The sequence below is a fragment of the Lytechinus pictus genome, chromosome 15 (assembly GCF_037042905.1).
Source record: "Lytechinus pictus isolate F3 Inbred chromosome 15, Lp3.0, whole genome shotgun sequence".
Classification (NCBI taxonomy): domain Eukaryota; kingdom Metazoa; phylum Echinodermata; class Echinoidea; order Temnopleuroida; family Toxopneustidae; genus Lytechinus; species Lytechinus pictus.
Genome location: NC_087259.1, coordinates 25,505,215 through 25,565,000, shown reverse-complemented (window position 1 = coordinate 25,565,000; position 59,786 = coordinate 25,505,215). Strand labels below are relative to the sequence as shown.

At 35.1% G+C, this 59,786-nt stretch overlaps 1 protein-coding gene across 1 annotated transcript; it reads left to right on the top strand.

Moving 5' to 3' along the window:
* Positions 1 to 19,785: 19,785 nt before the first annotated feature.
* LOC129277983 (breast cancer anti-estrogen resistance protein 3 homolog) lies at positions 19,786 to 47,170 on the top strand. Its single transcript, XM_064110527.1, has 8 exons — positions 19,786 to 20,143; positions 23,040 to 23,163; positions 24,797 to 24,902; positions 30,799 to 30,826; positions 32,255 to 33,976; positions 37,845 to 37,945; positions 40,768 to 40,936; positions 42,259 to 47,170. The coding sequence occupies exons 5-8, from the start codon at positions 32,282 to 32,284 to the stop codon at positions 42,802 to 42,804; spliced, it is 2,511 nt and encodes an 836-aa protein (XP_063966597.1). The 5' UTR covers positions 19,786 to 20,143; positions 23,040 to 23,163; positions 24,797 to 24,902; positions 30,799 to 30,826; positions 32,255 to 32,281; the 3' UTR covers positions 42,805 to 47,170.
* Positions 47,171 to 59,786: the final 12,616 nt, after the last annotated feature.

Genomic DNA, 59,786 nt, shown 5'->3' with positions numbered 1-59,786 from the left:
GCTTTGCCTCGTTAAACTGGTTTTAGCGTAAGTGAGGACACAACCGTTCTTCGGGAAGCGATCTTCGCACATTTTGAGCGCGCTACTCCACACGACGGGTGTAGAATGCCTATGCTGCGGTTTCGAATTTCGCGCGAAACGTGTCTCCCCACTGAGAGCTTTTCCATAGCAACGAGCGCTTTACGTGAAGTGATTTTGAAAACCACTTTCGTGTGATCAAGTGGGAACGCTAGCAAAGCGATCTTCCAAAGTGGTTTCCTGAATCGGTTTCCAGTAAACTAGTTTTAGAAAGCGTAATGAGAACGGCCTCATGATGCCTATCCTTTATCTGCTTGTGATCCACTTCTCTACCAAGTTCAGTATCCAAGAACACATGAAATATGATCTCCCTGGCATCAAATATTAAAGAGAGGGATTTGAGGATGAGTCATCCTGGTCAGGTTTCCACCATCATTTTTAATCCTGCATTGTCATCTTAATTAAAGAGCAAAATACACGATTGGAATACTCGTCATTTTATTAGCAGTCAAATTACCCAAATTTGCACCGTTGTTGCGCCAGCCGCATCATTACACAAACTAAAAAAGGGATAAACAACACATGTGGTGACTCACGGATAGGCAAAGAACAAGATGATGAAAAGTGATGATTTCAAAATGATGTGAAAATAAAAATCTGTTTGCTTGAGTGCCGAAGTGTAATGCCCTTTGCAACATCACACACAAGGAGATATTTTAGTAAGAATATATTAGATTTAAAGCTCATAAAAAGCAATCATGAATTCATATGCCAAAGCATCAGTCACTACTGAATTAATTCAATTTCACCCTTGTTGCTAGTCTATAATTGTATACTCTGGTGAGGGGGAGGGGTGATTTCATTCTACATGGACGTGATTTAGTGATGGAAAATATAATTAAAGCACAACAGTTATAAAGAAGCGGTATCAATGACTCACAGGACAGCACATTTACACTTCTTCTTTCACCCTTTTCAAATGCAGTCCATGATCTTCCTAGTCGTCCCTGTTAAGATTTTGACCTGAATTAGAAGCGCTAATCGTGGTAGCCCTAAGGGTACCGTGCACCATCACCAGTCTTTTCGTGCCAAATTGGCCATGCTTTCCAGCTTTGTCTGTTATGAGATACGTTCACACAACATATTTTAAAAATAATCTCAGACTATTTTTTAATTTATGAATGCAGTTTAGTTCCTTATTTTGAGCCGCATCCAATCCTGAGTATTTGAGGGTTAATGAAAGGGGTATACTGTAAGTTAATAAATGCAAATCTTGGTAATAACTTGATGCTATACATACATGTAGGTAGTTAGCACTGAACTTTGGGTTTTGATATGAAATAATAAATTATATTTTTCTAATTTTCATAAATCAACTGATAACTACAAGTAGTACAGTATCCTCACATGAAATTACTGTGCCAGTCTAACGCTCTTCACAAATAATCCCATTGGAATGAAGAAATATCCTATCAATTACTTATCTCCACTTGTATTACATGTACAGTTGAGGCCAGAAGTTTACATACACCCAGGAAATTAAAAAAAAGTTGACACTTGCCAAACATCATAAAATGTGCTGTATCTTATAAAATATTTGTGCTATCATGATAAATTTGATATCAAACAAATTAGTATGTCATGCCCCTTCATCACATAGCTTTTGTCATCAGGAGCTGAAAAATATTTAGGTGTCATTTTCCCCCAAAAAATCTTCATATTTTAGACAAATTAAAATAAAAACTTGACAAAAACATTTCATATTTGTGCTAGTTACTTCTCAACACAAACATTTCAGATTACACTTTTCGCTCAGTGGTGACATATCATGATAGAAAAAGTAATATAAATCATAGATTTGACATTTATATATTTTTATGAAACAATGTTTGAAAATATAATAACAAACAAAACAATATACATTTGGCACGAATATTACTTTTTTTCTTCAAAAATATTCCACCTGAAATTTACTTTAATCCCAGCGGTATCCCAATTGTGTGAACGAGGTTCCTATGCTCATTTATTTGACACCAAATTCGGCATGGTAGTATTGATATTTCTGAGGATAGAGTAAATTATACAATGTTTGGCAAACAAACAAATTTCACTGAATTCCATGGGTGTATGTACAGTATACTTTTGGCCTCAACTTTATATGGATCACTCATTATGGATCATGTTAACCTTTAGACTCTTTGTAAATGTTATCTTTGTGAATCATCATATCAAACATGAATCTTGTATGAACATAGCTACTGTTTTCTGCCCTATTCTCAGATCAGGTTGAGGTGTGTTTACGTATATTGCCCCAAGCTGTTCCATGTAGCTATCAAGTATTCTGCTCTCATTCACCATGGAATACAAACTACCTCGTATTTCAATCTGTGCTCCGACTGCAGTACATGAATAAGCTTTTGAAATGAGCAATTAGGGAAAGGGAGATGATCTTTTTCAATCTCTGCACTTTGCAGATTGGATTTAAAATTGCTGAAAAATATTTTGTCACATCTTTAACTGAAAACTGTTTTTTCTTTAGACATACAGTAATTTCAGTAGTGCTGAATGCATCGTGAAAATAAAAAGAGTGATGGGGGTGCAATAGAATGTAGATATTTTTCTTCATTTTTCTGAGGTTGAATTGTATGAAACCATGAACCTACTTGATGAAACTATCCCTGTTTATACGTCATAAGTACCCAGTTCAGGAATAGTGTATCTTTAAATTATAAGAGCACAACTTCAGTTATGGGTTCATTGCAATTCATCAAGGAAAGTATGCCAAGTTATTCATTGAAAGCCAGAAGGGCAATAAGAGCATTCCTTAAATGAAAGAGTTATAAAGAGAGCTTATATTAAACCAAATTTATAACCCTCATTGACTGATAAACCATTTCTATTTCAATCTCAGCATCTCAAGTACGGGTATGTTTCCACAGCCTGGAATATTCCATAAAAGCACTGTATAACAGATCTATATGTTTATTTTGGTAGTATAGGTCAGGACTAGCTCTATTTTCATAATTATAACACAGACTGTTACAGTTTGACCCTTATGTTTCTGAATTTGAATAATTATGACTAATTATCTTCATGGTCATGATCATGTTAACTTTTTAATATCACAATTGTTTCTCCATACTCCAGGGTTTTCTACTCAAACTGATGCACTGTTCTTAGACTAGTCGATAACTTGCATGTTTTGTAACAACAAAAATAATGATTTTTTTTTTAGTTGTTGACTTTTTGTTTCTAAGTCAACCACAATTAGTAAATTGAGCCTTTTAAGGTGACACATGCCAAGTAGGCCTATACATAATCTATTAAAGTACAGTGCCCTGTTCTGTACAAACTCACAATTATAGTTAATTGTGATTGCATCAGTTACCATGGTAACTGGGCTCAGAAACCAATCAAGATCAAGGTTACCATGGTAATGCCATAAGTGCAAAATTACTTCAATATTCTTCAAGGGTAAATAAAGTTACCCTGACGAAAGTTGGTTTTTAATAAAAGCAGAAAAATTACAGAAAATAATGGTATTGTGTTTGATGAAAATCCATCAAAGAATGAAAGAGTTATGAAACATTGAAATATTGAATTTGTGAGTAGCCTTATATTTCCCATATTTCAGAAAAATAAAATCACATATTTTTAATACTTAATCATAATAATGACTGAAAATATTTTATTAAATTAGAAACAGGTATGGTATGATGTGTTTGATGATGTACATGTATATGCACAGCTAAAATCACTTTCATTTTCAAGGAAAATGAAATTTCATTGCATTTATATCAAGTGACACATGGGAGCACTATTGATTTGTGTGAAACCTTCACCAATATGTTGTTTTTCCTGCTGTTATTAAAACAAACTTTACATCAGAGTAAACTTCCCTTTAATGAGGACGCGCAGAGCTTCATGAAGAGGCTTGGTCAGTGGGAACAGGCCCTATATACTCATCGTGTAGTGATGAATGATCCAGGCCAGACATTTAGATGAGGATGTTTTCTTTCCTAATTAAACTATCATAAATCATGAGTCAGGCATCTAGACATGTTGCTAATCAGCTCCCAATTGGAATGGATAATTTGATGTTTATCATTGCCATGAAAAATGCCATCTTCAGAAACAGATTTTAATTTTAAAGCCACACCTTTGTGTATGTGTACATGTATTGTAGCCTAGCATATATCTATGTCCATACTCCCATCCTCTTTATGTTGTTCAATCTGTATTTGCACATTCAGTTCTAATAATGATTCAAGATTCAAAATATTTATTGTCTGTAAAAAAAAATATTCTTGTTCTCACACTGACCAAAATGCTTTTTAGTACCCTGTGATTGGGGTAGATCAGGGTATATGAAATCAGAGAATACCAGATATTCTCAATTTGGTCTGAAAACAGGGTCCCTCAGATCAGAAACTGAAACCTGTGAACTTTTCACCTGACAATACCCTCAATAGTAACACATCAGACAATGCCTGGTCTAGGAAAGACCCGCATTGCATGGTAAGTTTGAAAAAAAAAATGTGACAATAGGAGCCCATTGGTGAGAAAACAGCTAAACTAAATAGTCTTGAATAGGTCGGGAATGGATCCCTTTTATTTATTGCTGTATCAATGCATCTCTAGTAATTCTATGATTAAAATAAACTTGAATAGACTTTATTGATTGAATTACTTGTGCTGATTTTGATGGGAATTCTCCCAGAACCTGGGAATCAAAGGTATTATTGTACATGTATTGTAGCTACAAATTAATAAAGATATTTCAATATTGTACTTTTTACTCAGAAAGATGTTTAAAGAAATGCTGATTTTTTTTTTTTTTTAGACTTGGTACTGAAATAGTTGAAAATATGGTTAGGAGTGTATTATAATAGTTTGCACTAGTTTTGTATAGATCTTGTAATCTGTGAGTGTGAACTTTATAGGGGAAAATGAAGATTCTCTGTATGTTCCCGTTTGTCCAGTGAACTCCTCATTTAAATTGTGATGATGTCTCACAATGAGTCCATCAAAGTGAGCCAAATTAGCCGATCAGGCTCCTAAAAATCAGCTTCAGGACCTTCATATAGATGGAAGGCAATGAAGAATATACTGGCGCCATTTGTTCCTTGCAGACAGAGATGAAGTTGAAGGGCTTTGGGTCGGTTGTTTTCCCCTTTTGTGAATGACTATGCTGCAGTGTAGGAAGTGATTAGTCCAGATTGGGGAATCAAAATATCCGGTATTAGGGTTGAGCTTGGGTCAGGAGTGCGGTTGTTGGTATCTGGATGGATGAGATAAATAGTTGTGATAAAAAAAATGTGATATATGTCTTCATGGTCATATCTTTGTTTTCAACTGAAAAGAATGAAATAAATTACACCGTTTCTTTTATTCCTTGAATGCTTTGCAGCTCAGCTAATAAGAGCTGGGGTAATAATATACCAATACCAAGTAGGCCTACATGTATTAAGCACAGTAGAGTATTTTGCATATAGTTACTGCACTATAAAATGGACCATTATTATCATTGTTATATAAAAAAATCATTCTTTTTCAGTGGAAGAATGTTAAGCCCCCATCACACTTCTTCCGAATCAAGCAGAATTGGCCGGAATGAAAGGACTATTGTTCGACCACCAGTTGGTCATTTAAATCTACTTCGAACACCGTTCTAAAATACCCCTCAAATGTTTTGAACATGACCAAAACCTTCGGGACGGCCAAAAGAATTGACAAAAATGTTTCGACTGCACTCAGAATGCAGTCAGAATATTTAGAATGCGCCTAGAATGTCCAAGAATGTAGCACGAATTATCAATCTGACTACATTGCGGTTCATTTTGACTAGTGTATGATGATTCACCTGGTCAATTTACTGAATTTCAACTCCAGTTTGGTGGATTCATAAGTTCCTCCCAAAAATTTCCAGATTTTTTGAATATTTTTTCCGTTCCAGCTTCTGCTTGATTCCGGCTGATTCCGAATAAGTGTGATGGGGGCTTTAATATTTATAAAGTTATTGTTTTTTGTATTGTTTCAGGGAGTCCAACAAGGATGGCGTTTCATCTTGAAATAGATGTATGGCTTCAGACACTAGAGCTAGAGGAATACACTCCTCTCTTTCAGTCATACAACAATGTCAAGGTAAGATATAAAACTTTCTCCTAAATCTCATTTCTTTAAAACCTCTTTTGTACTCAGAAGATGAATCGGGAGGACTGGTTGAATGGAGTCATGGGCAAGCAGAAAACTTTGAATCTGTAGGTGTTGTATTTGGTTGCCTTGTGGCTTTTGTGTGAAGGAGAAATAATGAAAATGTCAGCCTTCTCAAATTTCAGTAGATTGAATTGATTAGTGAAGACAGCATCAGTGAGGGGTATTGTATTTTCAGAATCTTGACAACCAACAATACACTCGCCCCACATTAAACATTTATTTGGACAAACATCGGAGCAATGAGATATTCTGTTTGCACTGTACTTTATGTTATACCGAGGTTTTTACCTGACTGCTAAGAAAGCATGAATGCCTGTGAGCAAGCAACCAGAGGACCGACGGCTTAAGGTCCTCTCCGAGGGACCTGGTAATGAGGATAAATGCCTTACCAAAGGGCACTAGTGCACCACGTGGGAATCGAACCCGGGTCACCGGAAAGCCCCGCTCTACCGACTGAGCTATGTCTGTAGAACATGTATGCCTCTGTATGACATGGAAGAATACAATATTTTATTTGTGAAGTTCAGCTTCCCCCCAGGAAGTTTGTGCACTGTACAATTTAAATGTGACAGGTGTACTAACCCAAAATCATTTATAATGAAGAGAAAATGCCATCGAGTTGCTGAGAAAATATTTATTCAATCAAATATACAAATATTTATGTAACTTCTGAAGAGTGAATTGATATTAGAGATTCATGGTACACCTTGTTCTCTTAGTTTTGAAAAGGATCGCCCAAACTAAAGTTTTTGACAAGTTTGTCCTGGCATTCTTCTACTGAAGAATAAATATCAATAAGATCATAAAACTCTAATTATTGTGTTTTACTTATCGGTACACTATATCTTGTCATATTGTAATTAGTTTTAGTGATTGGTTTTACAATATATGTATTATAATTGTTTTTATCATGGAATTAATAAAACACTTAATTATATAAAAAAATAAACTCTTAACTAGATAGAGAAGTATATGACAATGTAATACATGTAGGTTGATTTTTGTCTTTGGAGACACCCACTTTTTATCAAAGGCTGTTGATATGTCATTTAATCACTTCTTCTCTTGATACTCGATCAGTTTTGCTTGCATGATGCTTGGCTTTATCAATAATTCATTGTCAATGTTGGAAACAACCACATTATGTTGTTACCTCAATCCAGGGTGGATAGGGGTTGAACATGGAAATGTCATGGAGTACCTTGCATACCAAAGACATGATGTAATTGTCTTGGAATGATCAGGGTGTCCAGCGCAGAAGGGTGCAACTGTAAGTCATTGATTTACGAATGCCTTTTTGACTCTCATTGTATCATTTGCAACTTTGCATCTTCCTTTATACTATAAAAATAGAGAGTATAGGATTGCCAAATTTATAGATTCAATACTTGCAAATACCCATCTCTTAAAACTAGTAATTATTGTGGTAATGGATAATAGAAATACAAGTCTTAAAAAAAACCCTGATAAATGCATTGGGAAGGGGGCATTGGTTGCTCCTTCAGACTTTATTTGAGGTCTTATTGGTTTCTTGTTTGTACTGTTTGTGGCCAGGGTCTACATTCTTGTGGCTGTGTTGTGGTCAATGATATACAGGCTTGTATATCATGTATATGGAGCATTGAGAAAGTGAAATGAACATATTTTTCTCATAAATATCAGTATTTTGACAATTACTGAAAGATATGATTGATAGGAACAAAAATGAAACACATTTAGTATTAAAGATGAATGTTGATGTCAAATCTGGTAATGGAATAAAATAGTGGAAGAAACTCAGAATGATTGAGAAATGTTTTTTTTTTAAAGTGCAGTTAGTTTCTAAGATTTGTGAATCATCTGTATTCAAGAGGGCAAAATAGAAAAAAATATATAAAATTCAACAAATAATGCTATATACACCCTGAATGTACACATAACAAATGGTCAAGGATATCCCTGACTGCCTTCAATTTTACCAGGCACTAACAATTCCCCCGCCTCAATTTATCAAAACTTGTTTCTTTCATGAGAATAATGGACCAATATGATTTCATACCCAAGGATATCTGTCAATTGATAACATTATACTTCTCTTGGTGACGATTGGTCGTTACCCAATTACCTTGTCAATTATGAGCTAAGTAGCTCTGGCTTGTTGAAGTGTCTGTCTCGTAATCTAATGATGAAAAGATTGACCTGCAATGACCTCTCACATGATCTGAGAGGAATTACAAGTACTTATGATGTACAGGAATCTTAATTGATGTTACGCTACAGGATGTGACAGGTAGCAATCCAGCAAAGATATCTCCACTGGAACAAAATGAAATTGTCACTTGGCTGAATGAAGGACTTTCAGATTTATGTGTACTAATTCCTATTCATGTTGGTCTGTCAGAAGGACGTTAGGATTTGATTATTTGTGACCAATTTGGTCAAGAAAATGTCACCTGTGTTTAGTATTCACAATATAGCATTGGTAGTTAGTACAAGTAGTTATTTGAATGCCAACTGGCAACTGATAACATCCAAAATCCAATTTTTTCCAAAGCTTATCAATTTCAACAAAAAAGTGTTAATTCAGTCATATCCTAGTTATTTGTCACAATATTTTTCATCCAGACTGTAAAAGTAAGTGGTCTAATTTTTGTTCCTGACCATCTTTTGAAAAACACACAAAATCAACCTCATTTTAAAGATGTTAAGGTGAAAAATAAACCATTGCAATGAGTATGAATTTTAATAACTTTTAAGGTAGAGCTTGTACATGTAATTGAACAATTAGCGCTCAATAAATTGCATCTTGAATTTGAAATATAGATGTTAATTTTTTTATAAGGTCCTTGACATTTAAACCTCCATATGATTGTTCATGTCTCACTGCAATCAAAGAAGGAAATATAGAGATTATTTAAGTGCGTGAATGAATTCCAATATTTGGGAATTGTTTACATGATATGAATGGAGTAATGATCATGCCTCTTCTTGAGCATAGACGATTCCATAATTGAACAACAGATCAGCCATTCTTTAATTCCTAAATTCAATCATGCAATAGCTGAAAGTCAAGATTCTGAAAACCAGGATGATAATGATTGTAACAGCTTTGCAGTCCCCTCTGTGGTCCCATCCCATATTTGTCACGTCGGTGGACCCTGTTGGGAAATCATCTCCAAATTAGGTAGCCCTCCCTTGCATGCTGGCTGACTGAACATTTTTCCTTTCTCTGCTTTCAAATGGTTCAGGCCATAAACTCAGCGCTGTTTTTATCACGAATTGCGGGACTGTTTACTCAGGAACATACTGCATGCGTGTGTGTACTGTGAATGCAGTACAGAAATGCACTCTTTAACTCCCTGGTTCAACATTCATGAAAACATTTTTAGTCAAGATTATTGCAGGCTCAGTTTATGAAGTAGGCCCACATCTACATGTACTGTATGTGTATATCAGAATGTACCCCAGGGAATTTGTGTCATTTTCATTCTTTTTACATTGCTACATTATAAGTAAATACAAAGACTGAAGGGAAATGTGTAATTTCAATTTTCCAAATATGAAGAAAAACATGAATCAGGATTTGGGTTCATCACATGACTTAGATTTCTATGTGAATTCCACAAAATTTAAACAGTTTGGGTATTATACATTTTTTATTCTGTGAGCCCCAGAATTCTAGGATACCAACATTTACCATTCTATGCACACAGTGGCGCACAGATGGGGTGGGGCTTGAGGGGACCCCCCCCCAAAAAAAATATTCACGACCAAGAAAAAGAAAAGTAAAGAGAGAAGGATGAAATATGATATTTTTTCTGAATATTATGTCAAAATCTATCAAAATATTGGATTTTTGTAATGAAAATGTCAAAATTTTTGCTCACTTGCAACTTTTCATAAATGTTGCCCAATATGCCATATTTGACTGGCCCCCTCATAAATTCTTGGCTCATTATGCCGCTGTATGCACATGCTCTAACTCCAACTAGTAACCTTATACAATGTAACGTTTCCAAAAATAAATCTTACGTGTATTGTCACATGCAACATCATTTTAGTCTTTTACAAATAAAGCTGTTTCTTCTCCACGTTTTGGTTGGTTATCTTTCATAGTTTCATGCTCCCTAGCGCTACACTTCTTGGAAAAATAATTGCTTCAGCATACATTTGCTTTGTTGGCATAAAGTTCAATGCCATTCAAACTACATGTAATTTTGTTATTGACATTCAGGCCTTTATTATTTGCTCAATACATGAAGGTGTGTTTGAATACCAAATGAAACTAATTATGAGGAAGTTATTTTGTATGTAGGATAATGAAATTTTAAAGATAATATGTTTGTATTCCATGGTTGACTACTAAGGGATATTTAGACTGTTAGAATGATATACTCTACTTTCATAATTAATGAAATATTTGGGTTTCATTTGGCATAAAATTCTACAGTATTGCTGTGAAATTATCAAATTCTTTGTAATTTTTGAAAATTATTAGATTTACTTCGACTATTTTCACAGACATTTTTTTGTATTCAAAAAGAGAATTTTATGTTGTATTCTCCTTTACTTGATTTTTTTTCCTTTTCTTTAATCTTGAATTCTATTTCTTACATAATTGTATGAAAATCTATATGGATAACTGGCATGCATGTGCATAACATCCTAAACTCTTATAATTTTTTAACCAAACTATATAAAGTTGGTTCAAATGGCTCTCAACTGTTCGTGGAAAAAAATTGCATGCAAAGTGAATTGGGATTTTTTTACCAACAGTCGGTCCGTCCATATTTTAACTAACTGCTGGATTGCTTATAAATCTTAGAGTGTACAGTACTATCAGACCTTTCTTTTTAAAGCTTTTTCATATCTGCTTGCATGATATTTGCGCTATTATCGATGAAAGAGACAAAAGAAAATGACAAAAGGAGAGCATTCAACCTCTTTCAAGTTTGCAATGAAGTGTGACCCTCTTCAGTGACGTAGGATCCTCAACTTCAAAGACAATCCTATTAGCCTACATTCCATCAGGGACAACTGGTTATAAAGGAAAGGTGATGAAGTCATTACAAAAGTAAATACTTCTGGCCATGACTTCTGTTCTATTGAACAGGAAGGTGGTTTATGGCAAACAATCTGAACTATGAAGCAAGTATGATATCAAGGAAGTATATCACACATGAGGTGGGATAAACAATTGAGGGAACAAAAGAAATATGCTATAGAGTTTGAAAATACAAATAATCATCTAGAGAGTTTGTTCATTTTGAGATTTGAGTTACATTACAGATCAAGATAAGCGGAAAAATTAGAGAAAAATATTGGTAAATGTTTGATGAAAATCCATCAAAGAATAGAGGAGTTATATATATTTTGTAAAAGTTTTTAATTGATGATATTGTATTGTAGGGGGGGGGGCAAAGTCGGCCCATGCCCCCCCCCCCCTTTGAGAGGCACAATTAAGATTTTTAATGTAAAAATATCGTTAAAATAGAAGTGTGCCCCCCCCCCCCTTTGAAAGTGAAGGCCTTTTTTTTTTTGCTTGTCAAACTTTTTTGTGGACAAAATGTCTTTGATTTTTGGTTAAAAACCATTTTCTTTTATTTTTTTTGCTTGTCGAAATTTTCCTCTGGAAAATCCCCCCCCCCCTTTTGGAAAATGCTTGATCCGCCCCTGAGAATAGGGTATGAAAAATGTGTATGAAAAATGTGTATGATGATGATACATCCCCCACACAAATTAAATTTCTGCCATTTTTTAAAGAACTTATATCACATATATGTAGTGTTGTGGAGCGTTGTGGCCCAGTGGATAGTCTCCGGAATTTGAAACAGAGGGTCGTGGGTTCAAATCCCAGCCATTGCGTAGTTTCCTTCAGCAAGAAATTTATCCACGTTGTGCTGCACTCAACCCAGGTGAGGTGAATGCATACCTGGCAGGAATTATTCCTCGAAATGCCGAGCGCTGGAAAGGCGGCTTGAGCTACAGCCGGGGTAATAATATCCAAGTCCTTTGTTTGGAAGCGCATAGAGACGTTATTCATAATGTGTTATGTGCTATACAAGAACTGACTATTATTATTATATATAATATACAGAGGAGCTGCTAATGTGTGGCATCACAAAACCAGTTTTTTTTTTTGTAAGCCTGTTATTATTTGACGTAGTTTCATCAAACCTTAACCAATATTTTTTTTTCTGCTTTTCATTAAAACCAACATATTGTTAGAGTGAATCCCCCTTTAAGGAACCTTCTTGCTGAGGAGACAACATTCCTGTCTGTATCAACAATATCAATTACAATCCAAGATGAAAATACTGTTTTGGGCTCCTCAGAATCCATTAAAAAAACCTCCCTGAGGAGACCAATGAAGCTGGATCTATTTTCTTAACAGATAGTCTTGTGGTTCATACTTTAGTTGAGCGCTTAGAGACATTTTTAGTAGACTGTATTATTGTATAAAGCGCTGTTTAAAAGCATATTATTGGTATTATTATAAGTAGTACTTAGTATCATATATTAAAGTGAAAGGCCAGAGCCTGATTATCAATCTGTCAGTCTATGGTAGGGTTGTGATCAAGTCACCACCAGTGACTCGGGCAGTATTCCACGACCTGTTCCCAGTGACACTTGTGACTCGACTCGACTTGAACCCTGAAATTACTCATCTCGACCCCAAATTTAGTGTCTCGTTACAATCCTGGACTATGGCCCTCCATTAATCCTGGGCATGTCGCGGTCAAGTGGTTCTGACTCTCGCCTTTCAAACAGGGGGTCGTTGGTTCGAATCCTAGCCATGGTGTGTTTTCCTTCAGCAAGAAATTTATCCACACTGTGCTGCACTCAACCCAGGTGAGGTAAATGGGTACCGGCAGGAAATAATTCCTCAAAAAGCTGTTTGCACCTGAAGCGGAAGCCTAGCTTAGCCAGGTAATAATAATAGCAGGGCTTGCTGGGAGAACAGTTTTCGGAACTGAAGTGGCTACCCTGGGTTAATATACCGTTATTATTATTTTTATTATTTTTACCTATATTTGGCAGTGTTTGATTAAAATGTTTCTTGTACCCTAGAAAAAGGATTTTAACAATGTTTTGTCATACCAGAGTTGCGCTGAACCATTTTTTTGTAGATCACAAATAAAAATATCTCTCACACCATGACTATAAAATCATTGATTAATGTTGACAACTACTGATATATGTATACTGTTTCAAAATGTCAATATTTCAACATGGAAATAACTGCTTAGGTTTCAAATTTTGAAATTGAATCTGGGGAGCATTTTATGAAAGGACATTTCAGATGTTTTATCCGACAGTTGCTATGGTAATGGTGCCTCCCAGCCAATCATAATCGAGGAAAGTTGTCAGACCTGTCAACTTGTCGGACAAAAATGTTGATGAAACACTCCCTTGGACATCAAAGCAATACCAAGATCACCATGTCTGAACTTACAGACTAGTAACCTATTTGGAATGTATCATAAAAATAATTAGCGAAGGGATGGTTATTATCCCGTTATTATCCCTTATCCCGTATGAATACCAGATTTCCCAAATCCTTGGTATGGCTAGTTGCTTCTGTGCTGCTAGGCTCTTATGAATTTTAAATCAAATATCCATAATAATCCTTCATGAGATGAAAGCAATGAATAATGAACATACTAATGGTATATGCAGTTTATCTATCCATATGACCTCCTTCATGTCTGGTCTTGGCTTTCAGCTTATGATTGATAATGGAAAAAAATTACAAGGGGGGGGGGGCTGGGTGGCATCACCATTAAAAGCTCAAAAGAGCCCTGGAAAATCTCTATGGTGTGGAGTGTTGTGGCCCAGTGGATTAGTCTTCTGACTTGAATCAGAGGGTCATGGGTTCGAATCCCAGCCATGGCGTAATTTCCTTCAGCAAGAAATTTATCCGCATTGTGCTGCACTCAACCCAGGTGAGGTGAATGGGTACCCGGCAGGAAAACTTCCTTGAATGCACTGAGCGCTGAAAGGCAGCTTGAGCTAAAGCTGGGATAATAATGAACAATGCACCTCGGAATAGATTATTCTAGATAGATGGCGCTCTATAAATGCCTATTCTCATTCACCATAATGTTAACCATCATCCAATGGAGCAGATTTAGGCAGCAGGTTGTGAAAAGGACCCCATGAAAACAAAAAAATATATATTTTTGCCTGATTGATGATAAATAATCAAATAATACTCCGATATTATATACAACAAAGTTCCACAAACTATAATTAAGTCTCTTGCCAGTGAAATAAAGATAGAAGGAAATACAAAATAATATCATTCTGCTTCATGTTCATTTACCTTTGCGCTACAGAATCAAGTTGAGGTTTGATTTTGAGGTTTGTTTATGGATTACCAGATTTGTTTGTTGAAATTCACCATTGTTGTAATGATAATATAGCTGGGTTTCTCACAATATACACACTGGGATCTACATCTTTTTTTATTGTGGTAATTTGACAGTCAGCTGATCAATATTCGCCCACATAGCTTGCATTTCATAATATTTCTTTTGACTGCTTGTTATGCTTGACTGAGAGTACTGTGAAGGTATTTACAATGGAGCTGGCATGGTCTACTTAAAGCCCACATCACACTTATTCGGAATCAGCAGGAAGCAAGCAGAAGTTGGACGAAAAAAATATTTAAAAAATCTATGAATTTTTGGGAGGAACTTATGAATTCACCAAACTGGAGTTGAAATTCAGTAAATTGACCAGGTGAATCATCATACACTAGTCAAAATGAACTGCAATGGAGTCAGATTGATAATTCGTGCTACATTCTTGGACATTCTAGGCGCATTCTAAATATTCTGACTTCATTCTGAGTGCATTCGAAATATTTTTGTCATTTCTTTTGGCTGTCCCGAAGGTTTTGGTCATGTTCAAAACATTCGAGGGGTATTTTCGAATGGTGTTCGAAGTAGATTTAAATGACCAACTGGTGGTCAAACAATAGTCCTTTCATTCCGGCCAATTCTGCTTGATTCGGAATAAGTGTGATGGGGGCTTTATCAGGATGTGGATCACTTTTTGTGTGATACAATAGACAGGGAAGAGCTCTATCTCACGCTGTATAATGTCTGCTATAGTCTGAGGGGTATAGAAGTTCTAAAAGATAAGAATTTTACATGAAAGATACTTGAAACAATGACAAATACTATCTGCATTATTACATCATTGAATACCAATTTTTACACATGTTAAAAAAGAATTGCGTGATGAAAATGCATCTGGTTTACCATTGGGCAATTCCATAAAATGATCAACCTTTTTTTTTTGTTCTCAAGTCTTATTTCACGTCATAAACTGACCAAGTCATGGTCATTTGAGAACATTATAGACTGTCGAATAAGAAATCAGAGACAGAAATTGTCATGAAGGTCCCACATATATGGGGTCGGACGTACATATTTTATGGAATTGCCCCATTGTATGTTGAGCAAAACAAACAAAGCAACAAATTGATACAAGTATGCACAGCTGCAGTAGCAGTATTCTGCATACATGTACATACATTGCAATATGAATTTATGTTGTGAAATAAGACTTCCACTTGATCTGCAAAAAATTTGTAAACATTATTTCTTCAAAAATGAGTAAATTGTGCGTTCAAATTTTGATGATAGAAATATTCTGGTAGTATATACATGTAGACCTGCTTCCAAATATGCACCAACAAAAAAAAAATGACAAAAATTTGGCTATTACCTGGCTCTTAAACACTGATGACAATGTGTCCTTATTACCATACATGTATATTCTATTTTAGTAAGCACACATAATTGTCACAATTTAATTGAAAATAGAAAAACATATTGAAAATGACTCATATTGACTGTGTTAATTGCTTTCAAGTCAGATCATGGGGAGATTAACAAACAAACCATTGGTTGTTTACAAACCCTTCTCCCTCACTTCCTCTGCTTCAGAATGCAGTCCTATTGGTAAATCATCTTGTCATGGATCGGTGAAATAAAGAAATGCATTTGAAACGTCAACCGTGATATTGAATTGAATGATATATTTAGAAGAAAACTGACCGATTTCTCAATGATGAATAGGTAAAAACAGGAAAGGTTTATTTTTGTGAAAAATCAGCATAGGTCTACAACAATTATGAACAAAATTGTAAATATTCCCCTTTCACTACATGGCCAGTCATGGGCATCATGTATTGGAATGGTATCAAGATCTATTCAATATAAATCAACATTCATTGCTTTTGATTTTGATGGATGTTAATGAGCTGAAGCAAGCGAAAGGCAGCCCCAGACCCAATCTGAGCATGCACAGATAAAGCTAACTAACTAATAATGATAATAATGTGCAATATTCATATAGTGCTTATGTTTCTAAGCACTGCATACATTTGAATGGAAATCTAAGACTCAGTGGGAGAAACTATTTGAAATCTGATGAATTTTAGTGTTTCTGTCATTGAGGTGCATGTATAAAATAAAAAGTCAAAGTCATAATAATGATAATGATAATAATAACAACAGTATATTTACCCAGGGTAGCCACTTAAAGGTATTGTTTAACTTTGTGAGCAGCCGATTTAAAAAATTCTCAAACCAAGATGAAACATGTGTACAAGTGCATGTATTAGAACTAATAAACCCTGAAAACAACCATTATTGAGAATGAAAAGCTAAAACTACAAGGCAAACCCCGATTTTGTAAATAGGTGTCTTATAGACGCCTAAATAGTACACATAAGTGTATGGGATGAAATTAAGATGGCGTTTTCGGTCACTTTATATTCCAATTTTTGAAGTACTAAATAATTATTTTCGAACGCAATTTTTTCTGGGCTTCATTTTTGTAACATATCACAGACACAGGTGACAAGTGTGACCTTCTAGCTCAGATTTTTTAAAAGTCAAACCAATCTTAACCAATCACTTTAAGTTCTGAAAACTCCCAGCGGGCCCTGCTATTAATATTACCCGGCTAAGCTAGGCTACCTATTGAGGTGCAAACAGCTTTTTGAGGATTACTTCCTGCCGGTACCCATTTACCTCACCTTGGTCGAGCGCAGCACACTGGATGAATTCCTTGCTGAAGGAAATTACGCCATGGCTGGGATTTGAACCCACGACCCTCTGTTTCAAAGTCCGGAGACTAACCACTGGGCCACGACGCTTCACATGTCACTGGTATTTCCAGATGGCTCTATGCCTACACTTTTGTTGTAAAAACTTTTTTTCAGAACCAGCTCAGCTTCCCATTATAGTAGCAATCTAATTCCAGCTTGTTTTGGTCAGATTTACCTCCCAATCTGTAATGAATTGATCTCCTGAATTTTTGCAGTCTATGGCATCAGGAACAGCTTTATTTTTAGTTCCATATCAATTTGGCTGTCTTTAATTTGATATACATGGTAGAATCAGAATTTATGCAAATGTACATGTTTGCATGGATTTTAATCACAAACTTTGGTCCATATCAAAACTACAGGGAAAAAGGTGGAGTAAATCTGGGCAAAGATAAATCTAAAATTAGTTTGCTCTAATTAAGAAAAAGACAATTGGGCTGGCTAGGTGTGTCTTATCACCCCCCCTTATTTCTATTATGTGATGTGTGTGTTTATATAGGACAATGCGGTCAAGAGGGATTTAAAAAAAAATAGCCATTTTGGGATAAATTTTGCTCGAATAAACAGTGATTTTTTCTAATTTAATTGTTTAACTCATATTCCTTTTTAGCAATAAAAGTCTTAAATGGTTGTGCCTAAACTGTTTGATTTTGAGTATTAAAAAAGTACTTTATGTTTCACAATATAAAACTACTGCAAAAAATAAGTTTCATTTTTTGTTGAGCTGTGAAAAATTATATCTTGGAGTATTGAACAGAGTAAAGTCATACCCCTTTCACAAACCCATCCTCCAATTATCCGCCTAAGAGTAATACGGATAATTCAATACAAATTGCATTCACAAACTCGGAAAATAATCTGCACTATTTTTTACGAGCGCCCGACCTGAAAAAGGCGGATAATTGTCATGGCAACTGCACATGCCCCCTCCGATGGGGTTGTGTTGGAAAAGGGTGACCTTTTGTGACCGCACCATGGCAATTATCCGCATTACTTTGGAAATGCGTTTACAAAGCCAAAATCTGGTCCCGATGCCGCTATTATGCGGATAATTGCAGCATCGAAATAATGCGGATAACTCTGGTCCCGCTCCGATTTTACAACCAAATTATGCGGATATTATCCGCATAATTGGGTTTGTGAAAGGGGTATTAGATTGTTTGCCCCCTTTGGAATCAATTACTTTGCCTATAAGACAAATAGACTTGATGGTATCATGTGGAAATAATAAGCCATTTATCTGCACAATCTCTTCAACTAAATAGCTTTTCATATGCATTCTTAGAATGTTTTATATAGAAAGGTATTATTGATTAAAGATTCCACTTTATTGTGTCTCCTGAATGTGTTTTCTCCTGATGACCTCATACGTAAATATTCTTTCTTTTATACTGGCTAAAGAAAACTTAGTGATGCATTGTGTGCTTATCAATAGTCTAGAAAAGTAGACTCATCAAAATGTTGAAAGCTTACAATTGAGAAAACTATTCAAAGTGGTGGAATATTCTGGGAAACATGAGAAAAGAAAATTGTATTTTTGTGTCAAAATGATTATATATTGCAGCTAAATTCACCCGTAAGTATCCCCAATAGTTTATTCTTTTTGGCTACCATTTTTTCAGAATCACACCAAATCTTACACAACTTTTAAAGGTTCAATATTGTTGTTTATCAACCATTTCTCCATCTAATGATTTGAAAAGCACTGTCCCTCCCACTAATAAATAATAAATTCATACCTTTCTCGAAACATTACTGTCCACGCCCGGGGGGGCCACTTACATTGACGAGTGGATACCATGCGCGACCAAAAAACACGTAAAAAGGATGTCCTTTTCACGATAGGGCACGTTACGTACGTAACGTGATAAGGGTGTCAAAAACACAAAAATAATGAAAAAGAGTGTCTATTTTGCTAGGAAAATTACGTGTTTAGGGTCGAATTTGCGGGAATGATAAAACAAAATTAAAATGTTTTATAAAGGATGTCCATTTTGCCCCAACACTTCGTGTTTAGAGTCCGATTTGCGCGAGGTGTAGAGGGTGGGGTCGTACTAAACCAAATAAGGTAAAGCCGACGACCGAAGGACCCATAACAATAAAACATTCCTGTACTTGTTTAGGGGTTCATTTCAAGGAATATTTGCCAAGAGTAGCGTTTTGTTTCCAATACTTGTTAAGGGTAGGGTTTCACACGCCAATACTTGTTAAGGGGTGCATTTTCAGAATATGGAAATTACGTGTTTAGGGTGCTTTTCGAGACCCCATGGTCGCGCATGGTATCCACTCGTGAATGGAAGTGGCCCCCCCTGGTGTGCACGGTGGTTACCTGTGTTAGCTTCTAGAAAGCTTGCACCTAAGCCCCAAAGTCAGAAGTCCTAAGCCCCAAAGTCAGAAGTAAAAAGTTTTATGTTGCAGACTACAATGACAATAGAGAGAAATCTATGCTTTGTTTATGAAAGGGGGTGGGTGGACTTTAGGTTCACTATTCAGATAGAACTATGTCAAAACTTACTAGTGCAGTGAAAGGTATCTATTGTGAACCTGTTAAAACTCTTCTGCAGTTTTCTTGAAATTGTAAAGCTTCTTGCAAGTGTTGAAAAAAGACCCTCAGAACATTTCATGCTGTAATCTATGACAGGAGATTGAGCCAGTGTGGAAGATTGATCTATATAGGCCTACATCTTTGTGAGCAATAGTGAGAGTTAAACTTTCTGCATATTTTTGGCTAAACCCCCCTGGGATTTTGTGATTCCTCAAGTTTACATTCTTAATCAGAACTTTACATGTAATTCATAAAGGGTAAGCAATTCATTATGCTATCTTATATGTTTAGTAATTCTATTGTTATCCTGTTCAGTGAATTGTGGTTCATATACAACTACTCTCATATGACAAAAGTATGTGTAATTATGCCATTTCCAATGTAAAGCAACTATGATCCCATGCATTTGTAGTACATACCCATTTAAACAAATCACCAGCTGGAAATGGAATGTTGATTTTGTTTCGCCATTTTGAACTGAAAGAATACTCTGAATCAGTTTGTACATCATTACTCACCTTGGTATTTATTGTAATGTTTCCATCTAGATCAAGGTAAAAATCATCTTTGTTTGATTTTATATATAGATTGACAGATTAGTTTCTTTCCTCTTGTCCTTTAGATGCAACTATCTTGATTCCATTGTGATCCATGAATTCTTCAATTCAGCTGATTCTGTTTTTATCATTTGAAGCCTTTAAGATGTACTCTCTCTTTTTGTAGATTTAGTTATTCAAAAAATTTTTTTTAATGTATTTCATTTAATACTCAATTCATGCATGATTTGTTATTACATTTGATAATGTTTTTCCCCCATAATGGCAATGCCCCGGTACCAAGGGACAGATTACCACATACCTATTAAAAGAAAGTGTAGTTATTTGTTTGGGTTTGTCAAATCACTTTGAAAGTCATTATGGGTAAAGGGTGAATATATTTTAAGGCAATAAATCATATTCATCTTAATCTTTGTGTTTGTTTATTTGCATGATTCTCAGTATTTGACAATCTCCTTTAAAAAAAACAGCGGAAATATGTACAGTAAAGTTAAAGTTTTCTTGAAGTAAATTTTGCTGTGCTGATCAGCGATATGATGCTTTGGGTGACTGTCAATGATATACATGTATAAAACATTAAATCCTGCGATTGTGTCTTCACATTCAACAGTAATACACCTGACATAAATTTGTAATATTTAATTGATTTTTTTTATGGGAACCCAGAGAATCATTACGACCCATGACACTTTAGTTTCCTCTGATGTTGTGATTTGTTGCAAAATTATATGACATTGACTGATACTTCTTCCTGGCTATTTCCTTTTCCTTCACATGTATGAAACATAAATGAGCATGTGATCTTTCCTTATATTTCTTGTTGATTGATGTACAAAAATTATTCCTAATTTTGAAGATCCTTTGAGGTATTCATTTTCTCCACCATAGTGACGGCTGCGAATGGGGGGGGGGGGGGTAAAGGTGTGGGCACAGGCGCACCCTAGTCTGCTGTGCAAACCCTTCACTTGAGTTAAGGGTCTAAATCAGTGGCAGATCCAGGGGGCACATCTGGCCCGTGCCACCCCCTTTTGAGAGCCATAATCAACATTTTTGTCTCACCTGCATAGCAGAGTGAGACTATAGGCGCCGCTTTTCCGACGGCGACGGCGGCGGCGGCGTCAACACCAAATCTTAACCTGAGGTTAAGTTTTTGAAATGACAGCATAACTTAGAAAGTATATGGACCTAGTTCATGAAACTTGGCCATAAGGTTAATCAAGTATTACTAAACATCCTGCCTGAGTTTCATGTCACATGACCAAGGTCAAAGGTCATTTAGGGTCAATGAACTTAGACCATGTTGGGGGAATCAACATCAAAATCTTAACCTAAGGTTAAGTTTTTGAAATGTCATCATAACTTAGAAAATATATGGACCTAGTTCATGAAACTTATACATAAGGTTAAGCAAGTATCACTGAACATCCTGCATGAGTTTCACGTCACATGACCAAGGTCAAAGGTCATTTAGGGTCAATGAACTTTGGCCGAATTGGGGGTATCTGTTGAATTACCATCATAACTTTGAAAGCTTATGGATCTGATTCATGAAACTTGGACATAATAGTAATCAAGTATTACTGAACATCCTGTGCAAGTTTCAGGTCACATGATCAAGGTCAAAGGTCAAAGGTCATTTAGGGTCAATGAACTTTGGCCAAATTGGGGTATTTGTTGAATTACAGCCATAAATTTGAAAGTGTGTTGGTCTAGTTCATAAAACTTGGACATGATAGTAATCAAGTATCACTGAACATCCTGTGCGAGTTTCAGGTCACATGATCAAGGTCAAAGGTCATGTAAGGTCAAAGAACTTTGGCCACGTTGGGGGTATTTGTTGAATTGCCATCATATCTCTATAAGTGTATTGGTCTAGTTCATAAAACGTGGAAATAAGAGTAACCAAGTATCACTGAACATCTTGTGCGAGTTATAGTAGTTTTCAAAATCAGCACTGCTGCTATATTGAATCGTGTGATGCAGGTGAGACGGCCAGAGGCATTCCACTTGTTAATGTAAATATGCCGTTCTTCCATAAGTGTTCCCCCTACCTTTTGAAAGTCACAGCATATATTTTAAATGGGAATATGATGTTCATACACAAGTGAGGACCTTTTTTTGCCCAATTTGTTATTTTTTTGCCTGGATGAAATGACCTTCATTTTGGGGTGAAAACCTTTTTTTTTCCTTGGGGAAAATGTGCCATCCCCCCTTTGGAAAATCCTGGACCCGCCCCTGGTCTGAATGTGCTGCCTACTTATGCCTTGTGTACTAAAGAATTGCAACAGCAAGTTTTGTATGTGCTAGTCTTTGCATGGAGACCCACTTGTTGATCAAAGTTTCAATCAGGGTTTGTGCCTGCAGACTAGGCACATCCTGCAACAGCCTACTTTTTTTGCTTGTAAAAAATGTCAATGATGAAAGTTTATTATATTTTCTCAAAATGTGGCTGTTATTTTATATTACTGCACTCATACTAAGTAGCTAACTGATTACAAAATCTGTTTCTTTGTCTTGTCTATCTATACATAAAATTTGAGCCTTGCACAACACATACTAAAGTTCACTTTTTCTCTCTCTTATGATTCCTACACAGGAACTACTGCATTGGACTGAGAAGAACTTATTAGATCTTGGTATCCGTAATGCTGCCCACCGTGCAAGACTGGTGTCTAATCTTGTCTACATCAGAGAGAAGCTCAAACGGACAAGTATAGCTGGTACGTAGATCAAGTCAGCTTTTTATATACCTACATGTCTGCACACATAAATGCTCTGCATGTTTATGGTGGAAATCAAGGAGTGTTTTTGAGAAACATACTTTTCTATATTACAACTGATGACCTTTTATTCTGGTAGGAATCTGGTCAATAAGGATCATGCTCATGTGAAATTTAACTATACAACTGTGGACATCTTTTCAAGGGCTGTCATCCAACATGGAGTAAGCAAACCCTAAGACTTGAGACTATTTCCTGTGGTTCATGAACTCTCATTTTAAATGTGAATGGGGCATTGCAAGAAACTTACATTAAGTTCAAAATTAAGGTTAGTCTCTAATTGCAAATCTATTGATTAAATGCAAATTTGTAGTTGATTACTTGCAACTACCCTTTACACTTGATTTTAAGGAATTTTGCTTGATTTGCCTATTCATTTGAGCATTACTTTCATGCAAAACCCCGTTAAAAGTGTTAGGTTTTCAGTGTGCACACACACACACACACACCCTACCTCACATGCACCCACACATAACAATAGAAACAGAAGGAGGATGAATGGACTAATGAATTGAAGCCATGTTTGTTTGAAAGGCAAGTGGTAGTGAAACTGAAAGGGGTCAACATTTTTTCCAGGGGGGAGTCAAATATATTGCTGTACACATGCCTGACCAAAAAAACATGTTTAAAGCCTGGGTGTTTTTTCAGTTTTGGACGTGGTCCGCGCGTGGACTCGTTAAGGGTATCAAAAACACTGATTTTCAAGAAAGGGTGGTTTTGAAAGACTGGTCAATGACTCAATTGCGGGGTCAAACGTATTTAGGATATGTTTTTTCCCCAAAGCTTTTTTTAAGACTAGCCTAACGTGTTTAGGGTATATTTTTCCCCCAAGCTTTTTCCCCCAGGTCATATTTTGACAAAAACTTATTTAGGGGCCAAAATGTGTAAATAAAGCCCGCGAAAAAGTTGTTTAGGGGGTTATTTTGCACACAGAGAAAAACTTGTTTAGGGGATGTTTGGAAATTCCTTGGTCACGCGTGTGTACAGCAATATATTTGACTGCCCCCCCCCCCCTTGGCCTTTTTTGGTTCATGGGAGGAGAATATGATCTTGATTTTATGCTGATAACAGTGTGTGAAGTGTATGTTTTTTGCATGCTTGTCATAATCTTCAAAAAAGTAATCTATCATATCCATGAATGGATACTGGAAAGCCCCCCTCTGTTATAACATCCATATCCGTGGCAACATACTTCCACAAGTTTAGCCAAGAATTTTATGCGTGAGCCATTGAAGTGGATTGGAAAGGTTAAGTAAGGTTTATTAATGGAAGGAAGGGATGTGCACTTGATTAATTAGCTAAGCCTCTTATACGCTAAAGTGCCATTACAGTATCTTCATTCTCCCTGACAGGTTATTGGGGGAAGCTCTATAGATCCTCATTTCAAGATATTGTTTAGTAGTAAGTCAGAGAGGTGGCACTTTGAATATTTAAAGTCTTTGTCAGGTAAATGAAAATAAAAAGTGGCCAAGTCCCAAGAATTGACAGCAGTCATGTATAAATACATAACAGTTTCATGAAATGGCCCTCATGAGTTCTTATCAACCACTTTTTAAAATCTTGTTGTCGCTAGGTTCCGGATTACCACCTCTTGCCTCGACTCCTCCCCGTTCACCTAGGAACGTTGGTTCACCCAGCCAAGGACCAGCATCACCGTCCAGGATTCATTTTAGATACAGGTACGTCATTGATTCCTGTATTTAGTAGCAGGTCCAAGATTACAAAATTGTTGCCCCCCCCCATAATAAAAAAGGTAAACCATGTATAATTGGTTACTGACATAGCAACGCACTTGGCTATTGTATAATCAATTGAAAGTTCATTTATTCTATGTAAGGGCCCATATCCCTGTTCTAGCTAATGACCAGTCATGAGCAATATATGCATCGAAACCTAGAGTTTCTATATCAGGGGGCCGACATGTATTTCATGAAGTCAATTCATTTCAGCTACCCCCCCCCCTTTTTTGGGTTGTGGTAATGTAAGATATAGCCTGCATACATGTAACAGGAGTGATGAGCGTAATTATAAAAAATAATTGCTCTTTTAATCATGTGAACAAATAAGAAATTATAAAGTTGTCTATTAGACTTTCTCAGGTATATATATAAAACCTTCTTTTTTTTATTCTGTGTTTTAGTTTTAAACGGGCTGTTTCTCTGTACTGTGGTGTTTGGAAAGCTATAGACAGGGCAAGCCACAAGTTCAACAGTAGTGTAGAATTCCTCCATACTGTCAGTGTATTCACCACAGAAAACAGTTGGTTAAACCACATGTAGCATGTCTATAACCTTCAAGGTTCCATTTAGATCACAGCATACATTGCATAACAGGTTGATAATTTAGTCAAAATAGTAACCTTTCACTATATTTGTCTCCGCATGTTTGAGTTATTTTCCTTATTAGTAGACAAATTATTTTAACATTGTTGATATCAATATTTGCCTTGTGATTTAGACCTGCAAACTTAGTTGTTGTGTAATTTTTTTAAAACTTTATCCCTAAGATGACACAAGTTTTTTTATTGAAAAGACTTGAAAGGCCAGTTTATATAGATGATTCAAAAATAGTTGTTCAAGACAAGAGGTCAACAAATAACAGTTTGTAATTGTTCAAGACATTCAGACCAACAAAAATATGCAAATGTATCTTTTGATACAAATTCTATTCATCTAAATGGTGACTGCTGTTTGTTACCTCCATGGGCATTCTTAGGTTCATGGTTGCTCATCCAGTGCCAGAATAGCAATTGAATGCGGTTTTAATCACAAAATCTTTTACAAAGGAAATTTAAATGGTGTCTGACTGATGTTTGTTGTGCAGTAAAGAGCTGTGTGAAATGGTGCGAAATGAATTATTCTAGTCGCATTTCTTCCTGGTTGTTTTTTCATTTTCACCTATCGAGCTTGGTCAGGTATGAAATTTCTCACTGAAATGAAAACACTGCCATCCGTCTGTGCAAGTTCATTTGAAGTTGATTTTGAATATGAAACAAGATCCAATTTTAAACTTTAAGTCAGGGGTCTATATATCAAGATGTTTGCTACTTTCCTTTTAAAATTGACAAAGACTCATGATTGAACAAATTAAAAATATATTTGAGAATACAAAGTGATGTATTTTTTATAACCGTGAATAAAAAAAAAGGTCATGGATGAAAGCAAAGACCTTGCTGCGAACAAACTAGATGGCATTCTGCATGAATTTTATCAGATTTTACTTTTTTTTTGTTACAAAAACTTTCATTCCTTTTATAGTTTCTTCCTTTTTATAAAGCATTTTCAATCATATATTTGCTTTTCCTATCTGATGAATATGACAATGTAAAATGAATATTGTTGGAACTATAGAGGAATATTTTTGTCTAGTTTGTCTTGAAAGCAAACTTATATATTCTGTTAGGATGCATCCTTCGCTGTCATTGAGAAAGAAGACGGTGAATGATATTTTGATCCTTAGTTATATATATTCCTTGATGGTACTTCTCTTCGTGTCACCATAGGATCCAAATGGTTCAACTATAGGTTCAACTATAATCATTTAATTTTTTTTGGTATTTTGTAGTACTTTGTGTATTTAATATTTTTAGCAGGTTTTATGTGCCCCAAAAGATGAGGTAAATCAAGCATGATTGATTATAAAGTGAGTCAATTTTTAATTGGAAACTTCTGCTTGTCTGTTCTGTGCTCCCATTTAGGTACGATCGCACTTTACCTTTTGTTCCCCTGATGAAAATGCTCCTAAATTTATTATTTTATTGGCAGACAACCAAGTAAAATTACAAGGATACTGAGCATGTACATGTCTTCTTTTCTAAAACTGTAGAGAGAATTCATCACAGAAACGATTTTAGAGCTTTTGTCTAGAAAGATTGAGATTATGAGGTAATGCCAATCCATCATGTTTTTCATAAAAGTTATCTTGCAAAATGCAGCTCCCATTCAGAATAGTTGCGTGGAATATTCACAAAATATTTGTAACCTTTTCTAAGAAAAGTCTTAAATTTTCTTCTTCCGCATCACAGTCATTATACCAAGAACCAAAAATTTTGTACAGTTAAGTAAGCTTTCCTATGGAAGAAAGATGTGAGACTGATAAATCACAAGTTTTTGTATCTCTGTGGATAACTATTGACAAAGTATGATATTAGAAGAGACTTTCTTGACCCTAGTCCCCCTCATGCGATTGCTCCGGATTTTTTAATTCTGATTGAAAACAGAAAGTGAAATTTCTTGCTCCTCCATTGATTCAATTAATCTCTTTGCCTGAGTCACCCATAAAACCATTCACTCCTGTTGTGTAACAGATGACAGACTCCCCTTTGAGTTAGCAAGAATTGAAATGCACACTCATTACTCAGTTGTTCTTCAAGATGCTATCATTCTGTTCACCCCTGTTGTGTAACATGGGACTGAATTCCCATTTAGATAGTTAGAATTGGAATCTTTTGTAGTTCAGTCATTACGCAGGAGTAACTTCCAAATTAGAAGCGCGAGGATACCGGACCTCCTGTAGGAACCAGCAGGTTGAACAGGAAGAGGGTTATTTCCAGTCTGGTATTGGTATTCAGAATATGATGGTGGTGGTGGTGGTTTATGGATTTCAGGGGATTGGAACCCAATTTTTAAATGTGCTGTTTCTCAAAACTAAAGGTTTGTATTCACATTAAAGTGATTTGATTTATAAGCAAGGTTTGAAACCATGGTTGCAGGTGCTAAGTTTAGAATGTTCTGTGACTGCATACTTTTATCTCATCAACATGCTTAATTTACTCTTGTTGCAATGGTTTATTGAAACTAGATGAATGGTAGGAGTCAGGTGTTAATTAGGTGGATATATTTTATCACATTTAGATATAAAATTGCAGATTTAAACATGTGTTTTAAAACTAGATCTAAATTATTGATTGAAAATGAAAGAAAATGGTAGCCCACTGTCTATACTTTTTGAAAGTTAAATAAGTTTTTCTTGATAGACATATCGCTTCCAGCAATTATTAGATTTAATTAAAAAGTGAGAATTCATTTCAATTCCTCTAGCTTCCGTAATATAAATGAAATAGAGATGAAGGAACGGTGTAATTTAATATATTTATCACTCATTTGAAAATTTAAGCAGTTATATGAGAGATTTCAGAGTGTCCATACCAATCTACATCAAACCTTTCAGCCCCTCCAATCCATACCATTTCACATCTTCATTTTAGACCCTTCCAATCTATACCAATTCACATCTTCATTTGAGCCCCACCGGACCATACCAATTCACATCTTCACTTGAGCCCCTCCGATCCATACCAATTCACATCTTCATTTGAGCCCTCCGATCCATACCATTTCACATCTTCATTTGAGCCCCTTCCAATCCATACCATTTCACATCTTCATTTGAGCCCCTCTGATCCATACCATTTCACATCTTGATTTGAGACCCACCGATCCATACCATTTCACATCTTCATTTGAGCCCCTCCGATTCATACCCATTCATATCTTCATTTGAGCCCCTCCGATCCATACCAATTCACATCTTCATTTGAGCCCTTCCGATCCATACCATTTCACATCTTCATTTGAGCCCCTTCCAATCCATACCATTTCACATCTTCATTTGAGCCCCTTCCAATCTATACCATTTCACATCTTCACTTGAGCCCCTCCGATCCATACCAATTCACATCTTCACCTGAGCCCCTCCGATCCATACCATTTCACATCTTCATTTGAGCCCCTCCGATCCATACCAATTCACATCTTCACCTGAGCCCCTCTGATCCATACCAATTCACATCTTCACCTGAGCCCCTGTGATCCATACCATTTCACATCTTCATTTGAGCCCCTCCGATCCATACCAATTCACATCTCCATTTGAGCCCTTCCAATCCATACCATTTTACATCTTCATTTGAACCCTCTGATCCATACCAATTCACATCTTCACCTGAGTCCCTCTGATCCATACCAATTCACATCTTCACCTGAGCCCCTCTGATCCATACCAATTCACATCTTCACCTGAGCCCCTCTGATCCATACCAATTCACATCTTCACCTAAGCCCCTCCAATCCATACTCAATCTGGCTGGCTACACTCCATGCTTTGCCTCAGATTGAGGTCATACCACCAGCTGAGCTGATGACTGCATGGTTATCAATAACAATCTGATTCACCGGTCTCAAGTTCAATAGGCCTGTTCCCATTATTCCAAACATTCAGCGTAATGTCTAATTTTGATCCGTTCACATCATTCAATGACGTACCCAAGGAAAAGCTTCATTTCGTCTTTTACCTCAGCCTCCATCAATGCTTGAGTTTCTTGAATATGTAGGTGTATAGGTTTATACATACATTATCATAACGCTGTTAAAGGATATCTCCCTTTGGGTCTTAAGGTTGACTTTCTTATCTTGAGCATTGGAATCGTGTCATCTACAGTATACGCCCATCTGAAATTTAAGACTGTAATTGATTGTGTGTCTTTTTCATTTGTGTCTCTTTTCCAATTTCCACACAACTGACGGAACTTGACCTTGTGATATGACCAATATTACGGTTTATGTTTGGGAGCGCCTTGTGATCATTGAGTTTTTACCTCCATATTGTGATTGATCTCTTTTTACGTGCTTGTTTCGGTCTGGTGAAGACTTTTCCAACGAGTGGAATACCACAGCGTACACACGTGCCTTCAGGATAACGGAGCTAGTTTAGTAACAGTGGGGGTGTTCAGAAGACTCGAGGCAGAGTTTCATTCTTAGTTTACAACTCAAAGAGGAGAGTTGCTTTTGGATTTTACGAAGGGCCTGTTTCGTGGATTTTACTGATTTGTTTTCACTCTATGTATGTAAAGATGGCAGTTTGTTTATCACCTTCATACGATTATGACTTCTTGCCGTATTGGTATGTCTTTCTTTCTCTAATAAGTTTGTAAATTTTGTATTACATACTTGTATATGACATTGTTTTCTCACTTATCATTCTGTCGTATTGTGGTATGTAGTAATGGATTAAGATTTGCAGAGGAGTTCATTTTAGGTAGATAGATATGATTTTACCACCATGTTGGGACTTAGTAATCTGAAGAGAAATCACAAATGACTTATAGTACCACAAATATGTACATTACATACATTCTTATCTTCTAAGTGCAAATCTAAAGAATCGACTTACATTTACCAAATTTGTTAAATTTCCATTGTTAAACTAATTAAAAGTTGAGTAAATTTTCATTCATGTTGCATGATTCCTAAGGAATCATGATGACAATGCTTGTAGGCATCTTGTACACAGTTGTGTGTTTGCAGGCTTAAAAGGATATTTTCATTTATTTTAATTTTTATGAGAAATGTTTATTGCTCTAATCCAAAAAATGCATTTAAGCAGAGAAAATATTTTTCTTTGTTTAGTTCATAATGGTGCCTCAAGAAATCCTGTTATTTCATTTCTTTAATTGATTTGAGTGACATACTGATATGTTCCAAAATCATATATAAATGTACGAATGATTTCACTTTGAGAGATCATATTACACTGTTATAATAACAAATGTTTATTTGTTGTTGTTCATATTCACAGTTCAATACCAGAGGATCAACTCAGTAAGGTTAGTACATCTAATTTTGATTAAAGTAATGTGATTCTGTATCTCTTAGTTCAAATATGATTTCCAACCCATCTCTAATCCATTTTCGCTACTTTATTCCAATATTGAAACTAGCCGATAAAAATTTGTTGTTTCTGATTTGTCCTTGAGTTATGTGGGCTATAGAATTCTTTCGACCATGCAATAACATCTGCAACAAATCAAGTACATTCATATTTTTGTGTCTGCTGGTAATTACTCATGCATACAGTATTGAAGAAGAGGTTGAGTCTAGCTTTAAATAACTTGATTTGGGCATATAAATTCTGTACAGCACTCGAGGAATAAGATTCACAATAAGCACAGTATACCCATCCCTTCTCCTGTATTTTGTAAGTGCAAAGAGAATTTGACAGAAAATGAATGAATATATGAGGTAATTTTTTTTGCTGGGATACAGTTACAGTGAATTGAGTTGGGAATTATCCTGGAACTGTCTCAGATTCCAAAACTGCCTGAATATCATCCCGACCCCTGCTGTGATAACAACACAAGTTAGAAGACAGCCATCATAGATGTAATTGATATGATGTATTTCGTAACCCTAGTCCAAATTGCACTCAAAATCAAAGGGAAGTTGAAGAGTAACTCGTAACACAAAGCTTAACAACTGATTGTATAGTTAAATTTTGCAATTTGTTGTACATAACAGTCAATTCTATCTACTGTAAAGGTGTTTTTTGCGATCAATTACTAAGATCTGTTCTACGAAGAACTGAATAAAGGATCTTTTCATGTTTTGAGAGGCAAAATCAATATTACATTATGAAACATTGCTTATACATGTACATGTATATTCTATACTTCTGGTTCAGGCTGAATGACAACCCATTAGACAGTCCTCTGCTGCACTCAACAAGGGACATTTTGGGGGCGATTGGCCCTTTTCCCTCTTGAATCATTTCTTTGTTGTCCTTGTATGGATGTGATTCAAGAGAGACACAGTGAGGAATGCCCTTTGCTGGAGCTGGATGTAAAATGTTAATATTTGATCCAAGGATTATCACTCTAGCTTGTTCTGTTTAGTTGTGCTATTGTCATTGCTGAGCAAATATATCAGGGATTCTACAAAATGAGATCTTATGTGATCTGTCTGCTCATAGTCTACTGTGCATAGCAGGGGTCACATGTTCTGACAAATCTTACAGAAGAACATTATATACTGTATGTGTTTATAAACATTGTATAAACATTAATTCCAGAATATGATTAATCTCATCTGTTTTATACATCACAGCATTTTGAAATAATTTTATTTTGCTTTAATAGAAGAGCGACATGTTTGTAATGTTTTGTTCTATCATCAGAATTTGCTCAGTTTTAAACATCATATAATCTGTTTAAGCTATCATCCTCAGTAATATTCTCCTTTTTATATTCTTCATGCAGCCGCCTCCGTCACCAGTCAGGACCAAGATGAGCCTTCAAGACATGTCTCCGGATGACCTTCGCAAGCTTCTTGAAGAGGAGTTCAAGCTCCCTAGTGAAGACGTTCGAAGCCATGCCTGGTTTCATGGGGGAATCAGCCGTGAAAAAGCTGAGAAACTCATTCGAGAGAATGGCGATTTTCTAGTGCGTGACTCTATTTCCAAGCCAGGAAATTTTGTGCTGACAGTCCGATGGAAGGCTATTCCAATGCATTTTGTTGTGAATAAGGTAGTTCTTAAGGCTCACTCACCATATGCAAGCGTCCAATATCAGTTTGAGAAAGAGTGCTTCGACACGATCCCTTCGCTTATCAAATTCTATGTTGGAAACTGTAAACCAGTGTCTCAGGCATCTGGAGCCGTTATCCAGCGCCCAATTAACAGAACTCTACCACTGAGCTACACTGACAATAAATATGCTGCAACCAACAAGTCACACCCTGGTGGGTACATCTATGGACAACTGCAGAAGAAGGTTGTAACCCCTCGTAGGGGTTCAAATGGACCTGAAGGATTGAGGCAGAGGTCTGGCAGCAATCCTACCCCATTTCATCTCAATGGTGGGGTGGAGAAACAACTTGTGAACCGTGCTGACAGTCATCCATTGCTAGGAAGAATCTCACCGTTATCTCAGTCAGAATCCTCACCGTCACCATCTCCATTGTCAAGGGAACAGAGGGGTTATACCAGGACAGGCAGTGAACCCATATTGAGTCCCAGTAGGGAATATGGACAAGTAGGACCAATTGAAAGTGACTATGCAGAGACTAAACCTTGTTTGAATACATCAACTTCAGATGATGAAGGAAGCATATCAATGACATCAATCGATGGATCCTCAACAACTGCATCACCTTCCAGGGTTCCTTCTGTCTCACCTACACCACAAGTACAAGTGACTCCAGACCCAAGTGAACAATCACAGCCAGAAGACAGTGCTGATGCCAAGGACACAACAGAGTCAAAAACAGAGGAATCAACTGTGTCTCCAACAGAGTCTGTGGCAGTGGCTACAACAGAGTCGCCAACAAAGTCTCTGACAGAGACTACAACAGAGTCTGCGACAGAGTCCACAACAGAGTCTGCAACAGATTCTACAACAGAATCAACACTACAGTCAACGTCAGAATCAACCATACCTTCAACCATGGTGACTACTACTGTCGAGACCAAAACTCCATCGCCCAAGATCACATCTTCTCTTGTGAGACCAATCATAAGAGAACATATTTACAGTGAGATTGATCATCAAGAAACTGTTATAGATCCTAAAGACTCAATTCGATATACCATGTTACATGATGAAGATACAAGTCCTGCTATCCCACCGATCATACAAGATCCTCAAGAATCATCACCAGGCCAGATCGAAGGACAGAACCTTGATGTGAAGCCAAGGAAACGTGTCAATTCTGGAACGCGATTCTCGGTTCTTGATAGTGACTACTCACGGGTTACACACCGGTCATCACCTAACCATCTTGAGAAGAAACCTCAAACCTTGCAAACTATTCTTCCTCTTAGAGAAACAGAATCTATCTTCCATCCCCAAGACTTTGTGTCGTCGCTCTTGGAACCTGAGAACAAACCTCTTGATAAAACCTGTATGGATACCATCAGACAGATGATGCTTGATGCAAATCCTTTAGCCCTTGCCAGACATCTTACACTTGTTGATACCGAGGTAAGGTCACAATTAATTTAAGTCTTTTATTTTTAATACTTTGTAATCTTGAAGTCAATTGATAAAAGCAGATCCCCCATTGGTAACAATAAGGTTGGACTAAACTTACTTTTTATGTAAGACCTAATGCCTTAATCACATTTGTCACAGCCACCGTGGATTCTGAAATATCTACGACCAACCTGTGATCTGCGGCCCCCACTACATCCTGTAAAAATTAATGATGTGCCAAAAAAGGCTACTTTGAGGCCGCCACAGATTTTCTGTCATACTTGCCTCTTTACTTTTGGTACATCCAGCTACCTATATGCTAGCTATTGAGCAATGTGACTGAGAGGTATGAGCAGCTAAAAAAAATAATGTAAAATCCCATTTTCACTGATTATTGATAATACAAGTAATCTTTTAAAAGTAATAATAATTTAGTTATTTAATTCTTTGCATATAAATGCTCATAACCCATTTATAACACACAATTTATTGACTTTCTTTTTCTATCACCTCATTAAAAAACTATATAGTTTTTTTATTGGATCTGTAGGTTATTTTTTGTGAAACTCCTACATAACTTTATTGTTTATGATCTTTCAGTTTCATAATGTATCATCAATTTCTAACTACCATATGGTCATGCCCCATTGTGTGGGGTAATTAAAGGAAGAGAGAGAGAGAGAGAGAGAGAGAAGGGGGGCAAGGAGTGACTGATTTACTGTATTTGTTTTCCTTATTCTATGACCAGTTGACCTCATGGCCATCAGTTATTTACCACAAACCAAACAACAACCATTCACCCTACTCCTTTCCTTTCAACTCTAAATTAATCATTAATACCACATCAATTATTAGTATTGGGACCACATCCTGCATGTGTTGTGTACTTTATCCTTATAGTCATTTCTACAACATTTCAGGAACATTTTGTTTTCCAATTTTAATTCATTTTGACATTCAAAGACAACAATGTTCATTCACATACATATACTCTTAATCAAGCTTGTTGCAGTGATATTCTATCATCCTGCTGCATTATTTGGAATCCTAATTTTGTACTACTTTGCTATACAGATGAATTTGTCTTGAGAAGTCAAGTATTTTTTACCATTTAGAAATCTATTTGACTTTAATGAAATTTGACTTATAAGATGTGAATAGCATGTTTTGGTCCTGGTCTGAAAATATAATTTAACTTGCGCAAGGGTGACTTAGACAGTGGCTTCTTTATTGAAATCTATAATAGTATATCAGCTACATAAGGAAATAGTATTGCCCAAGTACTAACTGTACAGCGCGTCCCAAAAAAAATGTCCCCCTGACATAGGGCTGAATTAAATCGAAAATGTGGTAGTATTCTCAAATAAATGTTCATGAGTAGAAAGCTCATTTCATGATCTAACTTATATGAAAATTTCATTGGTCGCGCTTCAGCGGTTTTGAATACACACTCTGTTACGTAACAGTGGTGCATTTTAGGCCATTCGAAGTTTGCAGCATTGATGCATTTCTGCAGTGTCTCTGGCAAGCCATGTTAACCCCCATTTTTACATCCAGGATCTGAGTAGGGACATTTCCCTAATCATATCCAGGCTCATCAAATCATAAACTTTTGCATGTTCAGAAGGACAAGAAACATTTTAAAAAAAAATTATGATTGATAAGTGGAATCAGTGTACCAACTTGAAAGAAATGTGAATGATGGCTGAGTAAAATAAGCTGAAATATAAAGGGGAATACAAAAGTTTATCACCCTTTGCAACAAAAAAACTTTACCAGAGAAAAATTTGCTTGTTCTTTTAAACAGTTAAATTGAATTAACTTGCCTTCAGTAGCTTATTAACTAAAAAAAGGAATGAAAAGAAAAAAGCAGTATTGTTGGAATTAGGCATCAAACAGACATGACCCGTTTTCTCAATTATTGCGCATTTCCCGTTATCAAACATGGAATGAACTGTCAAATACTGTTTTTGCCCTTCAGAACGGGCCTTCTGAACATGCTCAAGGTTGTGATTTGATGAGCCTGGTTAGATCAAGGAGATTTCCCTGGTCAGATCAGGGAATTCCATGGTCAGAATGGTCAAAGTGGGTTGATATGCGAGAAAGTGCAGAACACACAGCAGTGCTGCATGCATGCAAACTTGGAATGGGCAAAAAAGCACCACTGTTACATAATAGACTGTGTATTCAAAACCACTGAAGCGAGACCAATTTAATTTTTATAGAATTTAGAACATGAGATGAGCTTCCTATTTTTATACATTTCATTGAGAATAATTCTTGTTTTTTGAAGTAATTTAGCCGTATATCAGAGGGACATTTTTTTTGGGACGCGCTGTATGTGCAAGATTTGTACACAAATGCCCAGAAAAACACAGAATGTACAGAATGATATGTTTGCTTCGTGCGTTCAACTCTGACTAAAATCCTCCATGGATTACCTTATTTGCCTATTACCTGGCCTTCAAACTTTGATGTGTGTTTTGGTTAAACATTAATGTCTGACACTAGTAAACATGTAACAACAACATAATAACGCAAAGAAGATGTATGAATTGGTGTACTTATTTAGACCATGCTCAGTAAATTGTATGAATCTGTATTTCATAGATGGGCACCAAGCGCCTTTAAGCAGCTGGAACTAAAGCCAGGGCAATAGTGCATTATGCGTTATGGGATAGACAACTAAATAATCAGCGCCTCATAAATACAATACATATTATTATTATTATTAACTTAGAGATCAATGAAATATCTGATATCTGCACAATTGAGAGACCTTGAAAATAATTTTTTTAAAGGATTCTTCTCAAAACTGTTGGATGGACTTACATGTATATCAACTCCCACTCCCCCCCCCCCCCCCATGAAAGATGCACCCTCGTTCAAGCAGAACAAATAACAATTGTGTTGGCATGTACAGTTTTCTGGTGCATATAGGGATGTAATCATGGCCGGACACAGACATTTTGTCGGGGGATGGGGGGGGGGGGGGGGGCAAGACGCATATTAAATAATTTTTGAAGAAACTTGAAAGTGTGGGAGAAAAGCTGGCCATATAGGCACTTACTTTTTCTGAAGTGATATTGAAGTATTTTGTGCACACTTTTTGTACATTTTGTGAACATTTTCAGTAAAAAAGCATAAGTTTTCAAAATTTCTGGGGGAAGGGAGCAACTGCCCCCACCCCAATCCCCCTGCTTACAGCCATGTATGTGATATTTTAAATAGGCATAATAGAATGGGAACACCTTCAAACTATGCGAGATTAGGAAGGATACCACCACCCCTCTCCACACCCACACACACCCAGACGAGTGAAGTAAATAAGTAAACAGTCCCAGCTGAATCTATTTATCTAACTTTGCCATTTTGATGTGAAGTGTTGGTACCTATTGAAGGATTAAGGTGTAAGCATCTTAATGTTTGCCAAGTCAGAAAGTCTTCATGTTGTTCCTGAGAAGTTTATATTTGTCAGATTTAATATGAGGCCTGGTGTATGGTATGAACAGGTTATCACAGTTTAATCTAGAAAATTAAGGACATGTAAGTTTTTATGAAAGTGTAGATATTTTGATCTCTTATCAGAAATCAAATGAATTGAATGTAATCGGGTTAAATGAATCAGAAAAGAATATGATACAGTTCTGTAAGAATTTCCAAAATGCTGCATTTTTTTTGGAAGTTGACAGAATATCAATTTTTAAGATCTTCATAGTTAGAATAGTCTGTCAACAGGTTTCTTGTTTCTGCTTTTTATATATTCATATGAAAATCTTGTTTAAATAATGTGATTCTTGATGATTTACAATAAAAACATCAATTTAAAAGAAACTATGAGTTTTTCATCTATTTGCATTCCTTTGTCTACAAACAGGTATGTAGGATAGGACATGGTAGTAACAACAACTCAATGCCAGGTTTGGAGTTACTCTGCCTTCCTCATGGTGGCCAATTCAGATTAGACATCATTGAAAGGTATAATAACTTTATTTTGATTTTCATCAGTGATTGGTCATCGCAACTAAAGGGGAAGTTCACCCTGGTGTGAAGTTGTTATAACGAAAGCAGAAAAAAGAAGAAACATACTGATGAAGAGTTGACGAAAGTTTATCAAAGATTTATAGAGTTATGGAGTGTAAAAGTTTTGGTTTTGTGATGTGGTCATGTGATATAAATTCCATAACATGCAATTTTCTCAGAAAATTGAGAATTATTTTACTTGTGCATTCAATATATCATCAGTAACATCTTTCTATATTCTCTTCTATATAAAAGTATTATCTGTCATCATGAACCAATGAAATATGAGAATTCATGTGGGACGGCTGCTGCATATGATATCACAAATTATTATTTTTTTTAAATTCATAGTTCTCTTATTTTTCAATTGATTGTCATCAAACCATCAGTATTTTTTCTCTATTTTTTTAAACATTTGTGTCATCAATGTGAACTTCCCCTTTAAAGCAGTTAAAGCTGAAAATCCTCCTTTGGGATGAGTTTCCTTTTACTTGAATACTGACAAGTTTGTAATTTGTATATAGTATATCCTATATTTTATGTTATTAATCATTCAAGGGCCCTGCTCACAAGCCTTGTTTTTAAAGGGGTCCTAAAACCAATTTGTGTTATAATTTCTAATTGATACGTGTTTATGTACTCATATGCATTGTATGTATATTTACTTTGAATATAATGTGATGTTTTGGTGTTAAATAAATAAACTTAACTTGAACTTGAATATTCAAAATGTAAATTTGAAGCATTTGGTAAGGGTTCTGTTTTATACTTTTGTTGGTAAGTCAAGATATTGATTAACTTTAGAGAAATTGTGTTTACCAGCTGTCATAAAAAGGAAGGTCATGGTTTTAGCCCAAGTCTCTTTATGTCAATCTAACTTTAGGAATAAAAAGTGATATTTGGACAGGGTTTATGACCTGTTCTTTTATGATGATTTTGATTCATTTAACTAAATTACTTTAATTGAACTTTTTAAAGATATTAGCAATACTGGATGTAGTGCTAAGTGCTGTACTAAAAAGACATGTGATGCAATGATATGGGACCAAACAGATGAGATGTGAGGAACTTTATCTGAAAAAATAGCTATCTCATATATAAAATTATTTCCAACAAGTATAAACAGGAAAAGAAAATTTCAGATTTGTAATTGAACTGTATTTCAGATCTTGTGATTAGATTGGAAGGAAATGGATTATAAACACTATATCATCTTACTACCTTAAATCTCTGAATAACAAAATAAAATTTGTTTTACCCCATGCAAAGCTTTCTTGGCAGTATATCTGGTTCTGAGAAAGTTCTTATGATCTCAACAATGTATTTTTAAAATACTGTAGGTAACACAGATTTTATTACTTTCTTGAGGTAGTTATCAAAACAATGTGATCATTTTATCTTCTGGAATTTTGATGAAAACGATAATGATGTTTATTATTAAGGATAGTAAAAATATTGATAGTGGTATCATGGTAATTATCAATAATACAAAAACTATGCATGAATTTGTACACCACCATTTTCCATTTTGGTGGAACTGAGAGAATAAAAAATTGAAATCAAAGTTCTAGAATTATTTTGTGCTGACAACACAAGAACAAATACTTTCTGGTATTGTGTGTCAAATGCTAAGGATGCATCAAACATGTGTGTTGTTTTTATCAGTAGGTTTTGGGAATTGAACAGAAAGGCTTGGTAACTTTATTCAGTTTGAAAATTATCAGTATTCAAAACCAGTGTTGTTAATCTTGTTCACCAATAGCAAAATAATGAAAAGATCAGTGAATATATTCAGGCCAATAAAACATCTTTAATGCATAGTCCAGGCAAGCAAGCTTCCTAGTCCGCTTTAATAGATCAGTTGGTCATTTTTCCGGGGTAGTAGCCTAAGGAATGGGTTGGACCAAGGTGGAGTTTCCTGAATAGGATTTTAGTTTGAACCTGCACATTTCCTTTAAGTCTAGTCTATAAGATTGGACATTTCAGTTGTATCTAATAATGAGCATAAAGAACACTTGTTAGTTGAAATTGGCAGCCGAAGCCGAAGTAGGGTCTTCACATCTGTATGGTCCGAGAATGTTTCATTGTTATTTTAAGAGCACCTATTTCCTGGATAGATAATGTCCACGGTTGCTTGAAGATATACTAAGGGCAATAAGTGACTCTTTTAAGCATAAAATCCCTTCTGCATCAGGACTATGATATTGGAAGTCATTGACACTTAAATCTCATCTTTTATTTCTTTTTCTTATCTCTGTCAAGTTTGCTTTTTGGTGTGAATGCTAATTATGATTTTATTTGATGTTAAGTTGAACCACATAATCTTAGCTGAGATGATTTGAAGGTCATTAGGGACTATTAATTATTTTGATGTACACTGTATGTACGTAGTCTGCAGGCACAGACCCTGATTGAAACTTTGATCAACAAGCGGGTCTCCATGCAAAGACTAGCACATACAAAACTTGCTGTTTGGGCCTACAGTACACAAGGCATGAGTAGGCTGCAATTCAGACCCTTTACTCGAGTGAAGGGCTTGCACAGCAGACTTAGTCACTAGCATGTACACTTGCACAATAATTATGCTCAGTATAGAAAATAAATGTCTTCTACAGTCAGAGTGTGACAACACTGATATTTCTCTATAATAGTGTTGTGATCCAGATTCGTGGATAGGTGAATTTTTATTTTTCAAATTCTCTGTGGAATTCATGCTGTTGTTGTTATATCCATAAATACATATTTCACTTGATACTTGTTATTATTATTTTCCCCAGGCACAATTCACTGAAGATGTTTTGTATGGCAACCCTGTTAACGTGTGAAGATTTAGAGGTTAGAGTTCAAATTCTCCACCAATGGATTCAGCTAGCGGAGACGTTACGTGGTTCCCTTGGTAACTTATTCAGTTTCTCTACCATCATGGATGCCCTAGCAACCAAACAGGTGATACATTATTCTGATTATAAACTTATCACATTTATCTTTTCTTTTTAATTGCACACCTACATCAATCTGAAATAGTTGATGTATGTAGCCCTGTCAATCTCATTAGACACAGATTTGGTTGGTTGTTTGTTTGTTTTATTTTTTAGCAACTTGCAGCATTGTAGCTGTTTTTTCTCTCTCTCTAGAGCTGTCTGTTAGCCTTTTTAAAAATCGAACAGAAAATGGTGAAGTCCGTCCATTTAGATTTGTCCATAAGGATTAATCCATGAAACAGCTACAATAAAGTAAATTTTGTCCATGATGCACAGCTTGGTTTACTGTGATAGTTTATTTATTTTTTATTTATTTTGTTTCCAGTCAAAAGACAACAAGAATATGTACAATAGGAAGAAATTACCACCGACTAGTGCCTAAGGATGACTAAAAGAAACACTAGTTTCTGTTATGAAGCTCTCCTCACTAGTCGGGGTCTACAAATATTCAAAAATAAAATCGATATAAAATAGCAATATATGTTTAGATGCATTACTTATTAAAACAAAGAACTTAATAATACAGAGTGTTTATTTCCATGTGCAATTATAATATCCAGTCAATATGATAGTTGATATGTAGTATTGTTAATCTAGTCTTCCAGAGAGGCCCTGTTACTCCTACTTTAGCCCAAGTCGCTGTTTTCTAGTGCTTATTGCATTCAAGGAATTAATCCCGCTGGGTAACCATTCCCCAGTCCTGGGTTGAGTGCAGCACAATGTGGATATTCTTGCTGAAGGAAATAAGATGAAACAAACAGGATAGAAAATCTGTTTTAGAAATAATTACCAGGGTTTGAAGGACATTCAAGGCCATAGGGTTGGATGTCCTTTGATGTCCTGTGTTCTTGAATGTCTTTTGATTGGCTTCAATCAGGCTCTCCTTTCGATTATCCGGACACACAGTTTTGCATCTCATCATCAATTTCTATATCAATATTTTTTGCTTATGAGAACAGGGGCCCATTGCAGAAAGAATTGCAATCAATCGTATCTCTAAAAATCATTCGCAACTTGATTTTCTACCAATCAACAGCGCGCATTAGGGACTTGTGATTGATTTCTTTACTTGCGTTTAAACGCAACTCTTTCTGCAACGGACCCCAGGGTTCCATTACTGTCAAACTAAACTTTAAAAAAAAATCAAATGCAAGTTCATTTTCTCCCAACCAGAAGTGTGTGTTTGGCACTTATAAATCGGGTGCCTTTAGGCTGAACTATTTCTGCAAGAATATTCTCAAGAATATTCTGCTTATGCCATCTTTCTCCTTGATCTATCCTTGACAGGTTGCCTATCTGAGAAGCACATGGGACCAACTGAGATCTCGTTTCACCAACACCGCTGTCAACTACGACACCAAGTTACGTTCCTTGCTGAAGTCCATCAATGCTGGTGAGAACGTGGTCCCGCTTACCAAGACCAGCCTTCCACACATCCTACCCATCATCCAGCTCCTGGAACGGGACTGGTCCACAGCCCTGGACCGAGACTGGTCCCAGACCGCCACCAAGGATGTCTTAGACTCTGTTCCTAATGGTGAATCATGGGAGGAGTCTGCTCCATCCTATGGCCTAGACATCATCCTCAGTCATCTCCAGAACGCTCATATGTTGGCCCAACAGACCAATCTCTACCGTATCAATGCTCATGCTAAACTTGCTAAACATCCACCAGAAGAAGGTCTCTTGGATGCATTCAAGACAGAGCTTCATCTAAGGCTCCTATGGGGGAGTAAGGCTACCACTGACAATGCTATGGAACGCTACAGACTCCTACAACAGGTGCTCAGTATCATGGCTCAAAAACTGGAGTTTGCGAGCAATAGTGTATGACGCAGGATATGTGCTACATACATCATTATAGAGAAACAACTTTCTTGTGATGACTGTAAGAGAGATGCTCTCTTCAAGCTAATACATGGACATCAAACAAGCTCAAGTTTTCTCCTTTTTTTCAGAAGACCGTAATCAAATTAGGACCCCAACAATTATTAGAGACCGTTACTTAATCAGGTGTCTTTTGCGAGCCTAATTGATAAATGAAATACAAGAAAACTATTATTAACCAAAGTATTTTAAAAAAATTTACTGAATCTCCATTTTCTTAAACTCTGACAGTGATTTGAGGCTCAATGAACTATATTTCTACAGAATATAAGCAAACATTGATTTTTTTTAGGAGTTTTTTTTATTGAAGAGCAACATCTTTTATTCCATTCTAATGAAACTAAAAGTAATATTTTCCATCCAATATTGCTGAGATATTAAATTGTTTTCTATTGATATGTATGCAGGTAAAATAGACTCAAAGTGAAGAGCAATAAATGTACCCTTTATCATGATGAAGAAAAAAAATGATTTTGAAACTTAGTTAATAAGTTTTCATCATGTGTAACAAATGTTGCATATTGATCTGAATAAATATGTTTGGTTTGTATTCATTTTAAAAGAAGAAGATTGTTAAATATATGTATAATTTACAGCATTTTGTATAAAAAGAAAGTATTGAAGTGTATAGAGAGTTCTTTATATTCAGATAAATTTCTGTTAACTGCCTCTGAGGGTGTTTCACAAAGAGTTAAGTCTGACTAGAAATCATGCTTAGTGCCAATGTCCTTGTGATATCTAACGTGTGATCTCATTGGTAATTACATGATAGCATGCATCCCCTTAGCACAATCTGACCAATGAGGTGATGGGTAATATACTGTACCACTTGAAATTTAAGTCTAATTTTCAGTCACACTTGAATCTTTGTGAAACACCCCCCTATTGATTAACTGTAAAAATAGTGTACAGATATAAACATTATGCAGAGTAGAAAGTATATCCATAGATAAAAGTACCAGTCAGTGCGTATATGGTGTGTTGAATGTTCACTTCCCTTTTTGGCATTATTTATATGTTTATTTTTAAAGTTTATACTTAATCTGCAATTTGAAATATAGGTTTGTGACTAATTTGCTTTCCTCCTTACTTTTGTTTTCTCTTATGGTAATGTCAAATTAGAAATATGACTTGAAAGTGACTTGACTTTTGGGATTTTGTCATGCGAAGATATATATTTAAAGAATGGTTGTGTTGTTCTGAGTGAATAACATTGATATAGCTATCATATGTGGTAGATTGAGGTAATCAGTAGGATAAAGGCAACACATACATAAACTATAGCCACCAGTGTGTGCAATTTTGTATGCATGCAAATGAATATGTGGTATTTTCACGATTATTTGATATGCATTTTTTTTTTTAAAGCACATGAGTAAAATAACCACCTACATGTAAAATTTGAGTAGAATGTTAGGATATAGTTTCTTCATTCTAGATGTAGAACGGAGACAATTTGGCAGAAGGTTTGATGAAGTATGCCTTTTGACCTAAATTGTCAGATTTTCAATTTTCAGTTTCACTCTACTTTTCTTGAGTGCTGTCTTCATTTAACAATTTTGCAAATGTGAATGTTTATGCCATACTTGATGTAATAATCCCTTTGGCAGCTCATACAGAAGCTATACTGGGATGACATCACCAAGATGAAAAAAATTTAGCCACAAAGTTGTTTTGTTTCATTCATTGTATTAATTTGTGCATAATGGTCGGCCCTTCTAAACTATTGTCTAATCCGGCTGGTCCCGCGTCTGCATCTAGAGACATCCCTATATACAATGTATGCCATTTATGTACCTTATTTTCACATGCCTATAACATGGGGAGTAAAATCATCATTTCTTTGCATTAACTAGAAAAAAGAAAAGAATGTGAACTTTCTTGATGATTCAATATCTACCCATAATTTTTTTAATCATAGACCTTTAAAACCCGTTTCAAACAGGTGTGCTTTTTGAAAACTTGATAATCTGTAAAAGGCACGTTTTGTTAAAATAGCATTGAATTGAATTGATACTCATACACATTCTAAAGGCATCTTGTATTTCTTGCTTCATTTTCTTGTTCCCTTTCTTTTATTTTCATTCAAAGCTGCCCATAATCATGTTCATTCTAGTAATTGCTATTTAGCTGCCATTATTATAACACTGTGAAAGATTGATATATGCTGCTTACTGCACTTTTTAAAATTTCATTTAAACTCACAAACGTTAAGGTTCATGCACGTAGGTCTTAACTGCCATTGCTAACACCTGACATTGTATTCTTTTGTGTTGTCATTTTACTTTTTTTAAACAACTTTCTTGCCAAGTTTTCAAGCCATTTTTGTGCTTATCACGCAGTGGTGCTTATTTTTATTCTTAAGGTTGGAAGATATTCGATTGATGTTGCCTGTTTTTGTTATTTTTGTCGTTGTTATTTTCGTAGCATAAGGGTTGCTTTTCGTTTTGTCATTTACTTGTTAAGGTTTCTTAAACATTGTGGGCATATTAAACATGTGTACTTTTTATCTTCAAGGATTAAGATTCCATCTGCGTTTTAATAGTTAGCCCTGTGTAATTATCAAAATTGTATTCTTATTTATCTGTTATTATGGCAATAGCTTTTTAAATGTTTTATTTTCACCTTTTTTATTGCATTAGGTGAGGTAAAATGGCAATTCAGTTTTGGTAAGACCTAAAACACAAAAGTAATGGGAGACTGTCCAAATTAATGTGTTGAGTAGCAAGAACTAGGCTTGATAAGGATACTGTGAAGCTAAAAAAGAAAGAAAAAAAGTGAAAAATGCAAGAACTTTAAAAAAAATTACAAGATCTTTATGCACTAAACGGGATGTTTGTGGTTGTATGTCTATACAGAAAAGAAATGAGGGAGCGGTTTTACCATGACGATCGAATGAAATGCCATTTTATTACACATTGAGAATGCAGTCATTGATTTTAATAGCCCAATGTAGGTCGAAAAGTGTCCCAGCTATTGTGGTTATTTCAGAAATACACTGGCACTGTGTGATAGTTGTTAGTGGAATATCTTCTGATCTCGCACATGTACATGTATCTTCATATATTCAATATAACAACATATTTGATCAGTAAAAGATCAATGTTTTTATTTTGTTACTGATGTGTAATGTTATATCATTCTTTTGTTGTATACGTTAATTGTGTTACATTTGCTTTACATTAGTGGGTTTAATGGCTTTGACAGTAACCAGTTATATTCATATGACAGTTTGAAATATTTGAAACCATAATTTTTTCATGTGACCCTGTTTTTCCTTCATAACAAGCACATTTGACATCCTGAAATTATCAAGAGAATACAAAACTAACCTTTTGTGTCTGAATATTTGTTCATATATAGGTATGTTTAAATATATTACTGATCATCTTTCAAAATATATTGGCTCTGACTTGAAAATACATTCATTTTCTTGTAGCTCAAATTGGATAGTAGGGTATCGACTAACATATGTATGCGTGCTTGATTATTGTGACTGTGGTTTTTAAGCATATGATAATGATATAATCCCAATATTCTTTTCTGGATGCACTACATTCTTTGTGGATGTTAATTTTTTTTCTTATTTAAAGGGTTGCATTACATGACACTATTGAATTAAAATCTGGTAATACTGTGACTTTGAAACTATTGGGTCATGAAATATTACTTATTACAATTTGTAAAAAAAAAGTGAGTTTCTACCTTTTATTACCCCCCCCCCATCAATGCTTTGCGCGATAAGTCCAGATTGCAGAAATATAATTCCTGACTTTACTCTTACTCTTGCACAACTGTTAAGATTAGCATTATAATCAAATGAGGAAACATTTCTTTGTGTGCAATAATGAAAAAAAATAACTGACCAGAGATTATGTCCTTCCACAGAACTTTCTTGGCTGATTTGTATTTTATTCAAAATATTACATGTTATGCAGTGGATGTGTATCTTCAAGATTTATTGATGAATATAGTTTTGACCTTGCACATCAATTTAGTTTCATAAAGTACACTAAATTTGCTTTCTTTATTAACAAAAAGGTAAACAAAATGAAACCATTAAAGAAATCAGAAAATAATGACAGGTTTTTATATAATAATATTCTTGCTAGCACACATTGAGTATATATGTTATGTTTATTCTTGTACATGTGTCTGGCTATATTGCCTTATAATTGAGATATAGTCATGTAAATGCACTCACTATTCATGGTTTTTATATTTCTTGTTATTGTATTTTTTTCTTGATATACATGTATATGAAGCCAATGTGATTTTATTTATTTTCCAATAAAAGGAAGTATAAACAGTATGTCCAGTTGAAGCTACCTCCATTCTTGTACACATAAGGACATAATACCGTTTTGGGGATAATTATTAGACCTTTTTTCTGTTAGGCTTCCATTTGATATGGGGCCTGTTTCATAAAACTTGTTATAAGAACCAATTTGCAATAACAGTTTAAAGCTACTGAAATAATTCAATTTGATTGGCTGATAGTAAACCTATTATAGAAATTGTGCATTTGTTATTACAACAAGTCTTAATGATACAGGATCATAGTTCATGACTACTTTCCAAGATGTACATCCATCTATGGGGGAGATTTTTCTTCTTCCCGTTTTCAAAATCGCCCCCCCCCCCCCCCCGCCTCTTCTTGTAGATTTTCCTTTCTTAGGAAATAGATGCCATTATTGTAATTGCCTTTTCCAAAAGATGTAAATTACATATCCCCATGAAACTGACTTTGGCATCAAGAATAGTTCCAGTCACTTGTACTGTTACAAACAGCTTTATGAAAACACCACCATGGATGCACATGTTTTTTTTGGATTTTTATTTTGCTCTCCCTATGTACACATCGGTTAATGATTATTTACATTTCAGTGCACTTTAGGTGTTGTCAGACTTACGCACTGTTCATCTAAAAAAGAAAAGTACAGTAAGTGCAAAGTGGAATGCATTTTTAACTTAAGTCCATACATAGCATGAATACAAGATCAGAGAGAAATGAAGTGAGTAGAAGAAGAATTGAGAAGAGAGAGAGAAGGGGGGAGGTAAAAAGTAGATTGGAAAAGAAAGAGAAAGAGGGAGAGAAGAGGAAATGTGAGGAAGAGGATTTAAGAAAACTTATTTTAATCTTTTGAAGAGATGAGACAAGAAAGAGAATAAAGCACATGAAGGAAAAGAAACAGGAAATATCACAAATAGGAACATCACCTGTTGAAACATGGAAGTGTGATGGCGCTATTTCATTCTACTCATTAGGCTGGCTGATAAAACCTTGTACTGGTATTTCAAAATTAAAAAAAAATTGGATGGGAGTCTCATATTGCCTGAAAACAGTCTCCTGATACCTGCGAAGCACTCTTTCAAGACAAAAGGTTGTTACCCATGTTTTAACTCTAAAATCTAGCTTATTCTGAGCCGTCTTCAAAATATTTAAATTTTGAGGTACGAGGTTTACTCAGCACAGCAGCAGTATGCTACCCCTACTCATATGATTCAACCTCTCTTATACAGAAAGCTCTCATAGAGGCACCTACATCCTCACATTATTTCAGCTCTATCTCTCTCATACTGACCATGCTATCTTTAAGTTTATAGCAATTACATATCAAACATAACCAATTATAAACTACAAAACTGAAAATGAATAGAATAAAACAATTGCTGAATATAGATGCACATTTTGTGCAGTTTTATTTCTTCATGAACAAATTTTGAGAAAATCAACTGATCATCATGACATGATGCGCAAACAATCCATAATTGATGATCACTGTAATATATCCACACACACAATACGCATTCAAATTTCTGTACATATATGCACATATTTCTAATGAACAAATTTTAGTTCTTATCATAAACAAGAAACTAACACAAATATAAAAATCACTCATTCAGTAAATGTTGTTGCATGCACATAGAGAAACTTTATGGGGAAATTAACTAATAAAGTAATTGTTAAATGGTACAAATTTACTTTAGTTCCCTTTGAAATGAAATTTACATTATGAGATAGATATCTTTAATTGAATATGAGGAATCAAGTAAACATAAAACCCAATGAAATGGTTGCTCATTTCTACAACTTTCAAATAAAAAAATCATAGAGATATTGAAGACACATGGCAAATCTCATCCAATTTCAATTTAGTGGTGTGCAGAAAAAAATTAGCTGAGGGCAATATGGCAGAGAATTACCCTCTAATTTCATACATTGGTCTACAGGAAAAATTTCAATGAGGGCAATAGGCAGAATGTAACCCTCTAATTTCAAACATTGGTCTACAGGATAAACTTGGATGAGGGCAATACGGCAGAATGTAACCCTTTAATTTTATTTAGTGGTCTACAGGAAAAACCAGGATGCGAAAAATTTGCTGAGATTGCCTGCCCTAGTTATGGATTGTGATAAACTGCCTATATAATAATGATGATTCTGATAATCATGATTATGATAATCATGGTTGTGATAGTTCAAATTATCCAGATTAGATAACACTTTATATAGAGAATTAGAGATTTACCTAAACATGACAGCAGATAATAAAGTTGGTTTCTTTACATATATTACACAAATTCTATTTGATTTGTATATATGTATATCATGAGTGAAACAATTTGTATCTAACTGAAAAATAAAAAATGATTTATATTTGATTAAGTTTATAATTAAAAAAAACCCTAGTTTTGTTTGTTATAAGCCATATATATTTAGGAAATAAATCATCCTTCAATGCTTACAGTGGTGCTAAAATGTTAGTGACCCAACCAGAAAATTGCGATATTTAAAGTGTTCAAGTTCTGCCATGTTCTAGATATTTAATTGTGAAGTTATAGGTGACAAAATATTACATTCAATAATGTTTTTTTTTTCTGGACATTGTAGTGTTATTGTCTACTTTCAACACTCAGCGTGAAGGAGTGCATTTTGTGGTGGTGGGGGGGGGGGGGTGGTTGTGGTCACTAACTTTTGAGCACAACTGTATAGTATAATAGAGGGTAACATATAAGTCATACCCATTAAAAAACAAATGTCACCAAACTCAAACACATTTTTCAGCTTTCAGCTGGGATACATGTAGCTCAAATAAATTCAGGGTCAAGTCTTTGTGCAAAATATTTGCCCTGATCAACAAGGAAATACATAACATATATAAAATCTATTTTGTATTAATTATGTACAATTGAGTCAAAACACACTCATGTAATATTGAATTTCACATACCACATGCCAGGAATACAATTTATAACTTTCTAGCAATTTAGACCTTGAGACTATAAAAAAAATGTCTGGTGATTGAGAGTGAATTGCACATGAACAGATAATAATATTGTAGATGAGTCTATCAATTAATATCTCACAGTAATCTGATACGAAGTGCATTTAGGTACACATAAATTTTTGTTGTTGTATTGTTAAGTGTAGTAATGAATCAGAAATAACTTTATCATATATGATGAGATGAAGATAGGTGTATGTTTCATGATAGTCTACTCAGTAGTTAGCAGGACTAGTTTATAGTGAATACTGCAGGAGTATAATAGGAATAATAACATATATATCTATTACTGTAAGGTGCTAAATAACATCCTTCCAATGTAATAAGTTCTACACAAAAAGAAGGGATCAAGAATATATTTTTAAAACAGATTTTAGATCTGAAGGGTTTTAATCATGACAATGTTCTGTTAAAGACTCCAAACGCCCAACTGAACATCTCTTTACATCTTTGTCAGTGTTGCTTCAATATTGTATCTTAAACTATGTGATAACCCTCTGCAATTTCTATAACTCAAGCATTTCACAATCTTTGCACCCTAATTGTGACCTCGCTCCTTCATGTTAATCCTTGACAAGCTGGTCGACAACACTGTATTCAACAAAAATCACTGCGTTTCTATTTAAAAGTGTTACATGACAGTTTTCCTTAGATCATACTTGTAATTTTATTGATTATTATCTTTTCTTCCCTGCGGTTGGGATTCCTTGTTCGAACTGATATTGATTCTATTTCTCCATTTTCACTTGCAGTGCAGGCTACTGAGGTGTAGGCCTCTCACAATGACAGTTGGTTGGTGGTGTGAAATGATTGAATTGTGTGAGTTTGACAAATCTGACTAATCTCAATAGGAGAAAATAAATAAGAACCCTTTCTTTCGCTCAAAATATGTTTAATATTGATTACTTAACTTGTATGTTACTCAAATTGAAGAAAATATATCACTAAGACAGTGGCCCAGGCCATTCCTATGAACATTCAGAGAAGACGTTCCTTTTAATGCTTTGATGAAATCAACTTTGAGTATTCCCATTTTATTGTAATTCCTGAAGTACTGTAGTTATGATCTCTTACTGTAGCACATGCTGATATGAGTGAGTAGTAATTTACTATACATTGAAACTCTCTCCACATCCACAAGTTCCTTTTATATTGGGGTTGTTAAAGACAAATTCACTGGATAGTTTGGTATTTACAAAGTCCATCTCCGTTCCAAGCAATGTCAGCTGTGCTTTTGAGTCAATGAAGACCTTCACGCCTGTTCACAAAATATAAAATCAAAGTTAATTTCAACTTGTATTTAAGGAAATACTTTGGGAAAGCTGTGTCCCATTTCAATTGAGAACGAAATATATATATCAACTTCTGCAATAAGCTAGAGAGGGTTGAATCAACATTTGTTTTCTGACAAGTTGTCAGAACTTACAACTTTCCTTTAATTGGTTGAGAAAAACGGGTGTCTATTGTCTAACTGTTATTATTGATGTATGTAAACTTGAACTTTATTCAATTGACACCTTTTGAGGTATAAAAAAGAAAAGACACCATACATGAATAGCAAATATAAATAAAATCTATACAAAAAAGTAACAACATTTAAATCACATAATTTTTGCATCTCTTCTTTTATAGCATCATTGAGTGATGACTGAAAAAAATCCTTGAACTCTTGACTATTGAAATAGTCTCTCACTTCTTCATTTATGTGATCAATGATTTCCGGATAATCACTTGAGTGACCTGCATTAACATCTCTCTTTCCTTTTGAGCGGGTCATGATGCTTGTAAACCCAGATAATAGTGGGTAGGTAAGTACAGCCAGCGAACAATGGATTATCTTCCAGTAAGTAGGTAAGATTAAGCATGAAGACAACAATATTGGTGGGGTATTATTGTTGGATATACAATGTATATCTCAGTCTCGAACAGTATATATGTACCCCTTTGTAACCTCAGCTCAACTCTCCAGTATGCAGAAGCTAGATGATCAGATTATTCTCCCACCACGCAAGAAACAGTAAGTGGGACCAGAGCAGACCCTGGTATAGAAGGTAGTACATATATGTTCACTCAGTGACCTCCAGAAATATCAGTAATTGAATAGATTCAAGTGTACATACCAATATTTGCTTCTCTATGTAGTTAGTACAACATATTGACAAAGTCACAAATTCCTTATTTTCTCAGAAAGTCACATAAAATAACCAAAAGATGAGAATGAAATGAGAACACTGCACGCTGACACAATCTACGATTATTTTAAGGAAAAAAATGTAATTTCATACAATATAACACAGAAGTATAAGTGGGGATGACATTATCAGCATACTCATTGCATATTCATGAAGACATGCATAGATATCGCTGAAATAATGCAAAACTGAAAATGTCATAACTTTCTTATTCCTTGTCCAATTTTGATCAAATTTTCGCTGTTTTGCTTGTCTGGTTTTCAAATCTGTTCAAAGCACATTATTTTCAGCCTGGAGTACCCCCCCCCCTTTAAAATCAATGCATGCATGGACCTCTTGCTTCTAGGTCCATGACCAATGACAGTCTACTTTACACATTTCCTTACCATCTTGAATGACTTCTTCATCAAACTTCTGCTTTTCCTTGGCGTAGTCTAATGTGTAGCTCAGCCCATTGCATCCCCTTGTTTTAACTCCAACCCTCAGTCCTTCCACATCTGGCTTATTTAGTAGTAGTGTTTTTATTTTCTCAGCAGCTGCTTGAGTCTAGATGCAAGAAAAAAATGAATCAGATCTGTCAAATTTTAGATCTGAGAGGGTCACTTCAGATTTTTTTAAATTTTGGATAAAACTAGGATCTCACCAGGGGGAACCCAGTTGAGTATTCTAGTTGATGGATGATGCCAGAAATTTGAACACAGTACAACAATAAAAAATTATGGATTTCATGAGCCCAACAACTAGAATTCTTTTTAGAAGGCAATACATAAATTGCTATCCTGGGCATAAACAATGAAAGCAGAAGCAAGATTAGCATAACAGACCACATCTTTGACTTTCCCATGTCGAATCAGAGATGACTACAACAAAGGAGGCTGCTCTGACATACACTAACTGTGACCATAGAGGGCAGTTTGCTACATTCAAGTCACACCATGTTTGACTGCATACAGATCACAAATGCAGACTCTCACAAAAAATATGCATCGATTCAATGGCGCCCATTGTTCACACATCAAAAAAATCAATTACAGACAAGAAAAGGAAGAAAAAACCATGGCTATACAAGTCTAAATTCACAAACAAGTAGAATGCCCCTGGCAGTCTCACCTGCATTACGAGATTCGATACAGCAGCAGTGCTGACTTTGAAAACAGCTATTGAATAGTTATTTACAAAGAAAATATTCAATAAAATACTACATCCATTGACCCACAATGACCTTCGACCATGGTCATGTGACCTAAGACGTGTGCAAAACAATCATTCATCCTTGATTACCCTTATGTCTATGTTTCATGAACTAGATCCATAAACTTTCTAAGTTAGGATGATGCCAATTCAGCAAATACCCCCAACACGGCCAAAGTTAATTGACCTTAAATGACCTTTGATCTCGATTATGTGACCTGAAACGCACACATGGTATTCAGGGATACATGGTTACTCTTGTGTCCAAAGTTCATGAACTACAAATGTAGATCCATTAAATTTCGAATTATGATGATTCCACAAATACCCCCAACATAGCCAAAGTTTGTTGACCCTAAGTGACCTTTGACCATAGTCATGTGACCTGAAATTCAGTCAGGATGTATAGCGACACTTGATTACCCTATGTCCAAGTTTCATTAACTAGGTCCATATAATTGGTAAGTTACAATGACATTTCAATGTTGTTTATTATCATTATTTTGACGCCACCGCCAGAAAAGCGGTGCCTATTATTGTCTTGCTCTGCTATACACTATTATTTCTTTTATACATACAAAATGAAGTAACACATTGAAAATGAAAAGTACAATGTAATAAGCCCATCACATCATTTAATGTACGTGTGTGTGTGCGAGTGTGGTGTACATATTGCAAAACAATCATATCTTGCATCATATTAATGTTCTGAATTTTGGGGAATATATTGTGAATTTCATATCTTTCATATCTTGCATCATGTTGATTAAATGTTCTGAATTTTGGAAAATATATTGTGAATTTCAAATTATGGCCAGTCAGAAATATATTTTACATAGAACAGACCAAATTAAAAGAGGCTTGGATGCTCTTTTAAAAAGGAGATTTTGGTCTTGGAGCCCTAAAAATATGTGGTATTTTTAGGCCAAACTGGCCTTGCCGAGGCTAAAACATGAATGAAATTTAAGGCTTGATTTAAGGCCTGCACTTTCAGAAACTCTCAAATGCCAAAAGAGAAAAAAGTTACTGACCTAAGCAAGAACAGTTTTTACAAGTTAGGGATACCATAAGGTGGTAGACTTTAAAAAAAAACTGTATTGGTTTTTTTCCAGTTCTTTTTACCATTCTACAAAAAAGCCCAACAATTGCTCATTAAAACCATATGTAGACCCTGTTACACCCACAAATGTAATAATCGCCCACAAATGTAATAACGCCCACAAATGTAATAACACTTTACCCACAAATGTAATAACACCCACAAATGTAATAACACTTTACCCACAAATGTAATAATTTTGATCGCCCACAAATGTAATAATGACTTTACCCACAAATGTAATAAATTTGAAGGGATTTTTGGCGAATCCTTTCTAAACTGAAATCCTATAGTAATACGCTCATATAGCACAAAAGTGCAAAGTCTTTATCTCCAGACCCGGTTAATAAAGAAAGTATAATATAATCCAAAGTCTTTTCTTCCAGACCCGGTTGTTTCAATAATTATAATATAAGTTCAAAGTCTTTTTTCCAGACCAAGTTGTTAAAAAAATTATGATTTAAGTCCAAAGTCTATTTTTCCAGACCCAGTTGTTAAAAAAATTATAATATAAGTTCAAAGTCTTTTTTCCAGACCTGGTTGTTTAAAAAATTATAATATAAGTTCAGTCTTTTTTTCCAGACCCGGTTGTTTCAAAAATTATAGTATAAGTCCAAAGTCTTTTTCCAGACCCGGTTGTTTCAAAAATTATAATATAAGTCCAAACTAAGATATGATAATGATATTCCAGTGGAATAAAAATGAGAATCGAGCTTAGTCTTTTTCCAGACCCAGTTAAGTAAAACTGGTGGAATTAGTGTCTTTGTTGTTGTTTTCACTTATACGGCGCATATTGTGAATATATGCGCTAAGGGTAAATTGAGAATCAAGCATAGTCTTTTCTCCAGACCCGGTAACCAAAACTAAAACCCTATAGTAATGTGTTCGTATAGCACAAATGTGCAAAGTCTTTTTTTCAGACCCGGTTAATTCAAAAATTATTATAAGTCCAATGTCTTTTTTCCAGACCCGGTTGTTAAAAAAATTATACTGTAAGTTCAAAGTCTTTTTTCCAGACCCGGTTGTTTAAAAAATTATAATATAATTTCAAAGTCTTTTTTCCAGATCCGGTTGCTTTAAAAATTATAATATAAGTCAAAACTAAAACAACAAAACAAAGACCTATGGTGTAGTCTTTGCTCCAGACTTAGTTATTTCAAAATAGGAAATAATAAGAAACAATAAAAAAAAAATGTATCAACAAAGACCCCACAATATCATTGATGTAGAATAACGTTGTTATTGTTATCTTGGGTTTTAAGGTGCGTATCATTCAGATATGAACATTTACGCCTATGATTAATTTGTCGTTTTTGTGGTATGCTTTATCACAGGGTTTTAATAGTTTAGAAGATGCTGGGGTTAAGTCTTAAGATTAAAGTTTCGTTTAATTTGTATTTTTTCAGAAAACTGGGTGTGGGGTACAGACAACACTCTAAACCCAAGCATTTTAACTGGGCTTAATTTTGAAATTTGGTCTTAGTTTTTTTTTTCTCAATATTTCTTTGTTTTTTAAATAACCGGGTCTAGACGAAAGACTATGCATAATACTCGTGTTATTCCACAGGAATAAGAATATGACAAAGTCTTGTGTTTTTAAGACTGTTTGAATTATTTTTTAAATGACTGGGTCTGGAATAAAGACAACGCTCTAAACATGTGCTTTTCTACATGGTCTTAATTTGGAGGATTGTTTGTTCTTAGATTCGTTGTTGGGGTTGGGTTTTATTGCTTTTTTATTCTTGAAATAACTGTGTCTGGAGGAAAGTCTACAATCGATCTTCATGTTATTCCACAGTAATTAGATTATTGGGTATTCATTTTAGAATATTTGTAAAAACTATTTTTTTTTTCAAATAATAACCAAGTCTGGAGAAAGGATGTTTGCTTTACCCATGCATTATTACAATGTTTTGTAAGGGTCTTAGTATTATTTTAAAAAAAAACTGTGTGCGGGGTAAATACATATTTTTACACCCAGTTACACCCAGTAAGGGTATAACTTTTGAAGATTGGTCTTAGATTTGAACTGTTGAAGTTTTTTTAATTCATTTTTTTTAAATAACCGGGTCTGGTGAAAAGAGTACGTTTTAAAACTCGTGTTATTCCAGAAGAATAAGAATATGATATAGTCTTACGTTAGAAGATTTTTTTTTGGTAATTTTGTTAATGATTAGGTCTGGAATAAAGACAATGCTCTAAACCTCTTTTTAAAACAGGTTCTTAGGTTGAAGGATTGTTTGGTCTTAGATTTGGAATTTTCTTATTATTACTGTTAGCGTTATTTAAAAAAAAAACTGGGTCTGGCTGAAAGACTATTCTATGTGTCCATGTTATCCAGCATTAATAGGATTATGGGGTCTTTATACTGTTTTTGTTGTTGTTATATTGTTATTTATAATTTTCGAATAACAGGGTTTGGAGAAAAGACTAAGCTCGATTTTTATTTTTATTCCACTGGAATATCATTATGGTATCTTAGTTTGGACTTATATTACAATTTTTGAAATAACTGGGTCTGGAAAAAAGACTTTGGACTTATGTTGTAATGTTTGAAACAACCGGGTCTGGAAAAAGACTTTGGACTTACATTATAATTTTTTAAACAACCGGGTCTTGAAAAAAGACTTAATTTAGACTTATATCATAAATATTTAATTAACCAGGTCTGGAAAAAAGACTTTGCACTTTTGTGCTATATGAACGCATTACTATAAGGATGTAGTTTTTAGTTTTGAGTAACCGGGTGTGGAGAAAGACTACGCTTGATTCTCAATTTACTCTTCGTGCATATATTCACAAAGCGCACCGTGTAAGTTCAAACAACAACAAAGACATTAATTCCATCAGTTTTAATTAACTGGGTCTGGAGAAAAGACTAAGCTCGATTCTCATTTTCATTCCACTGGAATATCATTATCGTATCCTAGTTTGGAATTATTTTATATTTTTTTAGATAACCGTGTCTGGAAAAAAAGACTTTGGACTTATATTATAATTTTTTAAACAACCAGGTCTGGAAAAAAGACTTTAAATCATATTATAATTTTTGAATTGATCGGGTCTGGAAAAAAGACTTTACACTTTTGTGCTATATGAACGCATTACTATAGGTTTTCAGTTTAGAATGGATTCGCCAAAAATCCCTTCAAATTTATTACATTTGTGGGTAAAGTCATTATTACATTTGTGGGCGATCAAAAATTATTACATTTGTGGGTAAAGTGTTATTACATTTGTGGGCGTTATTACATTTGTGGGTAAAGTGTTATTACATTTGTGGGCGTTATTACATTTGTGGGTGCAACAGACCCTCTATCTGATCATGCAAATAATGCGATATTTAGACGATATGGAAACAAATTGGAAGAAACTTCAATTTAAAAAAGACAGTGTTTTACATAAAGGCTAACAAGTTAGATAGGGCAAGAGAGAGAGAGGGGGTACTTAAAAAAACAAGTGGAACGCCTCTGGCAGTCTCGCCTGCATCACGCAATTTAATATAGCAGCAGCGCTAACTTTGAAAACTACTATAAAATAATCATTCACAAAAACACCATTCATATAATGACATAATACCACGTTCATTGACCATAAATGATATTTGAACGGAGACTTAAGACTGTCAACTACAACCATGTCCACATTTCATTCACTCTATCCATAAACTTTCAAAGTTATGATGGCAATTCAACAATTCTCGCTACCCCAAATAGGAACAAAAATCTCATAATGCGCGAGACGAGATAATTTTCACTCCGTCGGGTCGTCATCACCACTTCCGGTTTAGAGTCATGCTCGCGCGAGGTTCGCGCACTGAACTAGAAATACGTGGAAGTCGTGTTCACCCAAGCAAAACATCGCCGGCGAACTCGATAAGTCACGTGACCGCCGCCATTTTGCTAGGTCAATTGTTCGAGAACGCGCCGTAGAAGGCAATTGAAAGTATGTGCAAGATGCAATATGTTTTCTCTATAAATATAAAATTAATACTGATGTACTTAGTGTGGCAAAGTGTATTTTAATGTCAGTAAGCCAATCATGTACAAACATATTTCTATATGCACAATGTACTGGGACCTGGTAATTCATGTAGTTTAAAAAAAGGGTTTAAATCAGGGTGACCAGATTTCAAAAAATGAAATACGGGACAATCGATAAAAAAAGATCATCAAAGAAGGCTACACAGTATTATACTTGTGAAAAACTATAAAGAATTGGAAGGGAGGGTGAACGAAAGAATGAAGGAGAGAAAGAAAAGAAATGAAATGAGAAAGAAGAAAGAAAAAAACGAAGGGGAAAATGAAAGAAAGTAAGAATAATTAAAAAGACGATGAAAGAAAGAATAAAAGAGAAAAAGGTTTCCGTTATTCTTTGAATTCATCGAATATAGAAAGAAAGAAAAAGAAAGAAAGGGAAGATGTGTGACAGACAAAATAAAGGTGAGAAAGAAAAAGTAAGAAAAAGAAGGAAAAAAAGAATGAAGGAAAGAAAAATGTTTTCATTCTTTGAAAGAAAGAAACGAAGAAAGAAGAAAACAGGAAGGGGGAAGGAAGGAAGGGAGGGAGGGAAAGAAAGAAAGAATTAGAAGGAAAAATAGAATAAAGAATGAAAGAAAGAATGAAAGAGAGGGAGGAAAGATTGGAGGGAGGAGAGAATGAAAAAAAATGGAAGGAGAGAAAAAACGAAAAGAAATTAAAGGTGAGGAAGGGAGAAGGAAGTAAATAAAAAGGGCAGATGAGAGAAAGAAGGAAAGAAAGAAAATTAACACACAGACTGGATCAGGAAAGAAAGGTAGGAAATATTAAAAGATAGATGGAACAAAAAAAAGCAAGCAGGAAGGATAGAAGGATGAAGAATAAAAATGAAAGAGGAAAAAGTTCAAACTTCAAGCAAACAAAAGCAATCCCATCATCTAACAGAAATGATAATGATATATTTGGTGTTTTTTAGATATATATCTTTAAAATTTTGAAAAACTAAGTGGTTTAGGAATGAATAAAATTTCAAAGTGAAACATTGTCAACTTACAAATTAGAGGAAACAGCGCCGGCATCATACACAACAAGACTCAAAACGAAAGCTAAAACAACTACATGTAGATCCAGACACTCATCCAGTTATGAAAACTAAAAAAACTTGTTCCTCCTATTA

What these genes read in the sequence shown, in the direction of transcription:
- LOC129277983 (XM_064110527.1), top strand. Translation starts at nt 32,282, where the DNA reads ATGAGCCTTCAAGACATGTCTCCGGATGACCTTCGCAAGCTTCTTGAA. An exon ending in TTACACTTGTTGATACCGAG is followed by an intron (nt 33,977 to 37,844) that starts GTAAGGTCACAA and finishes GTCTACAAACAG; the next exon opens with GTATGTAGGATAGGACATGG. An exon ending in ATGCCCTAGCAACCAAACAG is followed by an intron (nt 40,937 to 42,258) that starts GTGATACATTAT and finishes TATCCTTGACAG; the next exon opens with GTTGCCTATCTGAGAAGCAC.